The sequence below is a fragment of the Scleropages formosus genome, chromosome 7 (assembly GCF_900964775.1).
Source record: "Scleropages formosus chromosome 7, fSclFor1.1, whole genome shotgun sequence".
Lineage (NCBI taxonomy): Eukaryota > Metazoa > Chordata > Actinopteri > Osteoglossiformes > Osteoglossidae > Scleropages > Scleropages formosus.
In genome coordinates, this window is record NC_041812.1 from 32,120,234 (window position 1) to 32,181,181 (window position 60,948).

General features: G+C 44.0%; 2 protein-coding genes across 3 annotated transcripts; one reads left to right on the forward strand and one right to left on the reverse strand.

Annotated features, from left to right (window-relative positions):
* The first annotated feature begins 1,845 nt into the window (after window positions 1–1,845).
* Window positions 1,846–3,605, forward strand: LOC108942018 (LRP chaperone MESD-like). The gene is made up of 3 exons (XM_018765026.2): window positions 1,846–2,011; window positions 2,388–2,620; window positions 2,937–3,605. Exons 1-3 carry the CDS (start codon window positions 1,853–1,855, stop codon window positions 3,190–3,192), a joined length of 648 nt encoding a protein of 215 aa, XP_018620542.1. The 5' UTR covers window positions 1,846–1,852; the 3' UTR covers window positions 3,193–3,605.
* A 6,278-nt stretch (window positions 3,606–9,883) lies between these two features.
* On the reverse strand, window positions 9,884–59,814 carry LOC108941976 (cell migration-inducing and hyaluronan-binding protein-like). 2 transcript variants are annotated; one of them, XM_018764953.2, is made up of 29 exons: window positions 59,626–59,814; window positions 40,169–40,268; window positions 37,535–37,672; window positions 36,824–36,962; window positions 36,477–36,713; window positions 35,863–36,042; window positions 34,713–34,783; window positions 34,526–34,621; window positions 32,168–32,289; window positions 31,671–31,818; window positions 30,338–30,529; window positions 28,293–28,462; window positions 26,951–27,160; window positions 26,100–26,305; window positions 24,169–24,238; window positions 23,588–23,716; window positions 22,810–22,895; window positions 22,102–22,233; window positions 21,862–21,897; window positions 21,565–21,720; window positions 16,167–16,347; window positions 14,614–14,829; window positions 14,295–14,506; window positions 13,767–13,952; window positions 13,037–13,241; window positions 12,675–12,761; window positions 12,400–12,557; window positions 12,009–12,109; window positions 9,884–10,721 (listed from the first exon to the last, which is right to left on the reverse strand). In XM_018764953.2, exons 2-29 carry the CDS (start codon window positions 40,218–40,220, stop codon window positions 10,594–10,596), a joined length of 4,044 nt encoding a protein of 1,347 aa, XP_018620469.1. In that variant the 5' UTR covers window positions 40,221–40,268; window positions 59,626–59,814; the 3' UTR covers window positions 9,884–10,593. The 2 variants fall into 2 exon arrangements, with proteins under 2 accessions (XP_018620469.1, XP_018620470.1); XM_018764954.2 differs by lacking the exon at window positions 9,884–10,721 and having other exon boundaries at window positions 12,011–12,122.
* Window positions 59,815–60,948: the final 1,134 nt, after the last annotated feature.

Sequence of the window (60,948 nt, forward strand, 5' to 3'; positions counted from 1 at the left end):
TAATAATAAACAGTTCTGCTGACAGCAGTGTGAAGATGACTACACTGTCCAGGAGGAGTGCAGTTAAGAGATGTAGTGAGAATATAGGACATGACCAGAAGTGGTTGGGGGTGATGGACCTAGTTGATTTCACTGAGGAGATGGATGGTTTCAGCAGAGAAGATGTCCAAGTGGTGATGGATTTATACCACTTCTGAGACAGCAGTTTGGTGAAGAGCTGACTGCTGAGAGATCCACAGCAATCTTGGCATACCTTTCTTAAGAATACTACCTATGGCAGTGGGATTTGAACTTGTCACCTATGGGTCCAAAGATAACAGCTCTAACCACTACACTGGCCATTGATTTACCAAGGGGCCAACCTGGAAGTTGTCTGCAGAAGTGAATCAGTATCTCCATTGTCTTGATGCCATTAAGATCAAGGTTAATGGTGAGCACACCACAAAAGCAAGATGGTCCACCTCACCACGATTACAGGTTTCATCGTTGTTGGAGATGAGGCCTATTATTGTCATGTCGTTTACAAACTTTACGATCTATCTGTGAAGATAAAAAAATCGTCCAAAACAGCCAAAATAAGAATGTTGGAATAACATCAGGTCTTGGAGTTTTGAAGAATAAATAAGACAGCTGGTGAGATCCTGAAGGGTCAGGATCTCATTAACTGCAGTAAGATATTGGAGAGCAATGACTAGGATTTACTTGTCCTTCCTTTGGTGTTATTAATCTTCACCATGGTACACTCCAAAAGAGGAATATTTCTGAAGTCGGAAATCCAAACCAAGTAACTACATTATCTTTGAGTGAATTTTCACTTCCTTGAAGTTGCCTTGCCACACTTTTTTAAATAATTCATAAATATTCACTCATTATTAAAAGTGGATTGTTACATATTTAGTAGATGCTTTTCTCCAAAGCATCTTCCAATAAACTCTATGTAGTGTTATCAGCCCACACACCTTATTCACCAAGGTGACTTACACTGCTAGATACACCACTTACAATGGGTCACTCATCCATACATCAGTGGAACACACTCTGCCTGTCACTCACACACTATGGGTGAACCTGAACAGCATGTCTTTGGACTGCAGGAGGAAACCAGAGCACCCAGAGGAAACACACACAGACACAGGAAGAACATGCAAACTCCACACACACTGAGCTGGGATCAAACCCACATCCTCTCACACCACCCAGGCACTGTGAGACAGCAGCTCTACTTTCTGTGCCACTCCCATTATCAGAGGCACTGTTGGCCTGGACCCCATAGACTTAAGTGCTTGATTGTGGTACATGCCCAAGAGCAAGATGGAAAACATGCACAGTCTGGATCATTCATGTCACCCTCTTTTGTTCAGATAAAAATAGAAATGTAGTCCTGATGTTTTGGAAAGCAACACAATGGGAAGGTGGCATGACTCACTTTGACACTCTTTTTATTTAAAGCTTTCAGGATGCGCGGCCACATCCCTCTTCCTCATCCTTTATCGCGCTCGTCTGGAACACGGGAGCAACACTGCACACAGCTGAGGAATGACAGCCTTATCGTGTCATTATTATTTTATTAATTTCTGTGGCATTTTGACAGAAGAACGTTAGATTTCAGGAAGTGTTTTTTCTAAAGTAGTTTTTTTTTTCTTTCACGTGTTGAGGTTAATGTGTTCCACAATGAAAACACACACAGCAGGAGTACAAAACATTCCAGGATTTCTTTTCACGGTCGCGCGCTTATCTTTACGCGATGAAGGCTATTTTTAGTAACACAGGCCAAGGGCTCTAAGCCACGCCCCCTCACGTGACCGAAGTGAAGAAAGCCTCGAAGCCAATCATAGTCGTCCAGCTGTAAAACATGGCGTCGCCCTTGCAGAGATGTGTGGGGTTTCTTCTCTGCGTCACTTTAATTTATGTTTTTGCAGCAGACGAGGGAAAAAATGCAAAACCGAAGAAGAAGAAGGATATCCGCGATTACAATGATGCAGATATGGCCAGACTTTTGGAGCAGTGGGAGGTAACCGGTGATGTTCTTGCCTGTACGCGTGGCTAGTGTGAAGACGTACGAAGCTGTGTCTTGTGCCTTTTCTTCATTCAAGTTGTGTTTTGCAGCGTTGTTCCGCTTTTCTGCCACCTAGATAGGTAAACGTCGTTCGAAAATGACCCTATTACGAATCCGTGCTTCGTTCCACTGTGCTTTCTGCCTTTGCTTGCACCAAAAGCTTGCCCAATAATATCATGAATATCTAACTGCTTACTTTTTAGTTTAAATCTGATGTCTCTGGTGTGTGATGTGTGGTTGGGTGCTTGAGATGAGCAGGTAGATGTAGCTACTTGTGACACACAAAAGTAGCACAAGAGTTCTGAGATTCTGCTCTTTGCCTCACCTGCAGGAAGATGATGACATTGAAGAAGGCGACCTCCCAGAGCACAAAAGACCTTCAGCACCGGTGGACTTCTCAAAAATTGACCCCTCGAAGCCGGAGGAGCTCCTCAAGATGACCAAGAAGGGAAAGACCCTCATGGTATTTGCCACTGTGTCGGGGGACCCCACCGAGAAGGAGACGGAGGAGATCACAAGTCTGTGGCAGGGTAGTCTCTTCAATGCCAATTTTGATATTCAACGGTAAAGCTCTTTTGTCTTTCCTATATTTATATATATTTACATTTTCACAATTTAAAGACAATGCATAGTAGCAAAGCATATCAAAATATTAAGACTACTGTTCATGTGACTGGTGAGTTTGAAGTGCTTCCAGGATAGCGTACCTTTGTTTTTATGCAAGACAACGTGCAGAAATTATTTCACAGCGAACATGGCAACCCTCCTTTCAGAATAATTGTAAGTGAGGTTCTTGCAGTCTCGCATAGTTTGAAATGATCAAGGAGATTTTTGTTTTCAATGTTGCGGTATTCAGCATAGCGGCCTGTGTGTTCCCTAGGTTTGTAGTGGGGTCAAACCGAGTCATCTTCATGTTGCGTGATGGGAGCTATGCTTGGGAGGTCAAGGACTTCTTGGTGGCACAGGACCGCTGCGCTGATGTGACTGTGGAGGGCCAGGTGTACCCTGGGAAGGCAGCAAAGAATGACAAGGCAAAGGAGAAGGACCGTAACAACATTAAGACAAAAAAGAGTGACAACAAGGACAAGAAACCGAGCAAAGAGAATAACAAGGCTAACAAGCGTGAGGATCTCTGAGCTTCTCCCTTCAGATGGTTTGGAGGAGCTCTGAGTCCTCTCATTTGGTATAGATTATGGGGCGTTGGAAGAGGACATTATTGCAAATGTTGCCATTGAGCACAAACATGGTTTTTCATGTCAAATGTAAAATTTCTCATACTTGAATGACTCACCAGTATATTGAACATGACAAGTAGTTTATGGATTCAGGTTCTGTTGGAGAGATAAGTCATGTTTGCTGGATTTTAAAATGACTTTTTTTTTTTTTTTTTTTTTTTTTTCCCCTCTCCCTCCTCTCTCCACACTTGTTTCAGTGATTCCATTAACAATACTTGACTGCATATAGTGCCATTGAATAACAAATTATACACTCAATCTGTTGGTTAATCTCTTATATAAGAAAATTAGTCAGAGCATTGTTTAGTTTTCTTCTCTTGTTTTCCTGAAGAGTGTTCTTCAATGGGGAAAAGTCTTACAGGATTTTTTTTTTTCTTTTTTTTGTTACAAAATTTTTCCAACATGTATGGATTTGAAATTAAAGTTGATTTTCCAGGTATAACTGGGTGAAACTTTTTTGGGTAATTGGAGGGAAAAAAGTTGCAATACAGTCAGTTGACCTGAGGAAATTATATGCAGTAATACCTCAGTTGTTGAATCTATTACATTAAATCTTTTTTAAATCCTATCTTCTTTAAAAAGTTGCTTGTTTTAGCCTTATTTCATACTGATGAGTTTAATTTATGTAAATGTTACATGTTATTGCAGTGAAGAGTGAATTTCAGTATTAATGATCAGAGGGTTCACTGATCTTTTTTGTCATTTTCCATTTCAGCGTTGTGATAATGAAATAATGTCACTGTCTTCAGCACTTTAATGCTGTTTTCACTTACATTAAGATCTTATTTGATTTCCTACACACTAATTTCAGTGCTGTTTGTTATAGTAATAATTTTGTGCCTGCAATCTAAAGTCCATCCAGAAAAGTTGGTGTTAGTGTGCTATAACAATACAATTGTTCTTTACACAGCACAGGTTTCCAGTTCCAACACATACACCATAAAAGGAGTTTTCTTAAACTCTAGAATCTTTTATTCATTATGCATTTCCTACTTCATGCAATAGGCTGATATGTACATGTCTAATCATAAAAATAGCACACTAGTAATCTCTGCAAGTCCTAACACACATGATAGTTTTACCTTCATTCACCTACTAAAAATGAAGCAGTATACAGTATTGTATACTCTTACTATAGTATTGCATCCAGTTTTAAAACAATTCAGACTATTTACTTCTGTTCCCAAAGTAATGCTGGGAAGCTGCGTCTCCCGGCACAAACCTGCAGTTTGTGTTCACAAGAAATGCTGCAGTGTTTTTGATGCTTTTCTCTTAAGTGACTTAGTATTAAGTGGCTTATAGTTATTTGTACATTAATACCTTAAATTGCTCCAGTAAAAATTATTGTACCATTTTTAGTGGTACTATAGCAGGAGTTGGAATTTGAGCATCAATCCTAATCACTACACCACCTGCTGGCCCACATCTTTCTTTTTACTGATTTCAGCTGTGGAAAGGGAGAATGTGTGTATTTTTTGCATCATTTTCATTGTATCCATTAACATTAATAGAGCAATAATATCACTAATAAGGACAGTTTGACAAGGAGGACAGGGCTGTGTTATGATGTACTGATCTTCAGTTTACAATGATGAGATCTTCCAGAAGCAATGTACATTTGGAAAAGCAAGGATTTGAGATACCGGCTTAAGGTGAACTTGGATTCTTAATGACAACTAAAAGGTTCCTAAGAAAGCTGAAAAGGTACGTGGAGAAAACTCCAAAGAAATATAACAAGTGGTGTAATAGACATGAAAACCAAGGCAGAGCACTGAGCAGGAGCTCAGAAGGAAGGTGAAAGCCACGAGTGAACGAGGGAGCAGCCGATGGGCTAATGAAACTGGGGAACCAATAATCAATCAATGGCAAGCAAACGAAGGGAGGAGGCGCCATCTAGCGGCCGCTCGTGGCGATGGGTTTTATTTCAGACTAAGGTTTCCAGCCACCCAGCTTCAATAACCGCCTGTACAGTTTAATTTCCAAATAAATTCTGCTTCCGCTAATTGAACAGGTTTCTCTTTTAAACTTTTCAGGAACAAATTAGGTTTGGAAACTGGGAGAAGGTTGTATTCGAAACAGTAGCTCGGTATCCGGACGGTCACTTTTCGAGAACACAGTACGTGTAAAAAGGCGTTTGCGTCTTACCCCATTAGAATTCATTGATTCATTCAAAAGGAGTAATTTAAATCTTTACTTAAGAAGTAACTATTCAAATGATAATGAATTGAGCCGGAGGACATAACTCTTCTGGTACAGAGTACATTTATTCAGTTTAACACGTAAAAAAAGCCTCTGTAGTTCTACTTCAGGTAACTCAGCTGAACTCGTTATTAACTGTTTGGAAAAGAAGCGCTGGAACTGGGAACAGCTTTGTGTATTTTCTCTAAACGTATTAATAAAAAAAAGAAGTCGGTATTAAGTTAAATTCAATGTATTTTTAGAGCGCTTAAACACAAGCATAAGGCTTAAGGCAAGAAAAAAATGCATCAGATAAAAACAAAGAAGACAGTTGACTAATGACTAGTATAGAACTTTTATAGAGCTATAAGTATCCCTACTGGCCACGGAGGAAAGGAACAAAAACTCCCAGCTGAAAGTTGAGGGAGAAAAAAACCTCTGGGGGTCCACAGGCCAGTGGTTGCCTACCCCTTCTGGGCATTCTAGATTAAGTAACAATTCTAAGACAGTTAACAAGTAATAATGATATTGTTGCTATATGGTATCTTGAATCCCCAGCTCAGCGAGGTACGTCTCATCCGTCATAGCAGTTGGTCATCATCTTCAGTCAGCATGGGATGCATCTGTAACCGCTGGCCGGCCTCTTCAAGTCTTATGTAAGGAGACAATGTAGGTCAGTAATGACAGTGTGCCCCACAGAACACAGACAGTGCCCATTATGAACGTTTTATGAGAACACGGACACACAAGGAAATTATGCTCTCAGTCCGAGAACGCTGTTTCCTCAAACACCTGTACCTCAAGCCAGCATTTCCAGCCTGCATAGCACACCCCTCAGGCTTTTCACACAGCCATCCATTTATTATCCCCTTAAGACAATATGAACACAATGATAGGAGGTCATGACCGGGTGGGTAGGGATGAAGGTGCACCCTCCAACCGGCAAAAAAGGGGAAGGAAAACACACACACACGCATTGAATGAAACTGCTTCAAATTCAAATTCAAATTTTATTTGTCACATACACAACCATACACAGTACAACGTGCAGCGAAATGCTTTTATACAGCTGGCCGACATAACAATCTAGAAAGACAAATAACAGGTACTAAAATCTAAAGAAAAAAAATATATATATGCAATCTATGCATATGTAAGACTAAAATATATAAATATCTAATTATAAAAATTTGTGTGGCATAAGATGTAGTGCAATATCACGTGGGTAGTTCAGTTTGAGTTTGTATATGAAGTGGAATAACAGAGGTGGAGTGGTTTATGGAGGTGACTGGTATTTAGTCCTAGGTGTTGTATTGGTTGAGGGCCCGAACAGCCTGAGGGAAGAAGCTCCTTTTCATCCTCTCTGTATTGGCCTTTAGGGAGCGGAAATGCTTCTCTGACCGTAACAGAGAGAAGAGTCTGTTGCTTGGATGGCTGAGGTCTTTCACTATTTTCCTGGCCTGCTTGTCCCATACGGACACACACACACACACTGTCTGGACTGCTTTCCCAGACAGGGTCGCAGGGAACCGGGGACTAACCTGGCAGCACAGGGCATAAGGCTGGGGGGGAGGGGACACACCCAGGATGGGACGCCAGTCTGTCACAAGCCCCAGGCAGGACTCAAACCCCAGACCCACCGGAGAGCAGGACCTGGTCCAACCCACTGCACCACTGCACCCCTCTAAGGAAAACAAACACACACACACACACACACACACACACACTTTCTGAACCACTTGTCCCATTCGGGGTCGCGGGGAGCCAGAGCCTAACACAGCATGAGGGAGAGGGGACACACCCCAGAAAGGACACCAGTTTGCCATCTGCCATCAGGTACGTCAAGTAGGACTGAAACCTCAGACCCACCAGAGAGCAGGCACAGGCCAAACCCACTGCACCACCACACCCCCTCACTTCAATTATTTCTCGTTTTTGACTGTTTGAACACAAATGTAGTTTGAACCATCTAAGTGCATTAAGGCAATGTTTCCCTGACCTCTGACTGCTGTCTCATTTGTCTTAGTTTTGTAATAGCTCTGATTAGTTATATTTTATTACGATTTAGTTTCACTGAGTACTTTGCGTGTTGTCAGTTTGTCACAAAGCACCATGTAAAACAGTACATTTTACACAAGTCGCTGCATATAGAGGTCAGCAATTGTGCTCCTGAGAACAGTAAAAAGGCCTCAAAATTCTACTAAACATGGATGCCCAAGTGCTAATTTAAAATGCCTGCCCTGATGAAGCATTCTGGCAGCACTCTTCACCCTGCTCATGACTATTTCAAGAGGCAGTCTTTGGGTGTGTTTCACAGTTCAGTTTCCAGTTCAATACGCAAATAAACATGTTAGTTCCGCTTCCCAATGGGTCTTTTACTCTTTTTCAGGAACGAATTTGGTTGGAATACCAAGGGAGAGTTGTAATTGGGACAGAGCGACTCGGTATTGGGACATTTGCAGATAGGTTTTCAGTAATGATTTAGGCTGTGTGTGTGTGTGTGTGTGTGTGTGTGTGTGTGTGTGTGTGAGAGAGAGAGAGAGAGAGAGAGAGAGAGAGAGACAGAGACATACAGTACATACAGTCCAGGGCACAAGGCTAAGTGAATTAATGCTAACCTTTACAGGATTTGTCCAGCACCCTTCGTCTGTCTCTTGCGCACTACAAAACTGGACACTGAAGATGTACACATATGTGTACATGTACTTTTGTTCCTCTTGCAGATGTTCCAAAGAGATGCACAACTCCAAATAAACAACACGCATTTCACAGCAAAGCACTGTTGGTCTGCTAAGCATCGTTCTTGCCAGCGCACCTCAACGCACTACTTCATGAATCAGCTGCTGACAGCTGCCTGTAGAATAGAGTCTGATAGGAAATACCAAGGTGATGGTGACAGATGGTGTGATTCGAAATTATCGAGCTGTCAGGAGAAGAGTGCAGTTTGATTGAGACATCCGCAGAGATGGATGTGTCTGCTGGGAGGTGAAGCGTCTCGAGTTGGAAGCAGTGAGTTGTAGATGGTGGTCAGTCAGCCAAGCAGAGATGTCTGAAGGCTGTGATGTAGGAGGAGGAGACCTCTGTTGGGGTTGGGGGAATAGTGAACAGGAGATGAGTATAATCAGAGTAGCAAGGATTCAAGAATCCATCAGCAGCAATGGCAGAGCAAAGGGAAGACTTGTAGATTGAGAAGAACAGGGGACCCTGTACTGATCCCAGTGGAACACCAGCTGAGAGAAATTGAGAGGAAGACAGGCAGACGCACAAAACCATCTGGTAATGGCTACCTGATTGGTAAGACTCAAACCATTTCTCTGCTGTTTATTTGATTATAAGCTGTAATAGAGAGAGAAGTAGAATTTGGTGGTTGATGGTGTCAAATGCTGCAGAGGTGTAAAGGAGAACAAGGACTGAGGAAAAGAGAGCCAGCTCTAGCTGATTGCAGCTACAAGGAGCACAGTTCAGTGGAATGGCCAATTTTGAATCCAGAATGATAACCCTCAAGGAGATCATTCTCAGCAAGAAATTGAGATAACTGATTGTAGGCAAGAGGGGATGTGGTGGCGCAGTGGGTTGGACTGGGTCCTGCTCTCCAGTGGGTCTGGGGTTTGAGTCCCACTTGGGGTGCCTTGTGATGGACTGGCATCCTGTCCTGGGTGTGTCCCTCCCCCTCTGGCCTTATACCCTGTGTTGCTGGGTAGGCTCCGGTTTCCCATGACCCTGTATGGGACAAGCAGTTCAGAAAATGTGTGTGTGTGTGTGAGATTGTAGGCAGCACGTTCAAGAGTTAAGGAAGAAGAGAAACTGGCCTGTAATTCTGGGCTTAATTTGAGGGGAAGCAACCAGAGGAGGATGAGAAATTAAGTTAGAAGAAACAAAAGGAATGAGTTTTGTGGAACTGGACTGTAAGAGAGGAGAATGGATGGAATGAAGGCAGCAGGTGGAGGTTCAGTGTGAGAGCAGTTCCCAGATTTCACTTTCCAAAAGGGGCTGAAATTAAGGAATTAAGGCTTTGCTGGGAGTCCTACCTTGGATAGGGGAGTGAATGTGGAGAACCTGTTGGTGATAAAAACTCTGTAAATAACCAGGCACAATCATTAGTAGTAAGGATGGAGGAAGGAGGAGAGGAAGGAGGAAAAAGTAGTTTGACAGAGGCTGTTTGGTGGTATTTTTGTTTCACTAGAAAATCTGAAAGGGTATGAATATGGTCACATTCAGACAGTCATTCAAACACAAAGTTTTAATTTTCAAACACTTTAATTTACTAAATACATATTACAATATTTTTGTACAAAAGCCTTCTAATCTAATTCATTTGACTGAACTTGAGAATTTTTATACTCAAATTTTACATATTTCACATTTATTCTACGTGCACCTTTGACATGATCTGATGACTTTAAGCTGTGTGATTATATATATATATATTTAATACAAGGACAGAAATCAGAAAGAAATATTTTACAGTACAAATACATTACAACTTTAAGGATGCCCCCTCTATACTTGTTTTTGTGCAATAAATAAGTATAAAATATACCTCTGATCATTCTGAAGAGTTACATAAACACATTTAGTGTACAAAACAAAACAGTGGAGTAATTTTCCGAAAAGAGACCAGCTATTTCGGCAGGAGGTGGCCGGGGTCCTGTTTCTCATCAGTTTAGGAACATCAGCCCCGCACATAACTTGGATTCTGACTTAAAAACATAATCTTCGAAGAGCCGAACAGATACATTCAGTATTTTTGATTGTTTCTATTGGTTTACAACATTTACATACAGACCACAATTTCTGATATACAATTTTGAAATGTCACATATTAGAACAGAAACCCTTATACAACAGAAGGTGAATCTCTATGGGACTGAGACTGTAGACAGTATCACTGGATAAGACAAAAACCAGGATTTTTCTTGATCGGATCTGAGGGGGTTTAAGTATGTGCAACAGGTAACACGATGGAATTACTCTCACCCACAGTGGTCACACTCATGGTGGCTGCCAGGGAAGCTAGCCTACATGTGATAATACGTGCGTTGGATTCGCTGGTCCCAGACCTCTCCGAGTTCTTGGGTCTCTCGCTCACCACTTGCACAGCTGCAGTGGCAAAAACATGGCCTTTCACAAGTTCCTCATCATTGCCACTGGAATGGACAGAACTTGATGCACCTCGGCCGTCTCGTCATCTGTCACTAGCCTCACCCAGTGTGGGCGGAATTCACCTTTGAATCCCACAAATGTCAGTTTGCCTAAAGAGTGGTAAAAAGAACACATCCTCACTGAATTAGAGCATCCTTCTGAAGACTTACATGTCATGAACTGAGCCCCATTCTGAATTTTTCAAAATACACTTTAAATATTTGGAAGTATGGGGTGCGGTGGCGCAGTGGGTTGGTCCACAGTCCTGCTCTCCAGTAGGTCTGGGGTTCGAGTCCCACTTGGGGTGCCTTGCGACGGACTGGCGTCCCGTCCTGGGTGTGTCCCCTCCCCCCCTGGCCTTACGCCCTGAGTTGCCGGGTTAGGCTCCGGTTCCCCGTGACCCCGTATGGGACAAGCGGTTCTGAAAATGTGTGTGTGTGTGTGTATTTGGAAGTAACAGGCTTAATTGTATACTTTCTAGCAGCAATTTTATTAAAAGTCTGTTAATGAACATTATTAATATGAAAAAAGCCAGAATTACAGACAGACATGTTGCATTAAATAACATTACATTTAAAGTAATTTAATTTTACAGTTTTAAAAATTATTAATTTAGCCAATGCCTTTCCACAAAGCAACTTAAAATATCACCTATCCAAAGCTACATAGAATGATTTACTAGAGTAACTTGGGGTAGGTATCTTGATTAATGGTACAACAGCAGGAGGAGGGATTCAAACCCATGTTCTTTGATTGCAAGGTATCCACTGTGGCACCTGCTGCCACCTTATTGGCAATTTAAATTGCAAATAAGTTATTTTGCTGCACAGTACATTTTGCTGTAATGAAACAGTGGCGTAGTGGTTAAGGAAATTGAATTATAACTCATGTTAAATATGGACCTTTCTTCTTTTAGAATGGTGTTTCACTTGATCTAATTGATGTGAAACTAAACTTATGAGTTTAAATGAATTTTTTTTTTGCAAACTATGTAAGTTCCTGTGGGTCTGGGGTTCGAGTCCCGCTTGGGGTGCCTTGCGGCGGACTGGCGTCCCGTCCTGGGTGTGTCCCCTCCCCCTCCGGCCTTACGCCCTGTGTTGCCGGGTTAGGCTCCGGTTCCCCGTGACCCCGTATGGGACAAGCGGTTCTGAAAGTGTGTGTGTGTGTGTGTGTGTGTGTGTGTGTGTAAGTTCCTTTCAATTAAATTCAATTCATTTTTATAGAGCACTCTTCATGCACAGTGACACAGAGCACTGAACAAAAGATCAGAGGCATAATACAAATTAAAGGTTGGCTCTGCATTAAACTACAATAATTATGTCATTATTAAAGCTATAATTGATCTATCTATACACAGTAGTGGACTTTTTCCACATGAATTTCTGTGAAAGCACTACCTTTCAGTCTGAAGTCCTTTTCTGCACCAAGTTCTGCAATCACCTTCGTCCAACGTCCTCTACTAAAAAGGTGTCCTTTGGAGGTCATCATTACTATTGATCTGCAAACAAAATCTGTTATCAGGAAACGTTAACACTTAAACCAGTATGCAATCACACTGCAGGTACAAATGAGTAACGAAATGTGATATTATCCAAGAGGCTCCACAAATTTTTGTCACCAATTCTAGACAAGCAGAAGGCAAAAATGTTGGTGGGTCTATAATAAATTCTACTTGAAACAGATTACATTGATGGTTATCCTAATTCAGATTTCTCCAAATTTCTGTCCAAGACTGCTTACAGGTCTCAGAGCAACACTATACTACACTAGATACAAGTGTGGACTCACCCATTTTTCAGACTTGCAACATAGCTTTCAATCTGGGCTGGGATGCCCTGGAGGATGGAGTTTCTAAAGCTCTTACTGCCCAACACTTTGCCAGACTGGCCATCCAGGACAACCAGTTGCACCCCATTATCAGTCTGGTAGATCTTCCTGCCAGTGACCTGCAGGTCAACAAGCACAGGTCAAGTATCTGCAGATCTGTACTGTTAAGGAAAAACTGCAACAGGCCAGTGCTCCTCACACCGGCGTTTCTCTGAGCTGCTGACAGGGGCTGGTACCTCCATGTAAGCAAAGTCCTCCTTAATGTGGAAGAAGCGTGTATTATAGGACTTGAGCTTGACCTCCAAGAAATGATCTGCAGAACGCTGTGGACAGCAAAGATATGGACTTATCAGTTACTGTTCCCTGTTCCTGTCAAACGTGTAATCGAAAAGACTCATGATGGCAACAATAACCAAGCAAACCAGACTTTGAAGGAGTTTAAATAATGACTTGTACTGGTCACTTATTAGCAGGTATTTAAACCTCCTGAATTGTAGATCTTGGTTCATTTGTTATGTGGGACTTTCATAGAATACTTTGGCATTTCAGAGAAATGGCTGCAAGCGTAAGGAATCATAGTCCTGTTAACCACTTGTACCAGTTTGCTCGCAGGCAATTTCTGGGGCATGGGTATGTCCACAACAGGCATCTGGGAATGTCTGGGATAAGCCGCCACCCGGCAGTCACTCTTCTCACTGCCCTTTGGGATCAGAGCCTTGATCTTAATCCTTTCACATCCCTTCACTGAGCAGAAGGCAAAGTCTTCCCTGTCCTTGTAAGCTTTGAGTTTCAGAAAGAGGAGTCTGTAGGAGGAAAGAGTTGCACCCAAGTCAGAGCTCAGGTCATGAACCACTGGCCACACTAAAGTATTTTACAAATCTCTCCCTTGTAAACTGAGCTATGCAGACCAAAAATGGGTGTTGTGTCTGTTAGTGATCTCTGTTCTAGGGTGTTCTGTGATCCAGAAGTAAATGTATTTATTTACTAAAAAGCTGAAGCAAAAATAATTTCATATGTTATTTTTCAGCTCATAAAACAACTGGACTGTCCTGCACAGATCAACAGACAGCAAAAAAAAAAAAAAAAACCATTTCCTCAAAATACCTTAACATTTGAATTTCTTTAAAAACAAAAAACTACCAAGAGTGATTATACTTGTGTTTGTATCATATTGATCTCTCAACTGTGAACTCTCCACTTCATTTCATTTATTGACTTACATAAGTAAAAAAAAAAAATCACCATCCACTGTGCACTAAGAAGGTGACAAGAATTTCAGGCTGTCATTCATGAATGTCACCCCCAGGGCACAGCACCAGTGCTCTTACCCAGTGTCCTCCTCCCAGAAGTAGTAGCCCCGAGACAGATGAGAGTGCTCCATCTTCTCCCTCTGGAAAGTTCTCAGGAAGATTCCAGTCTTGTGAGTCTGTTTTGTAAGGCGGTTGTGAATATCTGAGATGATAGTGAAGTTGGTTTCTTTGGGATAGCAGAAACCCACGGTGATCCAGTCGTTCCTGCTCATGAGCAGAAAAAGTGAAAAGTCTCTGAAAATTCCCATAAGCATTATGCACTGTTCATCAAACAGCAGGGGGCACTAGAGAATGTTAAGTAAATGCAGCAGAGAGTTGTGTGAGAAACACAAACAGGTATTGTATAACATTGACAGTAACTGCATCTACTGGCACAGTGGACAAATTAACTATAAGCAGGCACAGATCAAACTAAAAGCAAAAGTTTCCTTATAATCATGTAAAATGTTTTTTTGTACTTTATTTTCTGTCCATTATCGGGCAAAAAAATGTCAAGTGGTTAATCAAGTCGTTTCAGCTGGCAATGGAAGCTGACCAGGGACAGACCTGTTAAAGTTGATGAGCCATACAGTGACCTCAGCTGGGGCAGTCTGATCCCAGTGCACCGTGTAGCTCTTCGCCAGGGTCACCACAGGCTGGAACTGCTGGTAATGGTTCTTCTTTCCCAGTGCCCCTTCCAGCACCAGAGGACGATCTGGGTATTCGTCTTTCACCATTATCATGTTCAGGTTGGCTGGGTCACGTGTCTGAATGTAGATCTAGGAGTTGGATGGAAGGAATTTAAAAAAAAGACAGTTTTACTTATTGGAGTAGCTATGGAACCATATATTGTTGGCTGGGACAGGAGTGTGAGGGCAGGACTCACCTGGGCATAGTGTCCACTGCAGATGGCCGCTCGCCAATCAGGCACCCCAATGCAATCTGGGTGTCGCAGCAGCCAGTTGTCCTCTTTCACCAAGAAGGCGCCTGGATATTCACTGACGGAGCCATCAATGTCATGAAAGATGGTTGTCTTATCGCCATCCATCTGCATCTTGTTGAACCATGGTCCAGGTTCTCCAAAGAATACTCGAGAGGCAATCTGATTGGTTAGAATATAGGGCATCTCAACTAGAGAACACTTAAAACGTGATCACATTAGCTAAATGTTAGGTAACTGATGATGGACAAACTGAGCTAATGATATGACAGGTTAAAACGGCACATTGCTCAGGTGTATTCTTGAAAGTGATCTGACTACTTAGAAATGGTATGATGAAAGGTATTATGAACATAACTTGTGGTGTTACACCTCTTTTCTTTGTGAAGATGATTAATCCAGCTCAAACAAAGTACACCCTTCCCTCACATAACAGGGTTAATTTGTTCCATGAAATCACCCAATTAGGCAAATTCCCATTATGAGGGGAATGAATTATCATTTCCATATGGGAGAAAAATAATTGATTCTGCAAAAGAAATTTCAAATATGACTTATAACATCTTTTAATGTTATAGATGAACTCTATCACAAGATCAAGGATATATTTACAGTATGGCAGCACTCATTTTCCCTGTTGTTGGGGTAGTGTAGATGCTAATGCACCAAACCACTGAGGGGCAAAAACCTTTTAGGCTTGAGATGCCAAGTGCGTATCTCTGTTCCAAAACATCTGATAGAAGAAACAATGTGACTGTATAAAACAGACCACCTACATAAGATCACCATGTGGGGATTTGAAGAAATACTGTTGCACACAACATTAAATGGATCAATATTTCTGTTCTTATAAACCTTTGCAATGATTTTTCAACTGTAACTTGATTGAAGGCTGGGCAAAGCTACAGGGAGAAGGGGATTGGAACTGTAGGCAGAGATCTGTAGTGTTGAACTGGGATCCCCACTCCTTCTCACTTCCTCATTCCAGACGTAGCATCTAAAGGATTCTGTCACTGTGGCCAAAAGGGGCTTAATAAATGGCTTAAATAGGGGAGTCACATAAGCTGTAACCATGAAATGTTTCCAGGTTCGAGTGGTGTGTGAACGTGTGCGTCAGGTAGGGCTGTATGTCACTTATGGGAAGCCATTATACAAGGGATGACTGAACAGATATAGTCCATTTAAAAAAAATTAAATATTTTGAGCCAGCTGATGAGGTATTACAATTACATTAACTAGTTCCACTTGCAGTGCTACATGTCCAGTTGCATTGCTTTAAGCTCAATTTGTAGTTTCTTGAGCTATTACTGGGTACTCCTTTAAGCTGGTGAGAACACAGAGTCACATCCTGTCAAAGGCACTGTCATTCCACAACATGATCTAGATATGGGTTCTTACCATTTTAACACTTAAAAACACTTAGAAACACAACTAATAATGATATGATGAGTAGACTGGCAATAAAACAGAGGTGGATGTAGCCCTCTCAGTCAGCTTACTGGTACATCGTCGAAGGTGATATCCGTAACGTTGTTGTTGGGACAGCTCTGCCAGGTGTTGTTGAGCCGGAACCCAAACGCACTGGTGTGACGACCCTCCAGCGCCACATATTTACGAAAGGTGCAGTTCTGCACGTTTATTGGTCCATCATAGATCTGCATGCCTCGAATGGGGAAGTCCCTAAGGAACAAACAGGAAATGACATCAACACAAGAAGACATGGACACTATCTTAAATACTTAGCAAACACACCTTTAATCACCATGGCTCAACGAGTCAACTCGTGTTTAACTAGCTTTGATTTAATTGCCATAGAGGAAATTACTGTGCTATTTCACTCAATGAAATCTACTACCTGTCCTTTAGAAGCAATCCATACTAAATTACTTAAAGCCGTAATTTCCGTTCTCATGGAGCCAGTTAATATCATTAACACTTTGTTACTCAATGGCTGTATTCCGAAAACTTTTAAAGTTATTACAGCATTACAGAAATCTGATCTTGGCTGTAATGACCCAATAATTATATATCTCTAATCTGCTGTTTTTCTCCAAATTTTTATAAAATTGTTGTTTCCCAAATTATAAAATACCTTAAGTATACTTGAAAAATTTCAGGTTTCCACCCTGGTCATAGCACTGAAACACCCCTCACCCGTGCCTTGAATGATCTGATCTCGTCTGATGCTGGTCATACCTCAGTCATTGTTACTGGACCTGAGTGTTGCATTTGATACTGCTGACCACAGTATGTTACTCAGTAGACTTCAATCCTGTGTTGGACTAAAGGGCACTTGTGGCACTGTTCTTAAGTGGTTCCATTCGTATTTATCTAACTGTAAAGAGTTTGTACTAAAATCTGATTACTTTTTGTCTCTGAATGCCAGTAAAACCTTCGGTGGGCTCACCACCTGCCGGAGAAACCGTAAGGGGCCGGTGCATTGTGATTTGGGCGGTGGTCGGGGCCGAGTGCCCGGCCGACCCAAACCTCGGGCGCCAACTCTGGTTTTTGGGACTTGGAATGTCACCTCACTGGCGGGGAAGGAGCCTGAGCTGGTGCGGGAAGTTGAGAGATACCATCTAGATATAGTCGGGCTCACTTCCACTCACAGCTTGGGTTCTGGAACCACTCTTCTCGATCGAGGGTGGACTCTCCACTATTCTGGCGTTGCCCAAGGTGAGAGGCGGCGAGCGGGTGTGGGCTTATTAATAGCCCCCCAGTTCAGCCGCCATGTGTTGGAGTCTACCCCGGTGAATGAGAGGGTCGTCTCCCTACGCCTTCGGGTCAGGGAACGGTCTCTCACTGTCGTTTGTGCTTATGCGCCTAGCGGCAGTGTAGAGTACCCGGCCTTTTTAGAGTCCCTGGGGGACGTGCTGGAAAGCGCTCCCACTGGGGACTCTGTCGTTCTACTGGGGGACTTTAACGCCCACGTGGGCAGCGACAGTGATACCTGGAGGGGCGTGATTGGGAGGAACGGCCTCCCTGATCTGAACCCGAGCGGTGAGTTGTTATTGGATTTCTGTGCTAGTCGCGGTTTATCCATAACGAACACCATGTTCAGGAATAACCTTCGGCCATATGTCTTGGACACTCGGGTGAAGAGAGGGGCTGAGCTGTCAACTGATCACCACCTGGTGGTGAGTTGGATTCGATGGCAGGGGAAAAAGCTGGACAGACCTGGCAGGCCCAAACGCATAGTGAGGGTCTGTTGGGAACGTTTGGCGGAGGCCCCTGTCAGAGAGGTCTTCAACTCCCACCTCCGACAGAGCTTCAACCAGGTCCCGAGGGAGGTGGGGGACATTGAGTCTGAATGGACTATGTTCCGCGCCTCCATTGTCGGGGCAGCGGTTCGGAGCTGCGGCCATAAGGTCTCCGGCGCCTGTCGCGGCGGCAATCCCCGAACACGGTGGTGGACACCGGAAGTAAGGGATGCCGTCAAGCTGAAGAAGGAGTTCTATCGGGCCTGGCTGGCTCATGGGACTCCTGAAGCAGCTGACAGGTACCGACGGGCCAAATGGAGCGCGGCTCTGGCAGTCGCCGCGGCAAAAACTCGGGCTTGGGAGGAGTTCGGTGAGGCCATGGAGGAAGACTTTCGGTCGGCCTCAAAGAGATTCTGGCAAACCGTCCGGCGACTCAGAGGGGGGAAGCGGTGTTCCACGAACACTGTTTACAGTGGAAGTGGTGCGCTGCTGACCTCAGCTGAGGATGTTCTCGGGCGGTGGAAGGAGTACTTTGAGGATCTCCTCAATCCCTCCGACACGCCTTCCGTAGAGGAAGCTGAGGCTGGGGACTCGGAGGGGGACTCGTCCATTACCCTGGCTGAAGTTGCTGAGGTAGTCAAAAAACTCCTCGGTGGCAAGGCTCCGGGGGTGGATGAGATCCGCCCCAAGTTTCTCAAGTCTCTGGATGTTGTGGGGCTGTCTTGGCTGACACGCCTCTGCAGCATCGCGTGGAGTTCGGGAACGGTGCCTCTGGACTGGCAGACCGGGGTGGTGGTCCCTCTTTTTAAGAAGGGGGACCGGAGATTGTGTTCCAACTACAGGGGGATCACACTCCTTAGCCTCCCTGGGAAAGTCTATGCCAGGGTACTGGAAAGGAGAATCCGACCGATAGTCGAACCTCGGATTCAGGAGGAGCAATGCGGTTTTCGCCCTGGCCGTGGAACACTGGACCAGCTCTATACCCTCACTAGGGTGTTGGAGGGTTCGTGGGAGTTTGCCCAACCAGTCCATATGTGTTTTGTGGACCTGGAGAAGGCATTCGACCGTGTCCCTCGTGGCATCTTGTGGGGGGTACTTCGGGATTATGGGGTTCGGGGCTCGTTGCTACGGGCTGTTCGTTCCCTGTATGACCGGAGTAGGAGCTTGGTTCGCATTGCCAGCAGTAAGTCAGACCTGTTCCCGGTACATGTTGGACTCCGCCAGGGCTGCCCTTTGTCACCGATTCTGTTCATTATCTTTATGGACAGAATTTCTAGGCGCAGTCAGGGAACGGAGGGTGTCTGTTTTGGTGGCCGCGAGATCTCGTCTCTGCTTTTTGCGGACGATGTGGTCCTGTTGGCTTCATCAAGTCAAGACTTGCAGCGTGCACTGGGGAGGTTTGCAGCCGAGTGCGAAGCGGCGGGGATGAGAATCAGCACCTCCAAATCCGAGGCCATGGTTCTCAGTCGGAAAAAGGTGGATTGCCCCCTCCGGATTAGGGGGGAGTTGCTCCCTCAAGTGGAGGAGTTTAAGTATCTCGGGGTCTTGTTCACGAGTGAGGGAAAAATGGAGCGGCAGGTCGACAGACGGATCGGTGCGGCGTCCGCAGTAATGCGGTCATTGTACCGGTCTGTTGTGGTGAAGAGGGAGCTGAGTCGTAAGGCGAAGCTCTCAATTTACCGGTCGATCTACGTTCCTACCCTCACCTATGGTCATGAACTCTGGATCATGACCGAAAGAATGAGATCGCGGATACAAGCGGCAGAAATGAGTTTCCTCCGCAGAGTGGCTGGGCGCACCCTTAGGGATAGGGTGAGGAGCTCAGTCACCCGGGAGGAGCTCGGAGTAGAGCCGCTGCTCCTCCGCATCGAGAGGAGCCAGTTGAGGTGGCTCGGGCATCTGTTCCGGATGCCTCCTGGACGCCTCCCTGGGGAGGTGTTCCGGGCTTGTCCCACTGGGAGGAGGCCTCGGGGCAGACCCAGGACACGTTGGAGAGACTATGTCTCCCGGCTGGCCTGGGAACGCCTTGGGGTTCCCCCAGAGGAACTGGAGGAGGTGTGCGGGGAGAGGGAAGTCTGGAGGACTCTGCTCGGACTGCTGCCCCCGCGACCCGGCCCCGGATAAAGCGGAGGAAGATGGATGGATGGATGGATGCCAGTAAAACAGAGGTACCTGTGGTGGGTCGTGGTGTTGAAACCCTTGACAATTACATCAAATTCTACCACCAAGACACGCAGGTCCAAAGAGAAACGGAATTCCGTTCTCGTGTATGTGTAACTCACCTATAGGCAGAATAACAATAAAGTTGACTTTGACAATGCATTAAAGTTCACGGGTACAGATGTGTTCAGGACATGGGTGTTTTGTTGGACGGAAACCTGTCATAAGTGTCCTATGTTGCTACACTGAGTAAGTCGTGCTTACTTCAGCTGAGAAATATAGCTAAATTAAGGTAATTTTACGTAGGCAGGATGTTGAGAAACTGGTTCATGCTTTTGTTTGGAGACGGTTGTACTATTATAATGCTCTGTTATCAGGCTGTCGTTACCAGACTGTATCCAGGTTACAGCTAATACAGAACACTACTCCCAGAATTGTTACAAGAACAAGGAAGTACGACCATATAGTACCGGTACTTAAATTGCTGCACTGGCTTCCAGTTAAGTTTAGAATTGATTATAAAATCTTACTTTTGACCTAAAAGACATTAAATGGCATTGCTCCAGCTTACCTAAGTGAAATTCTTAATTGTTATGTTCCAGAACATTGTCTTCGTTCATTGTGTTTGGCTTAAATTAAAGTGCCTGTGATCAATGAGATCCGAGTAGGACAGTGTGCGTTTACCTACAGAGTCCCTAAACTTTGGAACAGTCAGCTAGTTATTGCCAGGAATTCCCTGTCTGTTTCAGCCTTTAAATCCAGTTTTAAGACTTATATGTACACTCTGGTGTATTCACAACAGATGTAATTCCACTATGCTGTTTTTTTTCCCCAGTGTAAAACTGTCTAATCTTGTAAAACTGTCAGTGTAAAACTGTCTAATCTTGTTATTTCATCAGTTGCTGACCCTTTCGCTCTTGTTGAGCATTGTTTCCCTGTGAAGAAATCTAAGAAGGCCAGCTGTGATACCAGCACTCCATGTTGACAGAAGCTGAAGACTGTATGCCATGGTGGACAAGATGTACCTATGCGAACCAGAACATCAACTTGGTAGCATTTAGCTACAATGTTATAGCTGTAAATTGACTTAAGTCTTTTTAAATTTAGAAAGCCCAAGAGGGGTAGGCAGCCACTGGCATTTGAATCCCCAGAGGTTTTTTCCTCTCTTGCTTTTCGATTGGAAGTTTTTTGTTCCTTTCCTCCGTTGCCAGTTGGGTTACTTACAGCTTTAATAATTACATAAATATAGTAATTTAACTTACAGCCAACCTTTAATTTGTATTATGTCTCTCATCCTTTGTTCAGCACTTCGCATCACTGTGTAACAAGAGCGTTCTATAAAAATAAATTGAATTTAATCAAAAGTGACTAACATACTTTCCAAAAAATACATTTAAACTTATATGAAACTCGGTTAGATCAAGTGAAACACGCTTCTAAAAGGAAAAGGAAGGTCCACATATTTCAACCAAACATATGTTAATTCAACTTCTTAACCATTATGCCACTGTTTGCCCTGATTAGTAAAGTCACTCACACTCCTCTAGGCATCGTCCTCTCATTTAGGTCTGGCCCACCGGGCCCCCTTAACCGGGTCTCTGGGACAGGTGTTCCCCTGTTCTCACTCTCCCCCACAAACAGGGAATTCTTCACCTCCTGTTTGGAACCATCATCATCAGGGAAAGTCCCTCCACTGTAGACAAATAGAACAATATTAGAGGCCACCAACCCTTCAGTTCTTGGTCAATCTGACAGCCATACCATCTAAATATGCACTGAAGATGATTCTCAAAGTTTCTTAATGCAGAAAAACCTGAAATGTGAAGCCTCTTACCTTGCAAGAGTAAGGCCAATTCCATTGTCAGCAAATCTAAGGCAGATGAAGATCATGTCAAAATGAAGCAGGCTCAAAACCAATAGCAGTCTAAGACAGTACAATTCCAGATCTGAATTTATTATGGCTGACTCAGTAAAAAGTATGAAAAGATCTGATACATTTTTGCATCTTAAACATATCTTTGCACCTCTGAGGGTGAAGTCAATGGCATTAAAAGTCCAATGATTTTCCACTCACTGGCAGTCATCCAACCACACATCTCCACCCCGCAGCCAGGCACCATGGTCCTGGTTTTTATAAGCAACAAAGTGATGGATCCGGGCTGGGACCCTGGGCTTGAACGGGTCAGCATCCAAGTGAGGGCCGTACCTGTCCCAACAGAAAATTATTTTTGTTATTACTTAGTCAGACTGCAAATGCCTTTTTCCTCAAAAAATCTTGTACATGGTTTAACAGATAGCTTAACACTTTAGGCCAAATAGATGTTCTACTTGATCAATTCAGATTAAATACCTTGCTCGGGACACAAAGATTTTTTTTGGGATCTCGAAAGCAACCTTTAAATGGATCCAGGTGCGACACTGATGATATTTGACATTTATTCATTTAATGAATCCTCCTATCCAAGGTGGCTTACAAGGACATTACGGCAATAACAAGGGAAAAAAATGCAGCAACATCTAAACTTCTCTGTTATCAATTCTTCAGAGGTTCATTACTATATTTCTGCATGGCCAGTCTGCAGTGAAGTTAAATGTAGTGTATAAAAACAGATAGCACAAACAGTTTCTAATCTATAGAATTGTAATAACTAAAAAACATGAATGCATTCAGTGCTGGAGGGATTGTAAACTCTAGTGACAAAACTATAGGCTAAGGAGGCCAGTCCTTTCAATTGCTACACAAAAGGCAAAAGCTGTGGAGATGAATGTGATGGATGCTAACCTGGCTCCGATGAGGGACAGAAATGGCCTTTTGTCTTTGGCACTGGCTTCGGTGGTCTTCACTCCATTATCCAAGATCATTCCTGCCTGGAGCAAGGTAGCAAGTGAGCCGAAGCAGAATGAAACACCAAAAAAGATCACATGAGCATAACAAGAATAAATCAAACATCAAAGTTAAAAAAAATAGATGGAGAGAAAACAGCAAATAGCATCAACATAGCAGAAGATACTCATAAGTTCAGCAAAATCCCAAAGGAAAATCAAAGGTAACAAACAACATCTTTAAAAAGAAAAAACTGTCATAGTTTCATACCCATACATTTTTCCAATTAGAAAACCTCAGATATTTCTAAGGTTCTTCAAGTTTTAATTTGATTTCATCTACTACTGCCTCTTTACTGCACCCTTTGAGGAAGAGAAATGAAATCAGCAGAACATACTCTTGAATATGGATGTCTGTGTGTGGCTGTGGCTTTTGGATTATCCAGTCATGAAAAACATTTTCTGGTTGACAGAAAGCTGTATTTAAACTCAAGGCTACACCATTCACCCGTCTCAGATCTCCTGTGAACCTTAGCAAGGCTCTGAAAAAACTCAGATCTTATCATGGTACTTTAGAGAAAATTAACTGTGTTTGTCTGTGTATGTGAGAATGTGTGGCTGCTCAGCCTGCTTCGAGTACAAGTAATTGGTGATGTAATGGACTAACATGTCTATGTGTGATTTGGTGTGTGGGTTGTCTCTGGCTTATGTGTGGATATGTGAACATATCAGCTCACCCTGTAGTTAGAGTGGGCCCGGTTGTTGACAAACTGGCCCATTGGCGTGTGTTCCGTGCGGCCGGGGGGGTACATGCCTTCCGAGGGCCCAGTAGGGACGTGGTGGAAAATGAACCAGAAGCCAGTCTCCTGCATGAACACAACACCCATATATACACCTGAAATGACACCCCCTGCACCAAAAATGCAGCATATAGGTATGTTACACGGGGGAAAAAACAAAAAAATCACTGGGTATTACCTCCATCTAAGAGTATGAACTTCATGGAAAAACCTTAACATTAAGGTGAAGAATGGCTGCTAACTTAAGTTTGGAATGTAAACTGGTAGGTTTACATTAATACTGTGATTTGCCTCCACCTCAGGCAGTTTACAGATGGGTATTAAGTATGTCTAAAACGTGGTCTGTTGGATGTTACACCGATTTTCAGATCAACACAACTGCCTGATTTGGTTTTTCACTGCGGCACACTAGAGAGGTGGGGCACAGATTGACAGCGGAGCCTTCAGTTCTGTAGCCTTAGGCTCAGAAGTCCAAATATTTTTGTACTGAGGACCTCCATCCCTGGTCCAAAACCCACCTCAGAGCCTGCGGCTGCACAGTTGATAAGGTTGTTGTTGGGATTAGCCATCCAGAATGTTGAGGTGGCACTGTGGAGAGACACAGAGGCGCTGATTAGAGCCGAAGCCTCCTCATCTCCTACTCACCTCATCACCAAGCCTGAGCTCATCAGGGAACATAACGGACAGATAGCAGCGATTTACGACCATGGTGAAATCAACTGAAGAGCAGCTTAAAAACGATGTAATCAGTTGTGATCAGTGGTGCAGTAGGCAGGGAAAGTGTGTGGGACCTAGAACATCAGGAGAATTTTGGTTTGCTGTGATGAGTAAAATGGAAAGACTACAGTGGAATTCCACGGTCTGGGGGGACTGGAATGCTTTGCTCAAAGTTCTGGGCTCTGTGGCACTCCAGTTGTCACTTGCCTGTCTGCTGCCATCTCAGGTTGCTTCCAATAAAGGGCTACAGAGCACCCGAGGAGAACCACAATGCCGAAGATCAAAGCTCCATCCCTCTCATGCTACTGGCCTAGGGTCTATTAGTTTGTCTAATTGTGATCTTGTGATTTGGAACCAAAAGCTGCTGAATGTATATATAAAAACAATATCTAATCTAATTTTGCAAAAACAGATGCATGAAAGAATGTTTGAAAAGCCAGTTTCCAATTAGTTTCTTTTTGTCAAATGACCAAGTGCAAGCCATTGAAATTACAACAGTTTTCCATGCTTGGGTGCTCATATCAAGCCTTGGCTGAAAAGCGACAGAACTTTCCTACAAGTCCTTGCTGGTGCTAGAGCTCCGTACCAAAACTCCAAAGACTGCAAGGTTTTCTGGTCTGTCAGGGAATGTTGGACATGACTTTGAGGATAAATAAATTTGAAATTTTTTTCTATTACACCATCCATAATTCTGCTGTTATGTATAAGTATCTGTAATTTGTTCGCAAAATCTAAAAACATGAGAGGTATGAGCATTCTCATTATTGAAAAAAATACATCTGAAATTTAGAGACAACCCTGTTGTCAATAAGGATGTTGTCATCCCCTGAGGATCTATGCAACAGACAGTGAAAGTTATATTGTTGATGGTGACAGATCGAATAACTCATTCTGTAGATCATGTCAATATCTGTGGTTGGTGCTCATGGCATATAAGCAGCCAGACTGCAGGCAGTCACTTATACCGCAGTTTCTTTGGTGCCTGTGTCTGCCTGTGTTACACTGCACACAGGGTCTCCATGGTCTAGAGCCTATCCTGGAAACACAGAGCACGAGGCAGTCTATACTACACCCTGGCCAGAACACCAGTCCTTTACAGGGTATATGTTATATAACCTTTGTTATATTTGGTAAAATGATCTACTGACAATTTTTATCCATTTTATTAGCTGGTCAAAATGCAATTTAAAATTTGCCTGCATGCTGCATATATATTATTATGTGAGCATAAACTGAAAATACCATAACAGTAATATTAACGACAACAGCTAAGCCTACTTGAGGATAAACAAAATCATTACAATGTAATGATCAAGGGAAGAGGAAGAAAATCATTAGTGAAATGAAGTTTCATTTAGTGGCAAAGTGTAAAAATCTGTTATGTACACCGCAGTGGCAATGAACTGAACCCTATTGCTCGATTTTTAATATGCGACAGCATCACTTGTCTTCTTCAAAAAGTCAAAGGCAGACAGACAATCAAGCCAAGGGACTTAGGGTTTAATGGCAATCAGCCCTAGACTGAGTAATGGTAATTACATCTAATCCCCTTAAACTCTGACTGATCAATTGCCAATTGCAAAAATTTTGCACGCATCTTTTTTCTTTTTAAGAACATTTGTTATGTCAAACATGGCTGTGCAGATTAAGGCTAATGGCTTCCTGTTGAGTGTTGCGCACCCCCACCCGCCCACCCACTCCCACTCTTAAAGCTAGTGGGGATTTGTCCCACCTGCAATCCTGGCGTGGGTTGGCCACATAGCCTGGGTAGGCACCATCGGTAATATGGCGACACATGTGGCTGTCTCGATCCGAGGGCAGCAGGGTGCTTGCCTTCACCAACAGGCCGAGACAGTGCTCGAAGGTGTTGCGCTCCTCTGGTCCATCTTCTGTGAAGAAGCAGTGGCCAAGTGCATCATAGCCCACCACGTCCTTCACCTGCCACAGGTACAGGTACAGGTACGAGAGCCACTTAGAATGCATGATTTTCCAGTCTGGGATGTGGAGGGGGGTTCTACAGATCCTCAGGCTAGGGGCAGTGAGATTCTACCCCTCACAGAGGAAACCCATTAGCAGGCAGGGAAAATGCTTGTTAGTCACATCCGTGGCACTGCCCAGATCAGACCCGCGTGTGTTGGAGAGCACTTGAGCATCGCCTCAGGGCTCTCGCATGCAGCCCCATCAGAGTGCCTGTCACCGTCTCGCAGACAAATACTGACATTAAAGCTCCACTCCACGCCTGTGAGACTCGTTAAACAGGAATGAAAAAGGGTTCACTTTGCCTGCAGTGTTCTCGAGACCTTCGGAGACCAATGATCACGTTTACAAAGCCCACTCTCTGTGCAACTGCATACAACGTTTTATTTATATCCTTAACAGATGCTTTTATCTAACGCAATGTGAGCAGCATATGATTCAGACTTCAGCGGATCCATTTTTTCCATTCACTCTGATGTTCACCAAACATGAACCCAGCAAGCTTTGTGATCAAGTCCAGGTCCCGAAGAACAACTCCCTACTAGTTTAGTCACATGTCCTGCAAAACTTTAACGTCAGCAGAGATTGACCAGTGGAAGAACTCACCAGCAGGCCATTGGAGCCGTGGATGGTCACACAACGTGAGAAGGTGTGGTGGATGGACAGGTCCTTCACGTAGGTGGGCGGGTCATAGCCTCCTCGCTCATCCACATCTCCGTTCATGTGGAAATGTACAGGGTAGTGGCCCATGGACTGCTGGCCCATGTGCATCAGTTCTACACCCTGCATATGAAAGGCCTTGAACCCATGCTCCACCTAGTGAAAAAAGCAGAATATTACAGTCCCTGTACGTGTGTGCCTCTTGTGTGTTTGTGAGATGGTCCACGACAGATGGATGTGTTTCTGCGTCTGTATAGGTAAGAGAGTGTGTAAGGGCATTCATTAAGGTTTGTGTATTTATGTGTACATGCATCATTGTCAAGAATAAAGATTAAAATACATAATGATTTCATATGTTCTTGCAGAGACTGCATTTAACATAGCCAGGGGCTGATAAATGCAGTCATAAGAATCACTCATGTTCACAGCGAGACCTTTCTCTGGGGTGTATGTGTTAATGAGCGACTGCTCGTAAAACTGGGACAGCCATTTGTACATGCTTCGCCTTGTGAATTTTAAAAAGTTTGAAGTTTTAGCATGCCTTAATATTAAGTGTTCTACTGTAGGACATTTCTAGATAACATTAAGCAACTGGATAGGTATAAGCTAAGCACCCAACAACCAAAACTTGTATTGAAAAACATTCAAAATGAAATGGATAGGACGGCACTGTGGATCATTACTGTACTTATTGTTCTATGCACGTTCCAGCACTCAGCCTTCTTCAGCATGCGTTGAGTAGCTTCCTGCCATATTCAGTTAATGAGTGATGATGTACAAGTTACAAGCAAACATCTAGGTGATTAACAGATGCGACACTCTCCAAGAGAAATAATGATTGTTTACTGGTTCAAAAGCAAACAGTTCTTTCATCAATGTTGTTGTTATAGTTATTCAAAATACCTCCGGGATTTTTCCTCTGTTGTTAATGACTACAACAGCATACTCGAAACATGTGTCACTCAAACCGCACCTGGTAAGTTGTTACCCAGAACTATTCTTCAGGCTGAAACCTGAGCGAGCCTCCCCTGTTACTGTGGGGAATAATGATACCAGCCTGCCTCTCAGCTACGGCATGTGTGTGTGACAGAGAGTTTGACTGGTCTGTGTTTGATGCTGACAATCTGATTAGTTTGTGTAAATAATTGGCAACATAATTGGTCTGTTTTTGATACGTACAACCTGACTGGCCTATTCTTTAAACTGAGAAACTGATTGACCTGTGTTGGAAGAAAGAATTTTATTGGCCTGTACTTCTGTGTGGGCCCAAGACCTGTGGGACACTGACCTTGATGTGTCCACCAAAGGTGTCAAAATGGAAGAACTCGCAGGCCTCACTCCCATAGCACCTGGGCTCCATTTCTCCTTGGATGAGGATGTTGCGCGTTAACAATCCCACCTCTGCTCTCATGTCCACTCCATCCACCTCCTCCCCCATGTGAAGGTAGGCTGCCTTTCCTGTAAGACAGTTCAATTCACCCATGAGCCTTTGGTACTGGAAGCTATATACCGTTTTGGGTCACAGTCACTTATGTTGGGGCATGTTCTTCTCAAGCAGTGGCACCATCACAGGGCAGAAGACTAAGACCAAGAAGACTAGTGTCTAAGGACAGAAAATTTGTAACTTAAAATATGCTGTTTCAAGTCCCAGACAGGAGTATGTTGTAACACTTGAGCAAAGTACTTAACCTAAATTCACAAGTGAATAATATATATATAAGCTGATACTGTAAGTCACTTTGGTACTACAAACCTAAATTATCATGGTAATAATACACCTGTAAACCTGAGCTGTGGAAGCTGTCAGTGCTGTGGAACCTGTGATTAGTGAAATCGGTGACATTCATTTTACAAACTTAATTCATTGTCTTATTTAATATCTTATAACATTGAAAGGCTGGAAATAAACAGTAAGGAATAAGTGGAATAAGATTCAGGAAATTCTCCTCCTTAAATAATTTTTGTGTGGTAAAAATCAAGAACGGAGTGTATTTAAGAGGGGGAGAATACATAGCGAGAGCACATAAACAGAGAATGGCAAAAACACAACAGTTAACGTCTATTGTTCTTTAATGACAATTTAAAAATAAAATTTAAAAAAAATTTAAAAATCAGCCTAAATTAATTTCAAAGGAGCTGAAAAAACCTTTTATGAATATTCAAATTACAGTGTTGGTTTCCAGCACTTTGTTTGAAACGTTAAAAACCTTCTTTCCAGCTGGCTGAAACAGATTAAGCGCTGACTAAACAATTGCCTTGATGAAAGTGCAGTACATCGCATTCTCCTTCAGGACTCGCTCTCATTTAGGAAAGTGCAGAAAAAAAACAAAGGAACTCTCCTCAAGACGTGCATGTTAACTGTGCACTAGGTAAAACAAAAAGGGATTCTGGTTGATTGCCAAGGGGGACAGTAAATATATTTGGTATTTCAAATAATGCTATCATAATAAAAATGCTTATAAAGGATAGCATGCAAGCTTTTTAAATTCATTTGACATTTCAAAATATGAGGAATTCTAATCCCAACAAAAACTTACTTCTAATTAAAGAATGTTTTAAACTGCCTCCACCTCTGTGCATTTATTAGAGGATAACATTAATTCCTACGATGACACACAAACTTCTCTCTCCTTATGTTTCCTTTAAAACAGCAACTGTAATGGTTGTCAGGTCCAAGTTCAACACTGTAAACACTACTGTTCTCCTATTATTGACATTTTTTCTGTTGGGATGGGCCCAGAGAAGGCAGCTACTCTGTCCCCAGGCCTTCAATAAGTACTGAAAACAGTGAAGCCCCCAGCGTAGTTCATCTGGACTGCAGCACACCCAACGTAGTTGTAAAAGGACATAAAAACATCAACAACTTATATAACACAGAAAGAGAAGTTTCTTTTTTTCCTTTGGCGAACCAACACTGCCTTTCAGTTCTGTTCTTGCCAGTCTGGGCAGCAAATGTGGCTGTGGCAGCGGGAGGGTGAGCAGTCAGCTGAGTGCTGGTTTCTCCAGAGCTTCAACCAGTCTGCTGTCACACTCACTTTGTGCTCACTCCTCGCTCTCAGTGGCACGAGTCAATAAGGCCATTGATGAAGTTTTTATTTTTGTTGCACAAGGGCCTTGACAAACACTCTAAAAACCCACTAGCAAATCTAACTCAAGTGCTCCTGTCTTCATCCATTCAGACAATTTTTTATGTGACAGAAAAAGAGCACTTTGCCAAAAGGGAATGTTGCTGAAATGGAGCAACCTTGAGCCCACGGAGGAAACAAGGGCATTTACATTTACATTTGTTCATTTTGCAAGCACTTTCCTCCAAAGCCATGGAGTAGGGCTGACCTTGCACTTTAACCTGGTTGGAGGAGCAGGTTGGGCAGGGCAGTATGAGGAACTCCTCAGCTTGGTGCATGGAGTAGTCAGTGCTGGCCACCACCACCATGTCCCTCGGCTTCCAGCTACTGCTGTCATCGGCCAGCTCCAGGATGCTGGTGTTGGAGTGGGTATCAATGGTGATGGATGCATGTGGCCTTACTGGGGACACACAGAGGAGCAACATCATTACTTTACACACACCTAAAGTGTACTTAATCTCCAAACATACATACACATAATGTATGCAACCACTTGCCCCAGGTGGGGTCGCAGGGAACCGGGGCCCAACCTGGCAACACAGGGAGGGAGGCTAGAGGGGGAGAGGACACACCCTGGACAGGACACCAATCCACCGCAAGGCACCCTAAGCAGAACTCGAACCCCAGACCCACCACAGAGTTGGCCCTGGCCAAACCCGCTGCACCAGCACATCCCACCAAGCACACAGCTGCATTTTCATTTTCATTTCCCTGACACTCATGCATTATCAAAAGCATGATGAGTAGGTCGATCCATGACAGGAAATTTGACCCGATCTGCCTGACTGAAGTCCAGTGTTTGCTTCCAGTCCAGAGTTCCAGTCCATACTATCCTCTGTGAAGGAGTGAAAACCCAGTAGACACTTTCAGTATAGTGGCAGGAAGCTTTCTGCTGCACACAGGTTTCCCCAGTAATCATTAATCAGAAAAAAGGCATCCCTTTGAATAATGTGCTCTGAAAGTGGCTGATTTCACACACCCTGCATTCATGTCACCGCGCTGGTGACTTTTACTCTGCCGTCAGATGGGATGATCTGATTAGAGATTCACTAATGGATTAAGGATGCATTACACAGATCTGTGCTTATTAAACTGGGGAATGCCAGGTGCACTTGGCGTGTTCTTGGCTTCCAATTTGTTGTTATACTTGATTTCATTACATCCCCAGAGCTAAATGCATACTAACAGTCTGGGTTCAACTGGTATTTTGATTCAATAAGATCAGATCTGATTGCCTGCAGGTTTAATATCCTCTCTCTGTTTCACCTTTCTGGGGAGTAGCAGCACTGGATGGAAACAGACAGTACTTTCTGGAGGGAGCTCTCACTGTGGGCCTGATCTTCACTCAAGCTACAACAAAAGCCACAAACAGTGTGTCTGACTGTCACCCAGAGGGTGCTGGACCAGAGAATGGGCTGTGTGTGAGCTGTTGTGGGGCTACTACAAAGCTCACAAAGCCAGAGCCGAGGTAAGACCCCTCTTAGTGAAACCACATTAAGGGTCTTACAGCCGCTGCCCCTCGGGGAACATTCTGGACGTACCGAGCTTCCCGCAGAGAAAACGAACTCTGTAATTGTGGCAGATCCCGTCGGGCTGCTCTTTATTAAGACACACCAATCCATAATCCTTTTCATTCCTGTGGAAGACCTCCTGCGTTTGACTGGAAGGGATTCCGTCAGCAGTCTCTGCCTAAGAGGAGAGTGTCAAAGATTGATGCTCACATTTGCATTAACACAGCATAGGCAACATCCAGTTTTCACTCAGTTATTACCAGACTCTCACACTGGATATAGAGCATCATCTGAGACACCAATGCATCATGCTGATGCCAACTTCAGTGACTTAAAGGGTGAGAGTACTGTAAAGTTTTATAATTTAATTATTTAGCCTAAAGTTATAGCTAATAAAGAAGAGGATTTGCTTTCCTAGATATCATACTAGGGAACTAATCAAGGTAGTTATACCAATCACTACTGTATTTTTACTGCATATAGAGCATCACATACACACAGGATCATTCCATTCCACTCGCCAGTACCTCCATATCCAAAGGGTTGCTGCAGATCCTCTCTGGGAAGACCTTTTGCAGGTCAGCCAACTTCTCCCAGTCTCCCGAGCCACGCTCATCGTCCCGGTCAAACCACTCAGTCCACTCTGCCTCTGAAGGAAGAGCCCCACACACTTGATGAGATACACAGGCAGAAGGACTTACCGGCATGAAAAAAAAAAAATATTTCAATCGGTAGACATAAGTACTCAGAAACTAATGAGCAGAAGAAACAGGGTGTTTTTTTGTACAACCCCATTTCCAAAAAAGTTGGGACAGTATGGAAAATGCTAATAAAACCAAAAAGGAATGATTTGTGAATTTACTTTGTCTTGTATTCAAACAAAAACTGTATGAAGACAAGGTATTTCATGTTTTACCTAATCAACTGCATTGTTTCTTGAAGATACACATTTATTCAGAAATTGATGCCTGCAACATGTCCCAAAAAAGTTGGTACAGGGATAGGTTGGGACTGATAACGATGTGACAAGTTGAACAAACAAGGCGAGGTGAAACAGGTGATGCAATCATATTACAGTATATAAGTAGCCTCTAAAAAAAAGACCTAGTCCTTCAAGAGCAAGGATGGGTCGAGGCTCCCCAACAGATGTGTCAGCGAATAATCGAGCACTTTGAAAACAACATTCTCCAAAGACAAATCGGTAGGATTTTGGGCAGTTATCCCTTTACAGTGCACAATATAAGGAAGTGATTCAAGGAATCCGGTCAAATCTCCGTGCGTAAAGGGAAAGGTTGAAAACCACTCCTGAATGCGAGTGATCTACAATCCTTCAGACGTCACTGTCTTAAAAACCGTCATGCGTCTGTAATAGATATCATGATGTGGTTGGGAATACTTTGGTAAACCTTTGTCAGTCAACACCACTCGTCGCTGCATCCACAGATGCAAGTTAAAGCTTTACTATGCAAAGCAGAAGCCAAATATCAACGCTGTCCAGAAGTATCGCCAACTTCTCTGGGCTCGGTCTCATCCGAGATGGACAGTAGCATCATGGAATCGTGTTTTGTGGTCCGACAAGTCAACATTTCAAATACATTTTGGAAAAAACAGCCATCATTATCAGTGTCATGTCCAAAAGCCGGAGCCTGTCATGGTATGGGGGTGTGTCAGTGCTAATGGAATAGGTAACTTGCACATCTGAAGGCACCATTAATGCAGAAAGATATGTAAAAATTTTGGAGCAACATATGCTGTCATCCAGATGCCATCTTTTCCAGGGACGTCCCTACATTTTCCAGCAGAACGATGCCAAACCACATTCTGCCGGGATTACAAGAACATGGCTGCGTAAGCAGAGAGTTTGGGTAGTAGACTGGTCTGCCTGCAGTTCTGAGCTGTCTCTGATTGAGAATGAGTGGCGCATTATGAAGTGCAAAATACAACAACAAAGGCCCCATACAATTGTGCAGCCTAAGACCTGCAAAATTAATGAATTGAGGAAAATTCTGCCTGTTAAACTTAAACCAGCTGGTGTCCAAACACTTAATAAGTGTTATTAAAAGACATGTTGATGTTACACAACGGTAAATATTCGACTGTCTCAACTTTTTTGGAACGTGTTGCAGGCATCAATTTCTGAATAATCGTATATCTTCAAAAAACAATGCAACTGATTACATAAAACATGAAATACCCTGTCTTTATACTGTTTTTGTTAGGATATAAGTCAAATACAAATGCAATCATTCCTTTTTGTTTGTATTTGCATTTACCATACTGTTCCAGTGTTTTTCTAACTGGGGTTGTACAGGTGGAGTTAGTGTTTAGTGAAGGGAGCAGTTAGTAGCATAGTGGTTAATCCTGCTCCCTTTGGACCTAAGAGTTGCAGGTTTGAACCCCACATCCAGCTGTAATATCCTTGAGCAAGCTACATATCCTAAATTCCTCCAATGAAATTACCCAGCTCTGTAAATCATCATAGGTAGCTTGACATTCTAAGTCATTTTGGAGAAAAGCATCAGCTACATGAATAAATGTAAAAGCAATGCCAGTTATTTCAGAATCCCTCAATAGAAAGAAGTGAAGTTATTTCAGATAGATGAAAGTTATTGGCAGTAGGTTGTTAAGTATTTTTATTAACCTTGAGCTGATGCCTTTGTTGAAAAAGGCTTATAGTGTTTAGGTAAGTAACTTTGCAATTATTTACCTATTTATAGAGTGAAGTATTCTTACTGGGGAAATTTATGGAAAGTACCTAGATCAAGGCTACTACAGCAGGAGTGGAATTTGGCCTGAAGACCTTCAGACTGCAAGACTACAGCCAGACCACTACACCACCTGCTGCCCTTGTCATGTAGTATACCTGGTGTTAGCAAAGTAATTACCTTGTACCCACTGGCTCCTGGCAGTAATAGTGAAGTGCTCTCCATATCCTAAGTGGAAAAGTCGTGAGGTCTTAGCCTCAGATGAAGCCTTGGTTCCTGGTGCAAAATAGATTCCCATGTCACATGAGCAGCAGAGACCAAGATGGGGTTTGGAGCACCATGCAAACAGAAATTGGGAGAGCTTCACCTTGGTAGATGGCATGATTTTCCAATGAGGAGGATGGATCTCCTTTCACTGCAATGAAACTCCAGGGATGACTACAGACAGAGAGAAAGGTTGGGTGAGAAAGGATAAATAAAGAAACAGGGAAAAGAAGAAATGAAAATGGAGATCTAACTACAGGTAATAGAAGAGTGGCAGGCATGACTGTCTGGGGGTTCCCAGAGTATGCTGGGTAACTGAAATACAGGTATATCTTATGTACTTAGGGGAGGGGTAAACACTGGGAGATGGGACTGACATGTTAAATACACACAGGATGACATCCAGAGGCTAAAATCTATATCTCAATCTTTCCTTTATCCACAGGAGAAAAACCGCAAAACCGAATAGGATACTAAACAGTAAAGTTTCCAACTGATCGAAAAATCACAGAGCGATCGGAAAGGGAATCAGGTTTCTTTTATTCAACCAGATATCCGAAAATGATTCTGAAACTGTTTACTTTGCCTCACAAAAAAACTATCTTGGTAAACCACACATAATAGCTCTCGATGCAAGCTCCTGCATTCAAATGACTTGGCCAGCGGGCGAAAGATGGAAAGGGACGCAGTGCACGACATCTCCTCCCAGGCCTTTAATGTGTTAAGCTCATGTGGAAACATTCAGAAACCACCAAGCCCCACACAATAGTATGGCGGTAGTACTGGCATGAGTTGGGGCTGCGCTCATAACACTGGCAATCCAGCAGCAATGCCAAGCCTCCTGTGTTGGGAGCAGTTTTATTTGTCCTCAGTCACAGTCATGATTAAATGAAAGTAAACAGCATTTGCGTGCCAGTGTTGTGGCTTCTATTGGGCTACTGATGAGAAGAATGCAGAAGCGTTCCATATACAACATCCCAGCAGCTTATTCTCTGCTTTGGGAGACCCAAAAGTATCATCGTTTGTGCAGCAGTGTAGGTGCATAGACCTCAGGAGTTAAAATGCAAAGATGCAGCAGTTGCAGTCTGCACTGTTACAGATGAAGATTGTATTGATATTATGCATTATGTACTGTAAGTAAAGACAACCTGTAGCTTTTGAAAACACTGTGACAGCACGTTTTGCTTGCCACAGTCTGCCTCCTTTATTCAACGAGAATTTAGGTGTAGTCTAAAGCAAAAAAGGAAGCCCACCGGAAGCCCAGACGGTGGAGTTGTTGGCTGCCCAGCTTCACCAGGGCTTTCTTTGCAGAGTCCTCCAGGTTGTTGGAACCCTCATCATTCACCACCATGGCCAGAATCAGGCCCTCCTCCACAGAGTCCACATACTGTGCCAGGCGTTTGCTCTCGTTCTTGCTCCGGTAGGTGTCGAACCTGAGGAGGAGCCAACCAAACACATATGGCAAAGTGACAGGCCTCAAGGTGTGAAACATTCTGGGAAAAATTTCAGGAAAGTCTTTGCAAACTTGTTTGAACACGATAATCCTGTTCTTTTCAAAACAGTCTTTAACTAATCCGAAATAAATTGGTTTTTCTAATTTAGATTCCAAAGTTCCTTCTAAAGTCTGATTGATTCCCACTTTGCAGCCCCCTGACTCTAACTTCAGACATCACTGTAGGTTAAACAGGCAAAGCGACAGCAACACAGGTGCAAATCTACTATGAATTTCTCAAAGAGAAAGTTAACCTTGCAGACTTTGAGTTGATGTTCTAAGTACTGTATTGGCCAAGGAAATAAAATTTTTGAACTGACCAGTCAGGAAGTCCCACTGCCTCATCATTATTCTGTCAAATGCTGAATAACTGACCTGTCAGAGTGCAGCACCCTTCCTGTTTCGGGGTCCACCACATGGGCAATGATCCCTCGGTTGCCCCATCCCCTCTCAAAGTGGTAGCTTTCCAAGTTGGCCTCTCCGGGATGGAGGGTTTTGTTTAGGAAGGTCCATGACCGCTTCTTCTCCCCATGCATCTCCAGGGTCCCACCCGTGCCAACCCCAATGTACTTCCGCCCAAAATAGGTATGCTCCACATCTTGGTCATCAGACCTGTTCAAAGCAGTTGAAAGGTGTAGGCAGGAGCAAACAGGCAAACTATCACATGAACTACAGCAACACACAACCAAGGAAAGACCAACTTCATTTTGACCCCTGCGCACCTGCCATAAAGAACTATGGTGAAGTGTCCTCTGTAAGGACAGTCCTGGCTGCCCACATGGAGCTCGCCCTGGTCCCCGATGAGGATGTACTTTGTCCGCAGAACAATAGGTTGGGTGGTATCAGCGATCACAAGCTTTCCTATACAAAGCAACACACCCAAATTAAACATGTATTTTCCCCAGATAAATGAAGGCCAAACTGAATAGCACACAATTCAGACTTCCCAAACAACAGCTGCATCACTGTTTAAACAGAGAAGATAAGACCAACAGAACTCATTCATTCCTTCATTCACTCAGTATTATTAACCTCTTTTCCATTGCAGGGTCACAGTGGTCCAGAGCCTATCTCTGAAGCATAGACAGGGTGTGCCCTGGCTCCAGTAACATACACATTCACACATTCGAGCAAATTAGAGAGAGACCAAGCTTTTGACTGAGGGATGAAACCAAAGCCCCTCTAGGAAGCCCCCTCAAACACAGCAAAAACACACAAACTCCATAGGGGCTGATCAGGGTTCAAACCCGCAGTCAACACTACGGCCAAGGAGCAGTCAGGCATCGGCACTCCCCACTGTGTCACCATGCTGCCTAGACAGAATTATTGATTGTGATTACAAAGGAGAGCCCACATCCAAACACAGCACACATTTCTTCCACATCCGGCTGGTGGTTACAAAACTAAAGAAGTTTTAGAGTGTTAAACTTTACCTCCATTGAGGATCTCAATGGAATGGACAGTGGCTGATGATGTGAGGGCAAGCTTTTGGCTGTATCCTATGGTGATGCGGTGGGTTTTGTTATGGCCAGGAGTCCACGGCTGCAGGTCAGGCTCTTCATCCGGACAAACTGCAGTGGCACACACACAGAAACACATGCATTAACGTCAGAAGTCTATGCTTCTTCATTCTGGAAATGATGGCCCAAGAGAGGTGAAAGGTTCATGCTATGCTGGGGAGCAGCGCTTCTGACTGCCCACAGAGAGCAGAAATAGGGCTGCTTATCCACAGAGTAATAACACAGTGCAGAGAGCAAAACACATAGGCACTGTTTAGACTGTCTGAATACAAGGAAGCGCAAAAACACACATAGCAAGTAAGTACACACAGACAGACAAGCCACAAAGAAACACACAGATAAGACAAAAAACATACGCACGCAAAGCACATCTGTGATTCAGGCAAATGTATTGGTTGTTCCCTTCCTATAGACATGCATAAATCCTGGTCCTGTTGCCAGCAGAGGCATGAAAAAATTTGTCACAATTTTTGCTTTATAAATAAACCAGGCTGGCTCTTCTTATCCCTGCAAAGTATGACCAAACGGCACAAAGTAAAACACAGATTAAACACGAGCTGAAAACATCATTAATTCATCCTCTCTCCTGCGGGGCAGAGATCACACGCAGCAGTCGGCAGTGATTAGGATGGAGAGCGACACAACAAGACACCTCCCTTGACGTTAGCTGGAGCCCCGGGATGGCTTCTGTCGCTCTCCCAGCAAAGGGAACGAGAATAACAAACAGCTAAAGACCAAAACAAGATACTGAAGACATTTTCAACTGTTGTGCGCTCTGTGCAAAGAGTTACTGAGTAGCGCAAAGTCCGCGAGGATGTCACAAACCCAGAGGGGATGTCGCGCTTACACACATCGACAGTGGAGCTCACGGCTGTGCCCTCTCATTAGAGTCTACTCATTTTGCAGTGAAGAAATGCCACCCATCAGCAGGAATAAGTGAAGTTTCCTTACAGCGGCTTGCTTGCTAAGGTTTGTAAAGAGCACATCAGTGGCCCCGCATGTGACAGAAGCATTAATGTTAGTAATTATACAGGGGAACTATATGTTCTGGGGGAACTGCTGTTTGCAATTACAGACAAAACGCTTTGGCAAAGAAAGAGAACAGAAGGACAAATACGCATTTCTGAGCTGCGATAAATACCCTGGCCACCTCCCATGCTCTGGCTCCGGCTTGGGCTCCCTGAGTGTGAGTGACACGGCTGAATGACACATGAGGCACTGGCTTTCACACGTGGCAGTGTGTCGCTGTGGTGTATGTGGGTAAATGCCGTGACCAGTCATTTTATGGTAATGGAAGCCTCGGCATAGTGACCACTGTATAGCCAGGACCTCTTGACTCCGCCAACTGGGTACCGCATCACTAAATGTTCATATGTGACTTTGATATTGTGTGCAGTCTAGGACCTTAACCCAAACAGCTGTGCGGAAACACCCAGCTGCAGAAAAAGACTGGTGTTTAAATATAACCGGAGCTTCCACTGAACAAAGACCACTGTTAATATTAAAAGCAAAATGAAACATGTCATTAGGAGCAGACGTCAAGACCACGAGCCACACAGCCCGCTTTTTAAATGGGCAGACAAATGACAATTCCCCTAAAACTGACTCCACAACTGAAAGCACAGAGGGAAATTACAGATTTATATAGGCCTCATCTGCTTCTCTTTTCCCTTCGTTTTTCTGCAGCACCACGGCATTGCAGAACAATAAGTGTCTCCCAGTGTATGCGTCATTTTCTCTGTTTTGACTAAACTTGGCAACGTCCCTGGAAAGCAACCACTCGAGCACATTAAAGCTGCATCAGCACCAGCATCTTAACTCTGGATCTGCTGGGCAGTTCTCGTCTGCACAACAGGTGACTCTACAACTACACCTTACTGAGAAACACTGCTGCTCAGACAATATGGATCTAAGGCTCACTTAATGGTAATTAAGAGCAGGCAATATTGCAGTTTTAAGTGCCACCTTTACTTCAAAGGACACATACCCAAATCTTGCTATAGGACCCTTGAGCAAGGCACATGCCCTGAATATACACACACACACATTTTCTGAACCGCTTGTCCCATACAGGGTCGCGGGGAACCAGAGCCTAACCCAGCAACCCAGGGCATAAGGCTGGAGGGGGAGGGGACACACCCAGGACTGGACGCCAGTCCATCACAAGGCACCCCAAGCAGGACTCAAACCCCAAACCCACTGGAGAGCAGGACCCGGTCCAACCCACTGCACCACCACACCCCCTATGCCGTGAATACTCCAGTAAAAATTACTCAGACATATAAATGGGTACATCATTGTGAGTCGCTTAAGCATACAAATCTAACATTGTGAGTGGCTTAGGAGAAAAGCGTCAGCTGAGCAAAATGTAAATGGCTCCTGTATAATATTTTACCATACTTTTAGATTCATGTTTTTCATTTTGTTGCATTTTACTAGCATATTAGCGGGCATGGTACACTGAAATGTATGTGTCCGCACCCTGGTGCTATGTGTTTTATGTCACTGCGTTGCTTCACAAAAACCTAATTTAGATCGGCAACATACCCGCCTGGATCACAGGAAGGAGCATCACAACCAACGCCAGCCAGGGAATCATGGTCACCGGAGAGCACAGGGGGTGGTGAAGGCTTCACTGTCTGGGGAGCTGCAGTCAGAAAGAGCAAGTGGGTTAGTCACGGACAGCAAATCCTCTACTCAAACTGTTTAATCTGTGTAGGAAGTGGACAGTCTTATTCCTTTGAAATACAGCACTCAGTGCATTCGTCAACTACAAACATGTAAGTAGGCTAATCTTCCAAAGGATTACGTAAGAAATTTGGTGTACGTTAATGGCTTGAAGCACAAGAGGAACAATTTGGTGAACACACTGCAACTTCTATGGTCTTTATACTGTATTACAGTTGTGTAAAAAGTAACCATGCACACACTTCCTATAATCCACTACTGCAGCTCTTTTAGGGCCAGAAGGTGAGTTTAGCCAGAACAGCTCATCGATGTGCTCTGCCGCCCTCCGGCTCAGAAAATGTGTGGCTCAGGGTTTGTGAGGCAGCATAGCGGTGCATCGCCAACTGTCTCCCCCAAGGACAGCCCAGAGCCCCGGAGCACCCCTGCAGAGGGGGCAGGAGGGCTACAAAAGCTCGCCAGCTCCTCTACTGCACTTAACTCGTTGAGTGACCTTGTCCTTTTTCAGCTGTGGCGGCATATCAGTGGGTGCACAAAGGCATGTTTCGTTCAGGAAAAAACCACCACAGACAACCGTGATATATTACAACAGTTTATTTTGTTGTTTTATTTCTTTAGCTGTAGTTCATACAGAGATACAGCAATAATGAATGGAAGACACGAGTGTGTAGATGTGGTCAAAAAAAGGAGGGCAGAGTCTACAGTCCTCTGAGAGGTTCCCCCCTGTATTCCTGGCACTTGCACTGCTTCATCTGGTGGAATTGCTGAGTGGCATCGTAATCCAGGTCTAGTGTCAGTACCCAAAGAGGGCAAAGATTCCTGCAACAAAAGACAGAAGGATTTACAGACAGTAATACAACTACAGCTTTGCAACTGCCACTGGGTGAAAGCTATCGGGCTTGTGCTGTTAGATTGGCGTAGAGGATCCCGGTATGGTAATGCACCGGGTGCACGCCTTGCAAATGCTCTCAAGTACTGAATGATTAAGCCTAATTCAAAGCTTATGAGCAAAGCTAATGAAATAATAAAACCCAGTTTTTCCATTTTTGTCCCAAACATGAGCAGAAAACATCAGCTGCCTCTGACTCTTCCTCATCGCTGCACTTCATGCTATATGGATTACTCTAAGGCCACACTTTCACTGTACTTTTATGCACACTTCTGACTATACTCCTGGCAAATCACCTGGCCCAACTCCTTCCTGCACCTCTATCCTGACTGAACATACTGCTGAGTGTGATCCTAGCTGTATGAGCAGCTGTAGCAGTGGAATTGGGTTTTACAAAAAAACAGCTGGCATGTTTAATTTTTATGCTGGTAACGATGGCGTACTAATACCTCAGCAGATGACATGGTTTGTCACAATACTGCTGTTGCCAGAGAGGCATGTGTGGTACTAAATCAGCCAATTTGAACGGCATCACCCTGAACGTCATCTTCTATAAGAATGTTTCCACAAGAAGCCTTTGGGCTTTGATAAAAGCCGAAATCCCAGCATCTCCGGGCAGATCCCCTGTATCTCTCTTGCAGACCTGGAATGAGTTTACTGGAGGCTGGAAACAGCACACACATGACCGGGGGAGATAAACTGCACAGGATTTCATCAGCACTATCCACATGATGCTGTGCAAGCATCTGAAAAAGAATGTATCAGTTGGACTTCCCACCATCCCCAAAGCCTCATTTAACTTGACTTAAGTAAGGTCTTTTTTCTGAGAATAGTTAAAGACATTGCTGAAAAATGGCTAGAGCACATGGCGTACTGTGAAGAGGGATTCAACGAGCTCAGCGGTGCAGCAGAGTAGGTTCACATATAACCTCAACCAAAAAAAATAAATAAATAAAATAAAAAAATAGATCAACAGAGCAGACAAATTAATACCGGCAATCAGGCAAGCGGAGCTTATGCGTCACGCCACGTCTACAAGACAGAACACATGCGCTGCCTCATTAGAGACGAGCACGAATTGTGCCCACGGACTAATATAATCTTTAAAGCTCTTCACAAAGGAAAGGGTAGGAAGGTGTGTGGCAGAAATCAGAGATCGGCTTGAAGATCTTGACTCCAGAAAAGAGAAAGGGTCTTACCAGTGGTACCTACTCTAAAATGAAACACCAAGCAACACAGTGCACAAGGATAACAATTTGTTTTTCACCATTTACTCTCCACCAACATCCTCCAACCTCCAAGGCATTTAGAAAGTAACCTTGCTTTTAGAGTGCAGTGGTTTGTGTTATTCTTACTACCATGGACAAAGTATTACGATTTTCTTTTCAACAGACATGCTCATTGGACTTCTTAAAAGAAAAAATAGTGAAAACTGGAACTGGCATGGAGGCTGAAGGTGCGTGAGTGTGAAAGGATACACAAGGTCACATCCTTCCAGTAGGAGCTTGTTCAGACACGAAATTTCAGTGTTAAATAATGACCATAACAGAATGAAACAGAAGTTTCAAGCTCTTCCTTACTCTTGAATAAATTCTCAGAAAAATTCCCCACTTGAGCAAAAAAAATAAAAAGAAAAAATTGGATTCTGAAAGGAGATGTGGGCAGGAGGACTTTATTTTCTTTGTTTTAAAAATACATATGGCAAAATCTTGCTGGACATTGAGACTTTTTGGGTGACAGATTAATATTAATAGAGCAGAGAGCACCTGACTTTGCTCACAATGGCTAGTTTAGGCTCCAGAAGAATTTTCCCCGACAAGCGCTGTACACTAATATATAATAATAATTATTATCTGCCTTATTTACAGAGTCACTGTGGTTTACATATTTTATCCACACAATCACACAAGGTGTTCTGTGTTTGTACTGTAACCCTGGCCCACACATGTTTCGTAATAAAACAAAGTGACATACATAAATCCACTAGAAGCAATAGAGATTGACAAAGAAAAAGGACAAATGAGATATTGTTTTCTTAAATACAACCTCCTTCTGACCTTCATCAATCTTGAAATGTTTCTAATGGTGCTGTCACACCTCTAAGCTACAGTGGGGGAAAAAATAAATAAAAAAATAAATAATATCGAACATTCTCTGATTTACAGGCCAAAAGATCATTTATTGATGTCATCTGAATTTCAGCTGCAGTGATCCTTCGGAGACTTTTTGGCATCAATCAGTCAAGCTACCCATGCAAGGGATGGATCTGGTGGCTGGACCACAACACAGCAGCTCAGGGGTCCAAAAACGCTAAACTCGGTGCTGCACTTTTAGTGAAACCAGTCCATTTTTTTCCTTTATTTCTATTGTTTTCATAGCCAGTGGACCAAGAGCTCAGGTACAGGTTTAATGAGGTAGCTCATTGACTCAGCCTTGCTTGTGAATCTCAGCACTCTGGGATGTGCCGGCCTTTCCTCAGGCACACTGCACTGTCGATTTTTCGCCCGGAGTCAAGACAGCCAAGTGCTGTAATTACTCAGGCAAGGTGGGGGAAACGACTTGCCACTGAGCTGTACTCAGACAATGCCCTGTAAGCACAAAAAAGCCAACTCTGCACACACACACACACCCGCCCCGAACATTCAAAACATGCATTTTGACATTAATGGATTATGTCACCTCCTCCCACAGCGGTATTGGACCAGAAAAGACATGGAATTAAAACATTTCCTGTAAAGGAAGTGCATCCGAGACTGTGCTTCCAACTCAGTTCTGCGTGTTGAAGCAGGTGCAGTTACTATCCCATTGTACTGTTTACTTTTACTGAACCACGATTCTGTTTCTTCTGCAAGCCATTCAGACCGAAGCAGGAAAATAATCACTGCCCAGGTATTTGGCTTTCATGGTCTCTTACAACTGGTACATTCAAGGTCTTGACAGTATCTTTGCACCATCAAAATTCTGCTCCATAGGTGTATAGAGTTGCCCACAAAAATATGATGTGATTTCAAAAGCTGATCTTTGCATTTACATATTTAGAAAGGAAAGCAATGTTCTGCAGAAGCAGCAGATGGTGGCCCAGCTGAACACAGGGCAAGAATAGCTCAGTTACCTATGAAAATAAGATACGGTATTTAAAATGCTGAGTGTTCCGTCTGCGGTTTCAGAAAGGATAATAACATACAGCAGAATGTTGTCACACCCTCGCTGTTGGGTCAAGCAGGCATGTTAATGAAAGTAGTGCCCCTCACCAAGACCCACTGGCATCAGCTCGGCACGCACACATCTTAAAAGGGCATCGTGAGGATTTTGTTGAATCCTAAACCTGGCTGAATATTTCGATTCTCACTTGGCCCAGTGGCCCATTCCGTAGGAGGCTGGGAAGCTTCTGTTTAATGAAAGGTTATACAGCAGGAACAGCCAACTTGTGAGCATGAGGAGTCGCAGCTCTGCTCCAGAACTAATAAATAAGTATGTCATGGACAGACAGTTGTTTACTGGAAGAGAACAGCTGTGATCACTCGGTTCTGTTGTTTAGGGTCTGTTTTGTGAATGTGAGGTGCTGCTCAAACATATGACAGCAGACAGTGTGAGCCAGTAAATTAAAGAGTGAGGGGAATGGCGGAGAGAGAAAACTTTGCTATGGCTGGCTAAACAGAGGGTGCTCTCTCAGTTCTCCATCTTATTAATAGAACTGTAGAGAAGAACAATGGTGAAGGTGCTGAAGTGCATTCTGGTGAAAATGGGATAAAGATGTATTCAGATAGGTCATTGTTTCACCAGTTAATCTAAAGCAACTGAAACTGTGCAGAAATTAATTCATCAGAAGGAGTTAGGAGTGGGTGGGTAGGCAGACAGAAGGGTTAAATCCAAGATATCTTGGAACTCTATGCACATAAACCATGAGCTCTGTTCTACTCCAAACAAAATTTCACTTGAAGTGAAACAGAACAACATTTTTCTATAGCAGCTAAACAAAGATTCAGCCAAATTATCATTTTTATTTGGCTGTCATCCCTGTTATATAAAAAAAAACTAGAACTATTAAAAGGATGTTCTTGTTCTTACAGAATTTGTTTACTGAAATGGCATTTATCAGTCTCCACTTACAACCACCCACTTCTTAGGCACGCATGTCATCCTAAGTTCTTTTGTTTTGCATACTGAGTCCACACAATGATGCTGCCAGCACAGCCCCCCCTAGTGCTCACCCTACAGAACCACAGGGCAACCATGGTACATGATCATAGATCATCCCAGACAATGATCCCCTTTGCACGGTGGGACTCTGGATCTCACACACACACACACACACACACACATTTTCAGAACCGCTCGTCCCATACAGGGTCGCGGGGAACCGGAGCCTACCCGGCAACACAGGGCGTAAGGCCGGAGGGGGAGGGGACACACCCAGGACGGGACGCCAGTCCGTCGCAAGGCACCCCAAGCGGGACTCGAACCCCAGACCCACTGGAGAGCAGGACTGTGGCCCAACCCACTGCGCCACCGCACCCCTTGGACTCTGGATCAGACGGTGCCAATTTACCCTGAATCCATCCACAAGTGTCTTGCCACCTCCTTGCTCTCTGCTAACGATGTTAAGGAGGTCCTCGTCTGTTCACAAATGACAAATACAAATACAACACCTCTTAAAGTGATTTAATGTGACAGTGCCCCAGTCAGGTGTCAGAATGCTACAACTGCCCATCCCTTCACCGGTCCCTTGAGAAACCTGACAAAATGCCATAATGTGACTCCTGAAATTAAACATCATACTAAACTGAAGGTCTATAAACAGTAAGCACATATTTTTGTAAGTTAATAAGGTTGTGTAAACGAGTCATGATGATAATTCATGTGTCCAGGTGGTTTTATCACCCCACTAAAATCAACAGTGCTTAATGCAAGGCTGAAAAATGGTCTTGTATGACACAAATTGGCCATCTGAAAAAGTTAAAAAGGTAAATTAAACAAAATGTTAAAAATAGTGTTTGCCTCTTCCTCCCCCTTAACAAAGAAAACATCTATTGAACGCTAAGAACTTGGCAGCACGCCATGCTCCAGTGGTTCCCAAAAAGTAGAGGGGAACTAAACGTTGATGATCCAAAAAAAAAGAAATAAACAAAACTTGTCTGAAAGAAAAACATGGAAACAAGCGTCTGCGAAAACATCAAAAACGTTTCAGAAGACAAGCAGCGTTCAGTCGATAACTACAGCGGTGGTTTGGGCTTTCTTGCATTTGGCTTTCAGTCACGGGCTCAGTATGATTAGGCTAACAAAGCAATGGAGGTTTGTTTATGGATGAATAAGGATGCTTCTCATACTCAGGCAAATAAAACAGATTTTTTTAATGCAGGTATAACCACAACAGCTGCAAGGTATCCCTCCGACAGACACACAGCACGTGCGCCTGACTGTTCATCCACACTTTAAAGCAAAGCTGCTAGGTGTCCATCTGTGTCCAATATTAAAAATATCTACAGATCATGTCTTCACATAGCGGAATGGCAGATTCACAACTGAAGTACACAGGGCTCACAGGCAGTACTTCACGCCAAGTGTCTGGCTTCAAAACCAGCGCATGGAGAAAGTGATACAAACAGTTATTCTTCCTCTCCATTTGAAACTGTCTCACCCAGAAGAAAGACATGAACTGAGCGGTTTCCCTGCACCTTGTGTCTTTGTGAGCAATCGCTCGCTCCTTTTCGCACCCTACACTTCCCTCGCAGAGGAGAAACGATCCGCGGGATGACACGCGCTTCATTAGCTGGCCTCGGCTGCGGCCGGGCGTGCCGCTGGGACGAGCGTGCCGTGCAGAGCGGGCCACGCACACAGACGCTCTTCACAGAACTGCCGGCTCCGTGGGCTTTGATCCAGTCTAATTTCAGAGGAGCTTTGAGCATTTCCAAAGCACCGCTGTTCATGTGTTTTCAGTGGATTCTATTTATTTTAAGCTACCAAGTACAGAGAAAAGCCTCAGTGTAACTGGGGCAACCCAGACCGGAAGCTGACAGGAAAAGATGCAAACCGAGGCCCAAAACCGGACACTGCAAAAGGGCATTATCTGGTCCGACCCACATATTTAACTAGGCAGGGCATGAAATGAAAACCTCTTGATGAAGAATAACTGAGCCAAGTGCAGTGTTCCTGCATCAGGCCGAGATGTAACAGGTGCAGCTGTCAGTCTGCAGCAGCGTTTCGTTTTACTGACCCAAACCACTTAAATTTCACCACAAGATGAGCAACGTCATCAGTTCACAGACTCTCCCACCGCAGTTCACAAAAGTTCCCCCAGTCAGAATTAGCTGCACTTTTAAAAGATTACTATTTGACCTCAACTACATAAACACTGATACCTGCTGGCTTTTGACCATTTCCATGTTTACATGTGCTTCCTTCTCCCAGCCACCAACACCAGCATCAAGCCACGAGCAGCAGAAGTGCTACCTCACTCTTGTCTTCACCTCCAAGAAGATCGACTGTTCCACGTTCAGAGGAACGAAACCCTTGACTGGCAGATCTGGCTACAAAAGAGTTTCAGTATCAATTTGGGATAAATTAGTTTTCGTCTCACTGCAATGTTTTCAGGGATGAGGTTCATTCTTATGGGGAATTTCCTGTCCTTGTCAGTATTTTTGTTGCTTGGATGTAAAGAACAAGTGCGTGAGCTGTGTCGCCAAGGTACCAAAAAGTACCTTTCAACTCAGCTGAACACCGAAACCAGCCCACACACCAACAGAGGGTAAACCTGCTGAACACTGAGAAAGTATAACACAGTTACAGTAACTATAAGAGCCAGACATGGGATGTTAACAAGCTGACCTCAGCATTTATGGTTTTAGAAAATACACTGGCATTCAGCTGAGTTGCAACACCCTCGCTGTCACATCAAGGAGGCATGTGGATAAGAGCAAACCCCTCCCTCCATATGGTTAACACCCAGCATTCCTGAAAATTCATTGTAAATTAGTCTTCAAGAGTTTTCATTGTCTGTTCTCCTCCGCAGCAAGTGCAAAGAGGTGACTGTCCACAATGCAGGCAATGTAGAATCTGTGGCGACAAAACCTCTCAGGCCATAGGAGACAGGGGTTTAGTTTCATATTCAAAACAAAAGGCGCCATACTGGCTCTTGGACGCCGGTGCCCTAAATCATCTGGGAAGTTCATGCAAACTACAGTGAGCTAAATCCTGCACTTTGGGCTTATGACCAGATGGTTTCTGAAGGCACCAAACATATCCCCAGGTAGTGTTGTATACCTGGTGCTAATTACAACAGTCTGACAGCCTCCCTTCTGAAAGAGATCAGATTTGCTGGAGGAATAATAAACTCTTGTTCAAATTAATTTTGTCTGGAAAAATGTGCAGAAATAAAATATGGAAGTGGAAGAGCACCTTCAAAGTGACACCTCTGCCGAGGCTGGAGACCGGCATTCCTGGGCAGATATACCTGATTACAAACAATGAAATGACACAGTGTTCCCTTTATCAGATGAGGCATCTCTAACAATACAGCTCTATGTTAGTCGAGTTCTCCGTTTTCTCCCGCTCCTCCACATAATCTGCAGCGCTGCAACAATGAGCTTTGGAAATTGGTCTGTTGTCAGCTCTCATTTTGAGATGTATGTGATGCAGAAAACATGTCGACTCTCATCCCCCGAAGAGGAGAGGTTGGCCTGATGGAGGCTCCGGGGCGCAGAGGAAGGTGTGCCCTCGGGCTATGCTGACCTCTTCACGACAGCCCCATGAATACACTTCATAGGCCGCTTCCAGCACATTTCCTTGGAACCGCAGACTGCCTTTTTGGAATCTGGGGCAAATTCTTGGAGTGAATCGTCACTCTCCAACACAAAACTATTTCAAAATAAGCTAAATTTGCTAAAATAGCTCCAGAGCTGTCTGAGTGGTGGAGGGGGAGTGATGATGAGACAGGCTGTGGAAAACAATCCGCTGACAGAACCTGTGTTGACCCAGTTCATGCAAGCGGGTTTCCTGCAAACCTGACGCCCCTCCTGTCTGCCTCTCCTCCAGCCTGTCGACTGACTGACAGGTCAGTGCAGGGATGGCCTTTTCTGGGCAGTCCTCGGGTGAACCTCACCTAGAGCCGGAGCCGTGATCAGAATGGTCCCAAAGAAATGTTTGCAACATATCAGTTCAAAGAGTCACCAAAGGCAGGACATAAAGGGAAATGTTAATTAATTTTATTATCATTCATTGGCTTAGCAGATGCCTTTATTAAGAATGACATTCAGCTCGCCATGTTAGACTGTGATAAGCAGAGGTTCTGACTCACACGCCACAAACCTGGAGCATACCACACACCAGGAAAGTGCCACTACTCTGAGAGACTCGTCAGCTCCTGGTAAGGGTTCAGAACCTCCACCCCATAGCCGCCGACACAACTGAGGTGAGGTCACATAAGCTTGAGGCTAGGTGTCTGTCTGTCCAAAGCTTGCCACCGAAGCAGGAGTCAGAGTGAACTGTCAAGGGCCCAGAAAGATACAGGCTCTGTTAACTAGCATACACTGAAAGTCATTATGAAAGCACACAAACTAATGGCTATGATGCTGGCTTCCAGGATGTTGCAGGGTCACTTCCGTGCCTTTCCAAGTAAATACATAAACTAATTAAGGAGCTTAACTTCATTCCTTTGGTCTCGGTCTCAGGCTGCTCGGAAGCCGCTTGAATTTTGCCGACTCTTGCTGCGCATTTGGGAAAAGAAGCGGCAACACTGGCGTCTTCCTTCCTTTCTGTGTCAAGCTCTGAAATTTACAGTCAACCAACAAGCTGCCTCTTCCAGCCCTGTACCTACATGCACCATGAACTGGATGATGATGTAAGCCATCAGCCCAAGCTGCACAACTCCAAAACCCAGTAAAACCCCCCAACAGTGTCCTCAAAGTCTCCCTCAGAACAAGATGACTGACTACAGGCATATAATTCCCCCTCTCCCATTTGTGTTAACACCACGGTTGTTGTGGCCAACTATGCTAACAATGTAATGTGTTCTACCCTTTACAAAACAGCACTCAGGTACAGCCACGAAGTATCTGCAGAATGAGCGCCACCTATCTAACAAAGCAGAGCTTCTCCGTCAGCCCATGGTTTGTGCCATTCCCTCCCCCTCAACAGCTCCCGCTGATGAAGTTCAATTAGATGTTTCTCCCAGTTTTGTACATGATTGTCCATTACACTAATTAATAAACTGAAGTAACTATACACCCATGTTAAACTGCCCAAGGACACCACCTGGCCAGATCAGGTGCTGTTCCTGAGCACAGTGTTGGGTTCCTGGGCTGTGCATCTCCTGATGCTCATTTTTGAGACAGCAGTGTGCTGTAAGGGAAAAATGGAACAAGCTGTTATTCACCGACAGGAGCAACTCTCCTAAAAGCATGGGTTTCCTTTATCTTCTGTTGAGTCAGCGTCTCAGCCGCCTAAGAAAAAGGAATCGAATTCAAACTGGAGACGGCGTAAACTTTGAGTCAAAGTGTCTGCTGAGCAATTAAGAAAAATATAGATATTGTAAACCTGGGTGCGTGACTGAAGGCATTACATGCTAGGCTGAAAGAGCCAAAGTTAGTGACTTGAAGCAAATGTGAAGTACACACTGGATGAGTACTTTGGCTGCCTTTGCTCAGAAAATCCTAAAAACACATTTCTGAAACTATGCTGTATCCCAGCCATATGGGCTGAATCTGCACATTTGGTCTAATTTTCCTCCATTTCAAAGGCCTGTCCGCAGCTTCCTATTCTGAGATATATTTTTAACTTTTTTACATGGCCAATTTGTATCATACAAGACCATTTTTTCCTCTTATAAAAGACTTCATAAGGATGCACAAACCTGTCATTTCCTGGCTGTTTAAAGAAGAATTTGATTCTTATTTGACTGTTATAATTACATTGAAAGAAAATAAGAGTCCTCCTACTGGAACAGTAATTTTCCAAAAGGTGCAGATGTGGAGAGAAGATCCCAACCAATCTGGGGTAACCGGACATTTGCATGACACTTTACCCACAGCTCTTGAAGATGACATCACCCATTTGCGGCCTGAACACCAAAGGAACCTGGTGCAGGAAAGCAGCCAAATGGCTTTCTGCCGGGTCTGCAATAGCGATTGCTCAGCGAAGGGGTCATGTCTACCTTCTTAAATGGAAATTACAGATGGGATGCTGACCTGAGCTCTCTGCCCTAGTGATAACTCCCACAGAGCTTGTCTGAAATGCACACACATTTGGTGGACAAGAAAGGGATCTTAACTAATGACCTATAGGTTGAAGGTTCAACTGACATTAGTTACTTCAATACTTAAATAATTCTTTCAGCTATACATTACTTTGGGGAAAAAAAAGCATCTGCTAAATGGATAAATGTACCACCATTTTTGCCAGCAAATGTTACATGAGCAGCTGCAGTAAATTTGTTTTTAACTGTAGTGAAATTTATGGAACAGATAAAAGATCAGAATGGGTGGGTCCAAAGGAAATGTGTTTTGAGACCTTTCTTGAAAACTGAGAGCGATTGAGCAGTCCTGAGGGACAGAGCGAGCTCACTCCATTGTCTCATTGAGACAAGTATTCACCTAAGTAATTGTTAAAAAAACTGTAACCTGGCAGGTAAATAAATAAGGTAATATACTCCTAATACACCTGTGAGGATTTCCAGGTCAGAGACACAAATTTGGACTTGCTTCATTAAACCTGTTCTTTTAAATCTGATCCGATCTGACTAATATGGCCTGCTTTGCCATTTCAGCACAGAGAAGGAAGGCTGAGCTCATCTGTACTGACACACTGTTACTAGCTCTCACGGCTTGTCAAGCAGCCCACGGAATGGAAAAACGGGTAAAGAGCAGCATGTCTGTTAAACACCGAGGCGTTTGAGGGAGCAGGAAGGGCTCATCCGCCCACGCTTAGAAACAGCAGGTGTGCTCTTTAAAAGCCACTTCAAGAGGACGTACAAGGACGGGTCCTCACATTGCAAACGGCAATTACCCCCCATAAGGAGATGATTTAAAACCCTCTCTAGGCCTGTTAAACCCCCATAATGCATTTCTGTGGATAGCTTCCATGCTGATTTGTTCCCCAGGCACAGCACACAGTAAATCCATCTTATTGGCTGATAACTTACACAGAGGCAGCATCACTAATGGAACAATTGCATTGGCCAGAATTAATGAGCACTTTTAAATAAAGACAAATTCATTGTGCCACTTGTTAATTAAGACTTTCCAGAGCAAACATACAGAAAGACAGAGCACCAACGATGCGGTGCATGGAAGCTCCACGTTCAATAAATACAGTATCTGTTGTCAGACATTACTGGGATGTGACTGATCTCTATGTCTAGTCTGGACACTGATGTGCCCGAGTTACTGGAGGGACTGAGCATAAACCTTCGGCTCTAGAGGTGAAGCAATCTCCTGACTGAACAGCCTTAATGCTGGAGGCTTTCAGCCGAAGATCCTATCAGATGGAGCGACCTGGCACAACAGCCCTGCAAGGCTAAAAGCACCACCCCAACACCAAAGTTATGCCATTGTGACATAAAGGCTCGCATGAGTATCATAAAGGTCGGCACAGACCTGAAGGGCTTGGGACCAAAGAGTTGAACAAGGTCCTGTAAAAACTTCAGTTTTGACAGAATGACTTGCACTTCTGCAAGCGTGCAGAACAAACTAGAATTAGCAGCATTCTGAACTCAACCTTGTCCTCTACAAGAAAAATCACACCTGTCTCAACATCAACAGGCATCCCCAGCTGTCGAAAATACAGACTGCAATGGTCTGATTACTCTAACAGTACGTCTCACTCTCTATTACACCATTGTTACTGAAAAGCCTCAATTTTGACAAGAAGAAATTGCTGCAATTTCCAGATAAATAGATGGAAGGTGCATAAAAGGCTAACATTAAGAGCTGTCTGTAAAGCCTTTTGATAACGTGTTGTATATATAGGGAAGAATTTTGGGGGGAGAAAAAAAATTCAATCCCATGTTCCAGAAAGAGTGTGGAGCCTGGGTGTCACTGGTGGAGAGGAGAAGATAATATTCAAACGTCATTCGCTGCATTACTGGAAATATATCTCCTGACAGGATTTCAGCTAGAATGTTTTCCCTAGGAAAGTTTACAAATTTGAGGAGACAGACCGGCAGCTTTTCACTCCCAATTTTCAAAAGATAAAAGGAAAAAAGAATCTCCTTCTAGGATTTAATAGTGTCCCATCCTATCCCCCCCAGAGTGAGCACAAAAACAGAAAGTTAACTGACACATCACGCAAAAGAGTGGGATTGGGCTCACAAAAAGGGCAGAATTGCTGCTACAGAAACAGGGGGGAAAGCATGAAGTTTCAAAGTGTTCAAGTGAGTTCTGTCTTTTGTAACATGTCCCAAGAGGCATCCATAACATTTGGACCCCCTGGCTACAAAACCTACGACAGCCTGTTTGGAGGGAGAAGGAAGATGGACTGCGACCTTACTTTTTGGAGAGAGGATTGATAGGACGTTAAGGCAATGCCGGGTAAGTGTTATGACATTTGTTCTCCATGTAACTAATATAAAAACCTAAATAAAACAAGGAGGTTGATGGCCAGACAACTCAGGGAGCATAGAGTCATAAGGACTGTGGGTCATGTTTGAATTACCTTATGTAACCATGCAAACTGGATCCACATTAAAAACAGTACGCTGCACTGAACTACAACCCTTTCAAATGATTTCTATGTAGGGTATCACCACAATGTGTGCAGATTTGGTTATTGTTGGCATTATAAATCCAAGCGATACCTTGCATTTCAAATGCAGAACTGTCAGTAACACCACCAGTAAAATCTTGCCATTCCCAGTCAAGCATAAACCATCTGGGGCAGCTCCTCAGCAAAAAGATAATGACTGCCAGTACCAGCAGCTGTGGACAGCCCCCCGACTAGCATTTTGACAAAGCTGGACCTAAACACACCATGCTGGCTTCCAAAATACATGTCTCTGTCTGAGAACAGAATGATTTTACCCTAAGTCACCAGGTCAAAACTGTGATTTCTATTCCTTGTGGAACCTTATGATACATTTGTCTTGTGACAGAAAAAAGAAATGGAGAGGAATGGAATCAGACTGGTATACCTGTCCGTTGTCAATTCAATTCATTTGTACAGAGCGCTCCTTTCATCAGAGTGAAAGAGCGCTGAACAAGGCTGTAATGTTAGATGAAGTTACTGAAAATAATACCCAGTTCACCCAAATCACATCTATGCACTATGGGAGGAAACCAGAGAACATGGAGGAAATCCATGCAAACACAGGAAGAACACGCAAACTCCACACAAAAATGACAAATTACAACCTATGTCAAAATATACTGCCTAGGTGCGTTGAGGCACCAGCGCTACCTGCTGAGCCACTGTTGAAAATGTGTCCTCGAATGCCACGCTATGATGTACTTACTGGTAAGTAACTTATTTGTCAAGGGAAGCTGTGCAGGATGGAGGGTTGTCCAAGAACCCACCTGTTTCCCTACATGTCCCATGGTACATTTGCTAAGGTTTTGTAGGCCCAACGCAATACTTGTCTAGGCACCTGTTTCTGGGCTGCAACCAAAAGCTCATGGAAGGAAACTGCTGGTGTGCCATTGATCTTTGTACGTAAACTACTTTAATAAAATTCCAGTTGGATAAAAGGTGTAAAACTATAAGCTGCAAAGCTATGTAAAGTCCTTTTCGTGCAAAGGCCTACAAAGTAAATAAAAATGGTAATCCAAGATTCCTGAACTCTCTGTGGACCTAGTGAAACAATGAAGATGAAACACTAGGGTTTTTCTTTCCATTACATGGTGACAGAATAGATTGAATTTGTTCTTCCATGTAACAGCTCTCTCCTCCCTGCGTTTTGAGAAGTGATGCCTCATTTGGGATCTGTTCTCTCCAGGGGGGTCAATCAGTTTCAAACAAAACAACACAATTCAAATGTTTATCGTGGAACTTGGCATCAATCCAAAAGCATCTGCCTCCTGAGCCCGGGAGCTCTTTGGTGGACCCGTTTATTCGTCTCGTGTTGGCGAGAAGGCTCAAGTTGCGTTCAGTTAGCAGAATGTAAGCACCAATCTCATTCAATGGGACACGGAGAGGAGAACAAAGAAATTGTTTAGCTGAATAAAAACACATTTCTGAAGTGAAAATTAAAAAAAGAACACATCAGGCTCAGAGGGTTTTTGCGAAACCAGTGAGTACAACCTATGTATCTCAGTTTTTTCTCATCAGCAACACGTGATGAAGCCCAGCAGTACAGAGGTTACTCTGGTCTTGACAGGTGCTGGGGCTGAGTCATGTGCTCTGAGGTCTCTGTGCGCATGTGTGCACATACACAAGCATGTGGTTATTATTACACACAGTGGCATCATGAGAAATGGTTTTCTTAGCCTGGCAAAGGATTCGGCTTAAGCATATATGTCACTGTAACAAGGCACATTTATACACAAAGACACATGCTGATTTTCCTGCAATACATACGATGTATTGATATGTCCTCTGTATGCATCCAGATGAAAGCAAAGCTGAGGACAGCTGTCCTAGCCAGAGCTCTTGGTTTCATTTCACACAATTACATTCCTACTGAGAAGCCTGAATTTGGCCCTCATGAAGATAACGAGGTTCGCCTGTCAAAACACATCACTCGCTGCATTAAAAGCAAGTCTAAACAAAGTGCTGTTTCATGAGGAGCGCTGCAGCTCCTTGAGATAACTCATTTTCAGAACGCATTTAGTCCATTTAGAGAATGCCTCTTGAGTTTAGCTGGTCAGAGGTGACCGAGGAACTGCTTTTTAGGTTTTTAAGAATGTTCGCAAGGAAAATTGCACAGAAGTCACCTCCTTAAAATGAGACTGGGAATGAGGACAATGTGATCAGCTGAGAGTTGTAGGAGGGAAGGACCAGGTAAAGTAAGCAGAGGAGCTGTATAGGCAGGACTGAAGGGTGGGGTCCTGGGGGATGCGCCCCTTTGCAACAGCACATCGTCTTCTCTACACCAGCAGATATGCTTTTTTTTTGCAGAGCTCCATCCCATCCACAAATAAAAATGGTTTCCATCAAAACTAGACAGCAGAGTGCACTCTGCATCATTGATATTCACCTGAGCACGTCATCACTGTGGGGTGGAACAAAAAGCCAAATGTCTCTGCTCGGTGCCTAGAGCTGTCACAACCGGCAATGACCACTTGGTGTCTAGGTGGTTTATGAAGTTCTCAGCTGAACCTACAGTGACAAATGATGCTTCCCCATCTCACATCCAGATGAGTGTAGGTCTGGTAGTGCTGGACAAGGAGGTAAAAGAGATGGAATATGGAATTCTCTTCACTGAGTGCAAGCAATTCATCAGATGACTACATTCTACACATTTCCACACTTGAAGACCAGGTTTTCACTCAAAACAACATTTGTCTCATACGCATAATTCAGCCTTTTAGACGCATCTACACTTCAAAAATGCAATTCAATAACTTGTTAAGAAATGTAATTGTGAATGTGCAAAAAAAGAAGGTAATGTAGAAGAAATATGACATTCACAAAAAAAGAAATACTCCCTCTATGACCTCTGCAAAGTCCAGAGGGGAAAAAGCCTTTAACCAGAGGTGTAGGATCTAGGATCCCAGAGAACCACCCCGACTTCCACTTCATTCCTGCAAAAATCTAATAAATCTTTACGCCTTTGGAACAATAATTATTCCACTCACTAACTTAACTGCCAGTCCAAGTATTTTCCTGAAGCCCAGGGTTCAAGCAGGATACACCCTGGAAGAAAGACCAGTCCATTACAGGGTAGCCACACATGCACTCACACATGCAGGCTATTTGGACTGACCAATTAACTTCAAGCACGTGTCTTTGGACTGTGGGAGGAAACTAGAGTACCAGGAGGAAACCCAAACAAACAAGGAGGAGAACATGGAAATTCTACAGCATGAGCTGGATTCAGACCTATGCTCAAAAAGCCCAGGTGCTGTGAGGCAGTAGCACTACCTGCTGCACCACTATGCCATCCTTAATTATTCTAGTTTCCTTCAACTGCAACAGTTTTCTGAATGTCAAGAGCAGATATGCATTTAGAGTTCTATTTAGCGCCACACCGTAGTACAGCCCACTGCTGTGCAGCTAAAGAATGAAGCTCTGTGAGTATGCATGTCTAATTACTTGAAATAACAGGGGAACTGTTCAGCTACCAACCACGTTAATAAGGCCTAGTTATTAAAAGCTGCTCGGAAACGTCAGCCAGATTGGGACACTGCTGAGCGAGACAAGGGCTCAGCGCCACGACCTCCGCAGACCATTCTAACAGCTGAGGGAGAAACCCAGCAGGATAAGGCAGTAGTTACAGGGTGGATGAAGGCCCATAATTCCACAAACGCTGGAAAGGATCTTGCCTGCAGGCTCATAATGACACACAGAAATGTGTGGTCTTTTCCTTTTAAAAACGTGGAGGGCCACAATGCCTTCTTCTTCTGTACACCTTGGCCAACAGCCCACTCTTCTGCAGTCTGGGCATATTTACCTTGTTGTTGTGCATGACAACATGCTAACAGTTAGGAAACCTGGCAGCTACTCTAACTGGCCTGGTTTACATTACACAAATTATTCAAATACATGCCTATGTCTGTGTCCATGCTGTCCCCAGTGCTTAGGGACACAGCATAAACATCCCTAACTGGCAAAAATCTGGTCATGAGTCCAGTTCCTTAAGCAACAATCTAACCGTGTTCGTTGCATTTATAGTACAGATACAAGAACACACACACACACACACACACACACACACACATTTTCAGAACCGCTTGTCCCAAACAGGGTCACGGGGAACCGGAGCCTACCCGGCAACACAGGGCGTAAGGCCGGAGGGGGAGGGGACACACCCAGGACAGGACACCAGTCCGTCGCAAGGCACCCCAAGCGGGACTCAAACCCCAGACCCACCGGAGAGCAGGACTGTGGTCCAACCCACCGCACCACCGCACCCCCGTCAGATACAAGAACATTAAGTTTAAATTATGACAGGCTGTATCTACATCTAGCTACCATCGCTCTGTTTTTAACAAGTATCTATCTACACAGATCTGACCTTTGTTACCAAAAATTGCCTAAAAACAACTACAAACCATACAGGAGCTGAAAGCAAACGGTGTAATTCTAGTTGGGTTGGAGCTACATAATGGAAAGAGCAGAGTTTCTGCAGAAAATACTATATACTAGCAAATTATGGTTTTAAAAGTCCTGATAATTACATCACACCGATCTTATACTTTTAATTCAACTGGATGCACTTCTGTTTACCATATTTTCATTGTTTCAGTAGAAAAGAAATGGTACTCACCTTTGATTCGGGTTTTTAGTTTAAGGATGTTGTTCCCCTAAAAGCGGCTGACAGACCGTTAACTGCAGGTGCCTTGGCACTTCTGCCGTCGTTCATGGAAGGATTCTTCAGTAGCAGGACGAGGTGGTCCACAGACAGACGAGTCCCGTGGCGCGTTCAGCGACCACCACCCACAGTGCACAGAAAGGCGTGTGGGTCGCGCACGCGACGAGCAGGACAACACTTTCGGTCTACATTCCGCGTCTCATTCACGAGTGAAACCGCTGAAATACACAGTGTTTTTAAGAATGACAGTCGTGTAAAGTTGGCACCAAAGCTGCATGTCACACAAATTAAAAATAAATCCAACTGCGTTTGCGAAAGAAAACATTTAATCCTTTGTGCATTTTTCTTTTTTGATTTTTTTAATGCACCGGCACGTGTAAAAATCGACGCCGGCACCCCGAGCGTAGTGTTATGCAGAGAGGCGCGCGCCCGCGCGAGAACGAACAACAAGAACTGACACGGCGCAGCGCGCGCTCGCCTGCGTCGCGGCAGGAATCCCGATGTCGCACGTGTCAGCTTGTGTGGACACCCGCACTTTATATTCCAAGGAAATATAAATCTTTTAAACAAGAGTTCAATGAATATAATATAAAAACACAGAGGTATACAAACCTGGAGCGGAGGGGAACCGCGCGGTTTCGCGCTGTTTCCCGCCTGCGATTTTGGACACCTGAGGCTGAGCGCATCTCATCTGACACCGTGCCTCAACACCTGTGTTCCCGAATTTGCAAAACCACAAGGGCAATTTTCGATCCCTAGCTCACGGAAAGGTGTTGCCTGAGGCATGATTTACCTTTTCGCCCTGTGAATGTCGTGTGTACACGTTGCCACGGGTTTAGCACGCTCCGCTTCCCTGTTCTCAGGTAAAATAAATGGACACGGAGCGTCATGAACTGTAGGCTTGCAGTATTTTATAATACAACCAAAGTGTAAGCACTTGACACTTGACCATGATGCATGTTGATGTCCACAAAAAGTAAATTAATGTGGGAACATGACAAAACAAAGAAAAGCGGTGTATATCCCTCTTACCAAGAGCGGAGCGCAATTGCCGGTGAGGCGGACAGTCCGCGCGACGAGCCCGGGAAAAATGACACTTCTGTAGAACATAAAAAGCCACAGGCGACGCCTGCGCGCCCTCGGCAACCTGTAGCACTAGGCGACCGGGGCAACGTGCTGCTTTTACGCGGAGAACGCGCGAACGGCTGGAGTACACGCGTGTGCGCACAACCGCTGTCTAGCTTTGGAGAGCGCGCGAGCCGGTATTTATATCCATCAACCGTGCAGGCTGGGCACGGGACTTAGTGTTTACACCGGCGAGTCGAGGCCACGCCCACATCCGCGCCCATTGGTTCAGCGGATTCTCAAACTACTCCCCCGGGGATTTAAGTGGTACCGAAAAAAACCGCGTCGGCGCTGAATGTGAGAAGTTGACAGCGGAGTGTAATCGTCGTGTTGTCTGTTGTAAGTGGAGGAAACGGCGACACACTGTTATTAAACTTTAAAGTGTGGCTCCAGCCGGCGTGTCGGTTTACTATTCACATTACTTAGCTATTCGCCAGTCAATTCGGTATTGCTTCGCCTTAACAAAATGTAAATTAACATGTAATTCTCCGGCTTAGCTGCATAGTTTTGAGCGTCCATGAATAAAACATGGCACAGTTGTACATTTTCAAAAAACTGATAATTTTCCCCACTCGAACGTGAGTCTTTCCCTGTGACCCATCATCGTTGACATACAGGTACAGACTTTGCAAAAATATTTTAAGAAATACAAAACATATGTAGAAAAAAAGCAAATTTCTAAATATGTGTACATATCTCTAGGGACCAAAATAATGAAATATTTTTTGCCATTCAAGTTGTTTATGGACTTCAGGTTGTTTTGACGTTATATTTGCCTTTTCCTTTCCTGTTATTTGGCTCACTCGTCCGCCAGCTAACTTTCCACAGCTCTCGAAAAATAACATGCAAATGTGACTGCCTTGGTGTATTTAATATATTCAGCTGGCAAAGAACTATGTTTAACTTACTAAAGTCACAAAAATGTTTCCGCTTTGACCTGCAGAGGTCGCCTTCACCATGAGCTGCGAGCTACAGCTGCCTGTCGCGCGCCGTCTGTGGAGCCTTGAGCAGCCGCCGGGGCCGCGTTAGGGGTCACTGCCATTGCAAATTGAATCACTTTGCTTGTTGGACCTAAATTCCTTGCTAGAATGTTGATTCATGGCGTGACTGCCACGCGGCAGGTTAAACTCTCGATGAAGAAAACCCAAGAGGTGCGGTTCGCTCTTCGCGTTCGCGCATTGCCTGGTAAGGATTGCAGGGCTGAGCGTGTTCAGTGGCGTCACTAGGGGG

Bases quoted from the DNA above. Each gene is read 5' to 3' on its own strand.
- LOC108942018 (XM_018765026.2), top strand. From the start codon at position 1,853: ATGGCGTCGCCCTTGCAGAGATGTGTGGGGTTTCTTCTCTGCGTCACT. The intron at 2,012-2,387 runs GTAACCGGTGAT...CCTCACCTGCAG, and splicing joins GACTTTTGGAGCAGTGGGAG to GAAGATGATGACATTGAAGA. The intron at 2,621-2,936 runs GTAAAGCTCTTT...TGTGTTCCCTAG, and splicing joins GCCAATTTTGATATTCAACG to GTTTGTAGTGGGGTCAAACC.
- LOC108941976 (XM_018764953.2), bottom strand. From the start codon at position 40,220: ATGATTCCCTGGCTGGCGTTGGTTGTGATGCTCCTTCCTGTGATCCAG. The intron at 36,043-36,476 runs GTCAGTTATTCA...GCTCCTCCTCAG, and splicing joins AGGGTGCTGCACTCTGACAG to GTTCGACACCTACCGGAGCA. The intron at 21,898-22,101 runs GTGAGTGGAAAA...CATCTGCCTTAG, and splicing joins GTGTGGTTGGATGACTGCCA to ATTTGCTGACAATGGAATTG.